This window comes from Eulemur rufifrons, unplaced genomic scaffold (genome assembly GCF_041146395.1).
Source record: "Eulemur rufifrons isolate Redbay unplaced genomic scaffold, OSU_ERuf_1 scaffold_123, whole genome shotgun sequence".
Classification (NCBI taxonomy): domain Eukaryota; kingdom Metazoa; phylum Chordata; class Mammalia; order Primates; family Lemuridae; genus Eulemur; species Eulemur rufifrons.
In genome coordinates, this window is record NW_027182905.1 from 74,475 (window position 1) to 146,279 (window position 71,805).

The window sequence follows — 71,805 nt, forward strand, 5'->3', positions numbered from 1 at the left end:
CTGGGGTGGAGAGCAATATGGTACTTCTGGGGGAGCAGGAGACAGAGGGACCTGGCTGTGGATCTCATCCAAAGGTGGGGGCTGGGGCTGGGGCTTGGGCAAGGTTTGAGTCAAAGGCTGAGGCTGGGGCTTGGGCAAGGTTTCGGTCAAAGGCTGGGGCTGGGGCTTCGGGAAGATTTCAATCAAAGCCTGGGGCTGGGCCTCATGGTGGGGCCCAGGCTGGTCCTGGGGAGGTTGTGAAGGTTCTTCCCTCCAATTTTCTGAAGGAAAAAAGTCAGGGACTTCATTGAAGGAAACAAAGCGACGTGGTGGTTTTGTAGAAGGCTTCCTAGAGACCCAGGCAGCAGCTACCAGGGACTCGCTGTGCAGAGTTGGGAGGCCCCAGAAGAGCTGGCCGCATTTCTGCTGTAAGTGGTCCCCCATGGCCTTCGGATGGGAGAGCTGCTGAGGACCCGGCAGCTGCTCTGGTTTCTCTTTCATGTTCCAGAAGGAGTGTGGAGTTGTGGTGTCCCACTCCCAGCTCGGTGACTTTATCATATTCCCCAGAGAACCCTGCGGGTAATCGGGGCTCACTTGTTTCAGAAATGACCTATCCTTTTCTTTTTCCTTCCACAGCTTCAGTCCTGCTCTCTTGGTAATGAGCATTTCCAGGAGCTTCCGGACATCACAGTTGAGGAAAGCAGGGCCACCACCCTCTCTCTGCCTGTGTGTGGGGTCTCCCCAGAGCCAAGCCTCAGGTGGATGGTGGAGAAGAGGCTCTTTCTGGGATTTGCTATGTGGCGAGGTGGGAAAGAAAAGGGCCTTGGCAGCTGCCCACCACCAGGAGAGGAAGAAAATGGTGCGTTCAAGGCCTAAGGTGGCCAAGACAGGAGGCGCCGAACGAGAGTAACCTGGAGGTGAGCTCTCTGGGACAGTGCCTGGGGGGATTCTGATCAAGTCAGACTGGTCTTCTTGAGGTTGTACTGGCAGGGTGGAGGCCAGAAGTGAAGGGCGCTGGGCCAGGGGAGCCGGGGAAGCCAATGGGGATGAGGTGGCAGGAGAAGCATCTTCCGCACGCTCCCCAGGTGGCTGGTGGGCTCTGGCAGGTGCTGGTTTGCACACTTTCCCTGGGGGATCTGGACATCAGAGCTGACAAAAGTCCCTTTTGTCCCGAAACTTTTCCAGGTGGCTGCAGAAGACAGGAGGCACAAGCTGCAGAGGGGGTGGGTGGGGCCAGGGTGGGGCCCAGGGCCCTCCACTGCCCCCATGCTGACTTCACAAAGCTCTGCCTCTCCCTGGACCCAGGGCTGTAGCCACATCCTGTCCCCATCCCATGGTCTCCCCGTCCCAGGTCAGCCCCAGGCCCCCGAGTCCTGTTCCAGGCCCCGGTAGGAAGGAGAACAAGGAGAGAAGAGAAGAGTGCCTCACCTCTGCAGAAGCAAAACCAGGTCCCGAGCCCCCTCCAGTTCCCCCAGGCAATCTCTACAAGCTGAAAATCAGGAGCCAGGTTAGGATGGGGAAGGGATGGGCCTGAGGATCTTGCAGGAGGCTGAGTGTCCCTCTAGGGCAGACCATGGGCGATTAGACCCTCGGGCACAAGCATCAGGGCTCAAGGCCATGTGACCCTGAGAGGGACAGCAGGAAGCTTGGTGTGCAGCACTTTATCATGTACAGAGTGCTCCCACATCCATCCCACAGGGGCCTCACACCCTCCCTGTGGGGGAGCAGACAGGGATTGCTCAAAGAAGAACCAGCCTTAGCCAGGCTAAGCAGCTGTCCACAGTTGGGCCTGGAGGCCACACTGCAACATCCAGGCCCCTACTGGGCAGCACCCGTTCTCGGCCCACCTGGCTTCATGCCCAGCCTGGGATCTGAGAAGAATCCTGGGTTCTGATATCCTTCCCTGGATGCCACCTCCACCCACCTCAGGCCTTCAGTGGAAGTCCTGGGAGACTCATTCCTCAGGACAGTGAAGCTAAATTCCCCCCTGGGGGCTCTGGGTAGACAGGCAGAACCTTACCTTTTAGAGGGCAGTTCTTCTTCCTGCGCCTGGGCCTCCCCCTCTTCCCCACTGGAGGCTGAGAGACAGGAAAGATTGAGAGGCTGGGACCAGTCCTCACTCACCTCTCCCCAGACAAGCTGCAGACATTTAGTCCTTATGGAAGACATGACCTTCTACATCTAGTTAATCGATCTCTGCCTTCCTTTCTTTGCTTTCACTCATTTTTAAAGTGGGTAAAAATATTGTCTGTTTTCCTTCTTTGAAAAAATGCAAAGAGGGATTTTCAACATGAGATCCACCATGAGTGTCTTCTGTCACTGTTCCTCTGCTTGAGACACTCAAGACTCCAATGTACAGGTGCCTCTGAGCTGTCAGGCAGGATTCTGCTTCTCAAAGAGGCCAGAGGCCACTCCAGCCTCTGATGGGAGGCTCAGCACAGGCCTCAGATCACCAGACACAGATGGGCTGGGCTACAGGTACTGGCCATGGGAAGGCAACTGATGACTGATGAACCAGGACTGAGGGCCGTCCACCCACACAGATCACAACCCTTTCATAGCCTCCTCCTGGTTCCTGAGTCCTGGCATTTGACTTTGCCCTGATGCCTCCTCTGCACCCACACGGGTGTCTGAGAGCTTAGTCTAGAAATCTTATACTACTCTAACCCCTTCCTGCCCTGCCTGGGCCTAGGAGGACAAGGAAATTTCTCATCTCAGGAATCTCTAGTCAATTTGGAAAAGTGGAAATAAAAATAGAAAGAAAAGAGAGAATCATTCTCTGTTAGTTCTGGGCTGAGAGTTCCTTACCTTCCCGATGCTGCTTGTCTGCCCAGTCGGTGGTGAGGATGGATCACTCCCAAGGCAGGGGAGTAACAGAAGGAAGAGCCCCAGTCCACACAGGATGCCCAGGCTGATATCCATCATCCAGGAAGAGGAGCTGGGGTTTAGCCATGTGGCACTATCGCTATTCAGAGGAAATGGATGATCCTCCATCTTCTGAATCCCACTGTCCCCCTAAAGCAGCTGAACCCTGGGCGTTGCTTTGGGCCTTTTGACTAGGGCCCAGGCCTGCATCACAGAGCTGTGGCCCCTCATCACAAAGGGCTCCTGAGGGTGGGGTTGATGATGTGGGGAGGAGGCTGAACCACAGTCCCTCCCCCACCACCCTGCTCTGCAGATCCCTCCACCCCCTGGGCCTTCTGGATCCTCCTTCAGACTCCACCTGCTCAACCTGTCAGAGATAGACCTCAGTCAATTTTCTATTCTTTCCCTCTGCAACCCAGATATTACCTGGTTCCTTTGATCTTCTGGAGATCTTGGCTTGAACCCACCAACTTCCTAGCCTTTGAAAGTCTGAAATTCTCCCAGGAATTTTGTTTATTTTCTAGGGATTTTTACTCTCAAAATCTCCTCTGTCTTCATAATTTTCCCACAAACTAAGCTTTCTTCTTTCATCAACTCAGAAGTAGAACTTAACTTTATACTTATTTCAATCTTGTAAATTTTGAATATTTTAGTTGTTATTGTTTATGTTAACCTTTGCTGTCTTCGCTCATGGGCTGACACAAAAAGTCAAACTAATGATTTGTTATTTAAACTTTACAAAACTAAATAAGTATAGTAAAAATATAAATCATTAAACTTCCAAATGATATTTATTTGGTTAGTAACACAATTCTGAGTTATAAAAGCTGCACAAGCACTTATGGAACTTGCTATAATACACACAGACACATACACATATTGTGGCAAACTAATTCATTATTTTCAAATCCATGGATTAATCATTTTCTCTAAATCTTTCATTTATTATATTGGTCCTATTTTTTCTTACTCTGCCCAAAATACAATTTCTGCTCTCCAAAGTTTCAGAACATGTGTAATACACATGAAAGGAAGAAATGGGTTATGAGGACTGAACTCTGATCTTTTTCTTTGCTTCCCGCAAAAAAAAAAAATCCTTTTGTAAGGGAGCCTGGTGAGTCATGCCTACAAATGATAAATCTCAGTAAACAGGTTGTTATGACGTTTATTTCCCAAAGTGAATCTGGTATAGCATCACATGAAAGATAGAAGACCCTTACCTTAATTCAAGCATTCCTTTCTGCAGATTCCTGGTCTTTTGGACAAAGCCTAACTCTTTCAGCCAATTGTCAACTAAAGCATCCCGAAACCCACCTATGACTTGTAAGTCCCTGCTTTGAGATGTCCCACCTTTTTGGGCCAAACCAATGTAGGCCTTCCATGTATTGATTTGTGACTTTCCCTGTAATTCCTGTCTCCCCGAAATGTATAAAACCAAACCGTAACCCAGCCACAGCAAGTCCACTTGCTCAAGGCTTCTTGGGTGTGGCTCCAGGTCATGGTTGTCAAATTTGGCTCAGAATAAACCTCCTTCAATTATCTTCCAGAATTTGTTTTTTTTCCATTGACAGGATGCACTGAAGTACTGATTCTCACAGTGGAGAGTGGGCCTGGGGAACCAAAGCCTGGGTTTGAGTCTAGTCCAAAGCAGCCTCTTCTGATATCTCTAATGTCTTCAGTACATATATTTTTCTTCAGAGTATGCCCCAGTCACTTATTTTGGGTTGACAACCACATGGCAACTACATGAGTGGATACCTTGGAGTAGAGCCCCTTTTGACTTACAGTGATTTCTCCCATCAGGGCTAAGGTAGCAGCAGCTAGAGATTCACTTCAAGAGATCATTTGTTTTTGTTTCTGCCAAGGCCAAAATGCAGCTCTCTCCTGAGTTTCCTCAATCTTCTCAACTTTTTGGCTTGATATTAAGATTTATTTTGCTGGAAAACCCCTCTAAGGAGTTTTGCTCGCTTCCAAACAGGAATGCGAGTTTCCCTGCTTCCGTGGTGATAGAGAGTAGGTTCAGCTTGGGCCCCATCTCCAGGTAAGGAGCTGATCTGAGATTTCCTTTTAGACTTTTCTAGCTGAAGGTAAGGTTTATTGTTAGCTGGCTGTAACTTCTATTTATACTTAAAGATCTCAACAATGTATTAATTATGTAGTAATTTCTTCTGTTTTTGATTTTACTCTGTCTTACATTGGATTTGGCCAACTCTTGGTCAAAACTGACAGAAGGTCTAAATTATGGAAAATGAGGCCTCTAGAATTGACTAAACCTCCCACAGTAGCAATACATCAGTCAGTTAGAAAAATTGTAGTATTTTACCCTGAAATATATTTCTTTGACATACTCTGAGGTGGCTGGCACAGAAATAATGCTACAAAGCTCTCATCTGTGGGAGAAAATTTACATTTATAGAGGATCTCCATTAATACAGCCAGGACTTTATTTACCCAATCTAGGAAAGAATAAGTGAGAATCTGGCACCTTTAAAGGACTTAAAAAAAGTTTATTACCTATTCTCTGTGAGGGCTACTAACTGTGAGGCTTTACTTGCATAACAAGACCACCTTGGCTAGCCTCTCTTCTCTCTTGCAAACCTGTTTTGCTACTTCTAAACCCCCATTCTTAAAAAACAAAAACAAAAGAGAAAACAAACAAAAAAACCCCTCTGTACTTCATGGAGGAATTTAGTTTCATTCTAAAGGCTCCTGTGTATACACGTTAAAAATTAATTTAAATGCCTTTTTCTCCAATGAATGAATCTACCTCATGTCTGATTTTTCAGAGAAACTTATGGGGGAAAGGGCCTTGCTCCCTACAGTTTAAAGCCACTCTGTTTCTTATGAAAAGCTACAGTAGTGAAAATCCAAAAACCTGGCCAGCTGGCAAAAGGGGCAAGAATTTCTTACCAGCCAGGCTCCTGGCCTTGTTCTCTGTTAAACAAAAGACAAAAATCAGTATTTGCAAGGCTTTGATTAATGTAAGAAAAAGGATTTGTGTGATTAGTCTTGGTACAACAACTCTGGTGTAGTTTTTATAATTGTTTTTTTTAATATATATGTATTTTCTTTTTAATTATTATGGGTACATAATAATTGTATATCTTTATAGGGTACGTGTGATGTTTTGATACAGGCATACAATGTGAATTAATCAAATCAGGGTAATTGGGGTATCCTTCACCTCAGGATTAAGATGTTTTATCATTTCTTTGTGTTAGGAATTTACCAATTCCACTCCTTTAGTTATTTTAAAGCATATCTAACTTATTGTTGTTAACAGTCATTTTGTTGTGCTATCAAATCTAATTGTCTAGCTACCTTTTTGCGCACATTAATCATACCCACTTTTTATTCCCCACTCCCTGCTACCCTTCCCAGCCTCTGGAACCGTCTTTCTATTCTCTGTGTCCTTGAGATCAATTGTTTTTAATATTTAGCTCCCACATATGAATGAGAACATGGGAGATTTGTCTTTCTGTGCTTGCCTTATTGCACTTAACATAACGTACTCCAGTTCCATTCATATTGTTACAAATCGCAGGATTTCATTCCTTCTTTTGGCTATGTAATATTCCGTTGTGTATATGTACCACAATTTCTTTATCCATTTATCTGTTGATGGACACCTAAGTTGATCCCAAATCTTGGCTGAGGTGAATAGTGCCACAGTAAACATGAGAATACAGATAATCTTTTCAACATACTGATTTCCTCTCCTTTGGATATTTACCCAGCAGTGAGATTGCTGGGTCATACGGTAGTTCTATTTTCAGTTTTATGAGGACCTTCCATACTGCTCTCCATAGTGGTTGCATTAATTTGCATTCCCGAAAAGAGCATACAAGGGTTTCCCTTTCTCCACATCCTCATCGGCATTTGTTACTGCCTGTCTTTTTGATAAAAGCCATTTTAACTGGAGTGAGATGATATCTAATTGTAGTTTTGATTTGTGTTTCTCTGATGACTAATGATATTGAGCATTTTTTCATAACATATTGGCCATTTGTATGTCTTCTTTTGAGAAATGTCTATTCAGATTCTTTGGCCATATTTTAATCAGATTTTTTTATTTTTTCCTATTGAGTTTTTGGAGCTCCTTATATATTCTAGTTATTAATCCCTTGTCAGAAGGGTAGTTTGCAAATATTTTCTGACATTCTGTGGGTTGTCTGTTCACTTTCTTGATTGTTTCCTTTGCTCTACAGAAGCTTTTTAGCTTGATGTGATCCCATTTGTCCAATTTTACTTTGGTTGCCTGTGCTTAGGGGATCTTACTCAAGAAATCCTTGCCAAGACCAATGCCTTGAAGCATTTCCCCAAAGTTTTCTTTTAGTAGTTTCATAGTTTCAGGTCTTATATTTAAGTCTTTAATCCATTTTTATTTGATTTTTGTATGTGGCAAGAGATTAATGTCTAGTTTCATATTTCTGCATAAGGACATCCAGTATTCCCAGCACGATTTATTGAAGAGACTGTCCTTTCCCCACTGTACATTCTTGGTAACTTTGTCAAAGATAAGTTCACTATAGATGTGTAGATTTATTTCTAGGTTCTCTACTGAGGCACATTGGTCTATGTGCCTGTTTTTATGCAAGTACTGTGCTGTTTTGGTCACTACAGCTTTGTAGTATAATTTGAAGTCAAGTAATGTGATTCTTCCAGTTTTGTTCTTTTTGCTCAGGATGGTTTTGGATATTTTGGGTCTTTTGTGGTTCCATATAAATTTTAGGATTATTTTTTATATTTCTGTGAAGAATGTCATCGGTATTTTGATAGGGATTGCATTGAATCTGTAGATTGCTTTGGGTAATATGAACATTTTAATGATATTGATTTCTCCAATCCAGGAGCATGGAATATCTTTCCATTTTTTTTGTATGTGTCCTGTTCAATTTTGTTTATCAATATTTTATAATTTTCACCATAGAGATATTTCACTTCATTGGTTAGGTTTATTCCTACGTATTTTATTTCATTTGTAGCTACTGTGAATGGGATTACTTTCTTCATTTCTTTTGCAGATTGCTAACTGTTGGCATATAGAAATGCTACTCATTTTTATATGTTGATTTTGTATCTTGCAACTTTACTGAATTTGTTTATCAGTTCTAATGAGTTTTTTTTGTGTGTGTGGAGTCTTTAGGTTTTTCTAGATATTAATATAAGAGCATGTCATCTGCAAACAAGGATAATTTGATTTCTTCCTTTCCAATTTGGATGCCCTTTATTTCTTTCTCTTGTCTGATTGCTCTAGCTAGAACTTCCAGTACTATATTGAATAACAGTGGTGAAAGTGGGCACCCTTTTCTTGTTCCAGATCTTAGAGGAAAGGCTTTCAGGTTGTTTTTTTTTTTTTTTTCCCATTCAGTATGATACTAGCTGGGGATCTGTCATATATGGCTTTTATTGTGTTGAAGTAAGTTCCTTCTATACCCAGTTTTTTCAGAGTTTTTCTCAGGAAAAGATGTTGAATTTTATTGCATACTTTTTCAGCATCAGTTGAAAGGATCATATGGTTTTTGTTCTTCTTTCTGTTGATATGATGTATCACATGGATTAATTTGTATGTTGGGGCATCCTTGTGTCCCTGGGATGAATTCCACTTGATCATGATGAATAATCTTTTTAATGTGTTGTTGCATTTGTTTTGCTAGTATTTTGTTGAGGATGTTTGAATCTATGTTCATCAGAGACATTGGCCTATAGTTTTCTTTTTGTGTGTGTCTTTGTCTGGTTTTGGTATTAGGGTGATATGGGCCTTGTAGGATGAGTTTGGGAATATCCCCTCCTCCTCAATTTTTTGGAATAGTTTAAGTAGGATTGATATTAGTTCTTCTTTGAATGTTTGTTAGAATTCAGCAGTGAAACCATCAGGTCCTGGATTTTCCTTTGATGGGAAAAATTTTATCACTACTTCTATCTCATTACCTGTTATTAGTTTATTCTAGTTTTGTATTTCTTCCTGGTTCAATATTGGTGGTTTTATGTGTCTAGGAATTTGTTCATGTCTTTTGGGTTTTCCAATTTATTGCATATAGTTGCTCATAGTAGTCTCTGATGATCCTTTGGATTTCTGCTGTATCAGTTATAATGTTTCCTTTTTCATCTCTGATTTCATTTATTTGGGTCTTCTCTCTTTTTTCTTAGTCTGACTAAAGGTGAGTCAATTTTGTTTATCTTTTCAAAAAACCAATCTTCGTTTCTTTGCTCTTTTGTATTTTTTTGTTTCAGTTTCATATATTTCTGCTCTAATCTGCATAATTTCTTCTATTAATTTTGGGTTTGGTTTGCGCTTATTTTTCTAGTTCTTTGAGATGGATTGTTAGATTGTTTACTTGAAGCTTTTCTACTTTTTTGATGCAGGCACTTATTGATATGAAATTTATCCTCTTAATACTACTTTTACTGTATCCCAGAGCTTTTGATATGTTGTGTTTTCATTTTCATTTGCTGCAAGAAATTTTTAAATTTTCTCCTTAATCTCTTCATTGGCCTACTCGTCATTCAGGAGCATATTGTTTAATTTCCATTTATTGTTTGTATATTTTCCAATGTTCCTTATGTTATTAATTTCTAGTTTTAATCCATTATGGACAGAGAAAATACTTGGTATGATTTCAGTTTTTTGAAGTTTTTGAGACTTGTTTTGTGGCCTAACATATGATCTATCCCTGAGAATGATCTATGAGCTGAGGAGAAGGGCATGTATTCTGTAGCTGTTGGGTGAAACATTCCACCAGGTCAATTTTCCTTACTCAGGAACTCTGTAAAAGCAGATTCGCAAAAAAACAATTTTGAAAGAGAGAGATTTGCATCTCTTTTCTGCCCATTCAGCTTTCTTCAGAAGTTGTGCAAAACAGAACTCCTGCAGGGTGTCTGTTAGTGAGAGAACTCATAGCATTGATCTTTAACTGTTACTGGGGAAATGGTGGGACTAGGTATTTTCCTGTTATTTTTGCAAGGCTGTCTCTTTCACTTAAGTTCTCTAGTCTTTGACAAACACTTTGAGTCTTCAACTACCGTAAGTTTCTTATTAATTCCGGGAGTTGACAGACCATCCTATTTATTTGGGTAATATATTCTACAGGAATGAATCTCTTTCTAATTAATGTTCTCTGAAGAGGAAGATGAAAGAGGTTTTTAAGAGATTAAATGTCACTGTTCTCCTGTCAGAATACATTTTTATCATACATGATGCATTTCCATACATCTTTCTCAGCATATATGAGGTGAATTAGGCCATGGAGTTTTTTCCCCAGGTAATTGCTTGAATCTATGCTATGGTATTATGTGTACTCTGAGCAGGTATCTCTGACCTGCTCCAACCTTTAAACTTTTTGAGTCCTGAATACCTGAAAAATAATAATTTTTAATAATTAAGATCCTGGGAGGTATGCCCATTTAAAAAATATTCATTTTTCATTGCTGTTGATATTTTAACCACACCAGACCCATCTGGCTCAATTTTCATGCAACAAACTTGTGAAATGTTTTTCAGTTGCCACAGATCCCCAGGTTGAAGGTCACATAAACTGAGCATGCCCAGATGAACCAAGCATGCAACCATGGGCAGAATTTGCATGCTCAGACTGAGGAGCAGAGATTGAACTAAGAAGCAGATACTGCATGGCAAGATCCAGGATCCATTCAGATCAAGACCTGGCACCACCCCATGGCAGAATCCAGTCAGATCCTACCTGCTGGCGTCACCTCATTGCAAGATAACATCAGTTCATGCCTCATTACCCTCTGCTTATGAAAACCAACCTAGCCCCCAGCCCGGAGAGACGGATTTGAGCATTCTCTTCTGTCTCCGTGCCAGTTGGTTTGCGTAAAGCTTTTCTTTTCTCAAAGGCCAGTGCCATGGTATTTACAGCGGGGCAGCAACTCCACTGATTGCTCAGTAACAATTCTGGTGGGACTGAGGTCTGCCCAAGGGACTACTGTCATGAAGGGACCATGGCCTGCCCAAGGCCCTACTGTCCCTTGTGGGGCTTACAGGCCCTCTCACTAACCTTAAGTGGCCACTTAAACCAGTTTATCTAGAGGTTTGAATGAGAGGTCACTGCTTTTCCAACAAGGCACTTCGAAGCTCTTGTCATATTTCTTCTTTTGAGAAAAGAAACTGCTCCACGTGTAAGTAACCTCGTTAACATGCACTTACAAATTAAAACTGTCCTAGAGTCCCAATCTTTGGACTAAGATTATGGGTTGGAGTCCCAACCTCTCCCTAAAATAGTGACTCAGATCCTACCTTAAAGAGGAGGGATCAAGTTCGGGTTAGAGTCCCAAACCAGGTTTGGGTTATAGTCTCAAATCCAATTTGGGCTAGAGTCCCAAATCAGATGAATGCTAAAAGGTTGTAACTGCTGAGGTGCTCACTGCAGGCCCAAATCTTGGGTTATAGTCCCGAGGTGTTTTTTTTAACTATTTCTGGTCCAGGTCTGATTGTCTATGTGTTCATGTTTTGATATATGTTATGATATTTGGCTTAAGTGGAAGGTAAAAACTTTGATGTTTGCAGTAACAGCCTAATCAGAAAATTATTTAAATGAGGGTCCTCATACTACCTTGCTCTCTCTGACCCTGTTAGGACGCTCCCAGGTGACTAGGGGGAATCTAGCCTGTTGGTGATCCTCTGGGAAGCAATCCCCCTAAGCACCCCGTTGCAGAACCAAAACACCTCCCCAGTACAGGACTTTGTTCTGTGAAACTCAGATAGTGTTGCACACAAAATGGGCAATGTCAATAGGACTCCAGCAGCAGAAGCCATACTAGTTCAATGAGGGCCAAATGAAAATCCCTCTGCCTTTCTCCAGAGGGTTTAGAAGCCTATAGGGATTATATTGACATGGACCCTGAACATCCAAGTCACAGGAGACTGGTTACTCTGATTTTCATCAGTCAGAGTGCCCCTGATGTAAAAGAAAACCTACAAAAAATAGAAGGAGGCTTGGAGATGCCCATATCTCTATTAATTGAGATTGCCTTCCAGATGTTTAACAGCTGTGATGAAGTCCAGGAAGGCCACAATAATGGGACTGGAGATAACAATCTATGCTGCTCACCACAGCTCTTGGCCATGATCAGCCTGGACACAGAAAAGTGTGTGCTAGAGGAAACAAATGGCCATGGTTAAGATCCCTGGGGTCCTCACTGGCTGGCAAAAAGAGTCCTCTGCCCTTGGGATCAATTTGCATATTGTAAGCAAGAGGTCCATTGGCAATAGGAATGTCCTGACCATCCCCACCCCATCAGTCAGTGCCCCAGATGCCGCAGATTGTTAAGAGTGAACATAAATGATGGGACCTGGGGCTCTCTACAATGTAGAAATCCTGGGTTACAATTGTGGAGAGAGACTTACAGTCTTTCTAACCAACACTACAGCTAAGCTTCCTCCACCAGCCCTCCCTCTCCTCGCTTCCTGCTATTCTGCCTGTCTACTTTGCTACCATGTTTTTTCTCAAATTTGAAGAAAAGCTTCAGCTCTTGGGGACAGATAAATTTCAGTGAAAATTATTAGTTTGACAGAGATGCACTATGAATCTGTCATTTTAACTAGTGAGCCTTACCTCACCCCTGGCTAAAGCTTTAAAAATTAAAGCTACAAGGTCATTATTTGTATCCTGCAGTACATACAAGTTTGGTTGTATTTGGTTGTATTTGTCTACAGTACCGAACTGGCTTATAAATAAATGAGTACTCATAAATTAAGCATTATTTGCCACAGTGTTTTTCAAGTGCACATAATTTAGTAATCTTTTAGTGAATAAGACTAGTCTAAACCTGTTGGTTTGATAGGAATGGCTGTGTCTTCTCTTTTAGGTTCTCACTTTTATGACAGTTTCCTGACATGCAGTTATATGAAATGATTAGCAGATAAATAATTTGGAATGGTGACTAGCATTGTCTAATGTCTTAGTCATCTTGGTAATCTTGGTAAAATGCTTAAAATAAATAAATGAGGTAAAATGTAAATGGGATAAATATCTGTAAATAATTTTTATGTGATTTGAAATCTTAAATAATAGATACTCCTTAATGTGTGGGTCTTTTCCAAATCAGGTGAAAAATAAAACAAATTGTTTAACATAAATATGGTTGTCCTTAGCTTCTTAAATTTAATAGAGAGACTAAATGTATTTGGGTCTATAAATATGCATAAAATTATCTTTTAGGGAAACATGTTTTTTAAAATAATTATGAAATATTTCTTATCTATAAAATTCCTATATGTGAAAGACAATTCACAATTTTATGCTGTTTCTTAGTAAAATCTAAGGTTACTGAGTTAAAAATTCTAATTAATACATAATTATATATATAAAGTATGCCAAAAGATAAGGTATATTTAATAAGAAAAAATTATAAGAGGCACAAAATGTGTTTTTTAGTGAGAAAAAAATAATTATGTCTAATTTGGAGGTTATTTAAATGGAGGTTTAAAATATGGATTTGAGAAGGAAATAGAAATAAGACAAAAGAAAACCGGTAAGAAAGAGAGAGATGTGAAGAAAATTATGGATGTGAAGAGGTATAATTTTGTATGAGAAAGAGTCTTGTGTGATAAATATTTGTCCTACAGTAAAATGACTGGTTATTTAAGAAACAGGAATTATAGTGCAAAAATGAAGGTTTAAACAAGTTGTCTGTAGAGTGTGAATTTTATGAAAGGAATTTTATGTGTGATCAAGTTGGATGCAAATGCAAGGAAATCGTTTATGGGTATTTCTAAAGAATGAACTTGGACGTTAGAATGTGCTGACAGATCATAAAAATTTGTCCCCCATGTTAAAACAAGGGTTTTCTTAAAATATTAATTTGCTCTTAATGAGATTACAACAGGTTTTGATTTTTAATTCTGAAATCTGTTTAACAGCTATTCTCTGAATCATGAACAAGTTTCTATTTCCGCCATATTTCTTTCTGAGAACTGTCTAGTTTCCCTGGTTTCAGATTTATCTTGAAAGTCTAGAAAAGCAATGTTTAATGCCAATATAACTTGATTTTGTACTCTGGGCTTTTCTTGATGTGTTTGAATTGTTTTATGTTAACCGGGACGTCATATGCTGTTACTAAGAATCATGCATTTATTGTTCAAGGTAACTGGCCTAGGAAACAAAGATTGCTTAGGAAAAATAAGCTTTAGAAGGGTTAAAGTTTTTATGCCCATGTAACTTTCTATATTGCTTTTTTTTTTTTTTTTTTTTGAGACAGAGTCTCGCTTTATTGTCCAGGTTAGAGTGAGTGCTATGGCATCAGCCTAGCTCACAGCAACCTCATACTCCTAGGCTCAGGTGATCCACCTGCCTTAGCCTACCGAGTAGCTGAGACTACAGGCACGAGCCACCATGCCCAGCTTAATTTTTTTTTGTTGTTTCTATTTTTAGTTAACTGGCTAAATTTTTTCTATTTTTAGTAGAGACAGTCTCACTCTTGCTCAGGCTGGTCTCAAACTCCTGACCTCAAGTGATCCTCCTGCCTTGGCCTCCCAGAGGGCTAGGATTACAGGTGTGAGCCCACGTGCTCAGCATCTATATTGCTTTTGAAGTCTTTTGATTGTTATGGTTACTCTGGTTGAATGAGTAAGTGTTATTTAGCAGTGACCCATGATTCTATTGAAGGAAATACTTTGGATATTTTAACATCTTTGGCAGGTTTTCCTGAAATCGACGTCCAATAATAAGGCTTTTGGCCTAAGATTACTTTTCAGATTTCCCAGGTGGGCACCCTGGAGAGCCTCAAAAGATGTACCTCTCATTCTGTAAAGATATTAAATGATTAGGCTTATTTGGTAAATAATACAAGAAGCACTGTCAAATAAGGCGTGGTGTTTAACTTCCTTTAAGTTACATTTGTGTAAGTTTATTTTTAAAACCTGGGATATTGTATGACATTCTGATATGCTGTGATGTGTATTACCTGTCATGATTATGATTATTATGTTAAATGGTCATATGCCACAGAAATACCTACATTTCCCTGTCAATTGTAAGCTCTCATCAGATCTCTGATGATAGCTATTCTGAGTTTTTGTTATCCACAGTTACTGTTTTAAATCCTTCTCTGGAAGTATTTGCAATTGGATATATTCCTAAATTGCTAATCAGGATTGAGAAGAACAAAATTTATTACATAAAATCAAGTAATTGACAATGACAATGTTTTTATGACTTTAATGTTTTATTTTCCAAATTCAAGAAAATTTTCTTTTATAAGCTGTCACTACTTTGCAATAATTTGGTAAAGTATGATTTTGTGAACAAAAGTGGAAGCAGTTGCTTTTTCTCCCTACTTGATTCTTCTATAATTCAGAAACTACCAGTATTCTAATTTTTATTCATATAAGTTCAGTAAAAATCTGCTCTTCTGTTCTTTATTTATATGTGGGATAGAATTGAAAACATTGGTTATGTTACCAAGGTTTGGACTGAAATGTCATATTTAAAAATGTGCACAAAATTCCTGGCTTCAAGAGTTCCCAGATTAACAGTGAGTGAATAAAGACGGTCACTTCTTGGTAGGCCCAAGAACTTTAAAACTGTTAATAAAATGTAAAGCCTGCCTTGGTTTGGCTTCCTAGCCATAAGAGGTTCTAAATCTCAGATTTTCTATATGACCAATGTAGAGAGAAAAAGTTATACTTCTAAGGAAAGCAAAAGTACATCTGCTATTAGGTTGTGACCCTATGTATTCTATTCAAGTCCTTGTTATCTGCCTGTATAATGGACTAGTTCCTGGATTCTCTTAATTCCTTCCAATATTTGGTTATAACTAAATCCCAATGCAATTTCCCAGCCCTCTTCCCCCAATCCAGGCTAGGCATGCTCCAGGGACATTCAGGGTATTTCCCCTTCTTAAAGCTAACCAACTAGAGAAATTATGTATCAGAATTGGGGACAAACTAGGCTCATAGGATACTACGGTCAGCAGTTAGATCTTATTGCTCAGGGACATCCCTCTTGTCTCAAAGCAGCAGATGCTGTCTCTTCCTTTGTAAAAGCCATGGAGAAGATACTTATTGAGTCACCTCCCAATGTCTGTGCTTCTCACTGTGTATAGATAGGCTCTCCTAAATCCAGTCTCTCAAGAGCTTCATAGAGAACTGAGCAACTCATTTTACAGGGCAAATTATTAAAAATGTTGGCAAAATTTGGCCAACTTATCAACATCTCCATTGTGCTTACCTCCCCCAGTCCTCTGTGCCTGTGGAGCAGACCAATGAAATAACAAAAGCCCAATTGACAAAGACTGGTGTGACAATCAGCCTGCCATTGCCCAAGGACCTTTCTTCAGTCCTCTCTAACCCTGGCATATTGTTAACACACCTGCCTGAAGTTCTGAATTTTCCCGGGTGGTCAGGGTAGCCAACCAACATACGATGGTCCTTAAATCCTTACCTATCCCCTTTCGATTAGGACCCCTCAAAGGCAGTCATTGTTTTGCTAGACCTGTGGGCTCCCACACATCCTAAAAAGGGACTTTCTAGAAACCTGTCAGGTATATATTTTCTTCTCCCAAAAAGGCTAAATAATGCTTGAGTTATCAACACCAGGAGATTTTTCCACAGAAACAGCTTTTACTCAAATTCCCATCTATTCAGTTAGCCTTGCCAGTGCTAGCCACCCTACTCCCTAAGAGCTACATAGAGTCTTGGGGCACAATGCCATGCTGATAGTAATCCCTTAGATTATAGTTGAGGACATTCTCAAGGATGCCATTTGCCCAGAGGTATTGACTCCAGTGAAGGAGCTAGATTAGGATGGCTTCTGGGGTCTGGTTTGGACTAGATTCTGCTTGGAATGAATATATGGTCATAAACCTTTCCTGCACCATTAATAGAGTCGCCTGCCCTAAGTTGGTCCACCCAAGCCATCAGTGCACAAGAGAGGTCCCTAGACTTTCCTGTTTGCCTGGTTCTAGAAAACCACATTGCTTTAAACTATCACCACACTGAACAGGATGGTGTTTGTGCTGCTGCCCACATTTGCTGTTGCATCTGGCTCCAATCAGCTCAAACTGGAAAACTCTAAGGTCTTAAAGCTAGCCAAATCTCTGAAAGGGACGTCTTCAGAAAGCCCCCTGGCTGGACTTGCTGGGTTAAATGTTGACTCTCCCTTGGTATAGGATCCCTGCTGTGTTTCACCCTACAAGTATTAATGATCCTCGTCATATCTGGGCTAAGCCTTTGGCTCCCCTTTAAGGTAGTCCTAGCTTGTTTTTAATCCCCCACAAAGATCATGTTGACCCAACCATTGAGACTTTCAACTCACTCTAGCTGGAAACTAGAACCAACTTAACCTGAGAGACTTTGATTCCAATTTAACAGGTACTTGAGTGTCTCATGTAAGTAAATGGCTCTGGTTGTTCAATTGGCCACTGCCAGGCCACTAGGATCCCCATGTGGGACTAGATGGACCCAGAGCAGGTTCCTGGCACTCTGATGGAATGCAGCGCTGTCTGTCAACAGGTTTGAGCCAGTCTTTCAAAATGATCCTAAGTGGCTAGCTGGGCCCAAATTTTAAATAGAGCCACATGGCTATTTGCTGACTAGGGGGTCACACAGGTACTCTGGGTTCCCTCAAAGCCCACATGTTTTTATCGAGGGGACTTTCAGGGCTCTCTTCAACCAATCAATCAGAGAGTAGCTGTGTTGACCAACCAGGACTAAGTGAGTTTCAAGTTTTCATTTGCATAGACAGACTTGATTGGGAACCCGGGTGGGAACTTTTGCTGTAAAACCCAAGCTTTCCCTTCCTCTCCAGAACAAATAATATTTAGGTTGCTAACTCTTTATGTCTTTTTCCTAGAACTGAGTTGAAACCACAACTTCTGAAAAGTGCTCTTTATACCTGGAAACTCCTATAGCAAAACACTAAACAATTTCATGACTCTAACCAAGGCCTATACCCCTAAGTTTATCCACCACAGGGATCGGGTAAAATTTCCCCCTCCTACTCCCCAGCCCAAGTTACCAAGGTAAGTCATCACCTCCACAAAGTGGGCTCCAGGATGCAGCATTCCCAGGGGCAGGCATCTGCTGCCACCCTGCTCCAAAGTGGGGAGACCCTTCTCCCCAGGAGGGGCGGAGGTGGGCTGGACTAGGTGGTCTGCAGTCCTGACAGCTATGGAAGCTCAGGATTCTGCAATCCTTCCTTGCCATGGGTGGTCCATCCTTTCACACTCTTGCTACCTGGCCCTGGAGAGGACACCCCAACCAGCAAATTGTGGCACTATGGAAAGAGGTCTCAACAAGGGTTTGAGTGCTGGCTTTGACCTGGACTTGCTGACAGCCCAGAAAAGAGTTCAGTACTGTCTGAGGATGGCACCGTGCCCGTGGCCACCTGTAGCACAGTGCGCATGGCTGATGGTCAGTAAGGATTTCTCAGTTGAAAGAAAGAAAAGGAAAGGAATGGAGGGAGGGACTTGTGTACTTCTGGAATCTCTGTGTTCTCTTTGTCTCTGCTCCATCCTAACTCCCCAAGTTCATCTTCCATCCAGTTCAGCTCCTAGAATGAGCAGCAAAGTACACTTGGGTTCTAACCACCAGCTTTGCCACCAGCTGACTGTGTGACCTTAGGGGCCCCCTACCCTGCCAAACTCACAAGGGAGAAGGACAAAACAAATGAAATGCTGAACATGACAGTGCTTTGAAATGTATGAGACACGCTGCAGATGCAAGAAACTGCTAGGACATCTTTAGGCAGCGCACATCCCATGGTGAGTTCTGGGGACCACCCTTCACCATCTGTTCCTGAAACGAATTCCCCATGCCCAGAGCATTACTTGGGACAGCTCTTACGACTCTAGTGACTTGGAGCTCTGTGGTAAAGAGGAATATTCCCTTTTCATAGGTGGGAAAGCCGAGACCTCCAAGTCCCACTGCGAATGCCCCTCTTAGCAACTTCTCACAGCCTGTTGAAAACGTCCCGGTTCTTGCCTGTACTCCTCACTCAACTCAAAGCTCTATTTGCACACGACCTACATCTTCTTCATCACCATATCCTTAGAGACTGGCACATAATAAGTGCTCGATACATGTTTGTTGAATGAATAAATGAGCAAATGATGCCTCTTGCCCAATATAAACTTAGCCCAGGATCACTGGCCCTGTTCAAACCACTTATCCACTGTTCTGGACTCTCTGGGGTCTAAGTGTCCCATATACTAAACACTTCTCTTCCCTCTCATTCTGTTCTCCTTAGGAAAAACTGATAAAACTGACTGAGTATTTTTTTACCATTTAAATTCTTTTAATCCAAACTAGATTGGCTTATGCTCTTGACATAACAACTCAATACAGTCCTGGGAGTCAGACTTGTTATCAACACAGTGAACTACCTCATTCTTCTTAGCAGTGTGATCCCCACCCACCTCCCTGCACTCCAGCCCAGTGAACCCAACAAGTTTTTAGTCTGAAGAAATGAAGGAGTTGCAACCTCGGTTCTACCCCCAGGTCAACCCCCTGAAGTGGGTGACAGTGGCATAGCCCACAGAGAACGAGCAACAGGGCCAGGAGCACAGGGCTCTCCCGAAAAGGAGCCTCGGTCCTCTACAGACAAACCAACCATGCCACTGGAGGTGGGGTATCAAGAGTTGGTGGCTTCTAACCAAAAGAAAGAGTAGAGCTGGTTTGTGCCCTCCCACAGGTATTGGCTCCTCCATACGTGCAGCCCCCTGGTGTTCCCATTGCAGGGGACACCTCGAGTTTCCAACCCCACCTTCCACCAAACTGACCTGTTCTCCAATTGCCTCTCAGCAGCTGCCACTTTGGAAGACAGTCTGCTAAACATATCCTACGTGAGGTGGTAAAATCTGTTTATTTTAAGAGTTACTGGTGTGTGGCATTTTCCAGAACAAGCAAAACTGATAATGGTCTTTTTTTGCAATCACTGAATTGTTGAATACCTTCTTGCAGCTCCTCTCTGACACACATATATTTTAATAAATGGTTTTTGTAAGATAAATTCAGATTCCATGATTTATTTTCTCTGTTTGTTTCTTTCTTTCTCTCTCTCTCTCTCTCTCTCTTTCTCTCTCTCTCCTTCCTTCCTTTTCTTTCTTCCTTTTTATCTCTCTCTCTCTCTTTCTTTCTTTCATCTCTTTTTTTAATTTCAGAATTTTACCAGACTACATACGTTTTGGTTACATAATTTGCTTTTGTACAGTTTGAGTCAAAGTTTGAAGTGTGCCTTTCACCCAGTTAGTGTACATTGTACGCGTTAGGTGTAAATTTATCCATCCCCTCCTCCTTCCTCCCACCTACTTTATTTCCCTTGAGTTTTACTTCCATATGTGCATGTAAGTGTTGATCAGTTAGTTACAATTTAGTGTTGATAACATGTGGTGTTTGTTTTTCCATTCTTGTGATAGATACTTCATTAAGAAGAATGGTATCCAGTTCTATCCAGGTTATTACAAAAGAAACTAGATCACCATTTTTTTTTTTATGGCTGAGCAGTGCTCCATGGTATACATATACCACATTTTATTAATACACTCATGTATTGATGGGCACTTGGGTTAGTTCCATATCTTTGTGATTGTGAATTGTGCTGCTGTAAACATTTGAATGCAAGTTTCTTTTTTATAAAATGTCTTTTTTCTCTTTGGGTAAATACCTAGTAGTGGGATTGCTGGATAAAATTTTAGGTCTACTTTTAGTTCTTTGAAGTATCCCCATACTACTTTCCATGGAGATTGTACTAGTTTGCAGCCCCACCAACAGTGTATAAGTGTACCTTTCTCTCAGCATCCTCACCAGCATCTGCTGTTTTGGAACTTTTCGATAAAAGCCATTCTCACTGGAGTTAGGTGATATCTCATTGTGATTTTGATTTCCATTTCCTTGATGGTTAGAGATGTTGAACATTTTTTTCATGTGTTTGTTGGCCATTAGTCTATCTTCATTTGAAAAGTTTCTTTTCATGTCTTTTTTCCACTTTTTAATGGAGTTGTTTGATTTTTTTTCTTGCTGATTTACTTGAGTTCTTTGTAGATTCTGGTTATCAGCCCTTTATCAGATGTATAACATGCGAATATTTTCTCCCATTCTGTAGGTTGTCTATTTGCTCTATCGATTGTGTCCTCGGCTGTGCAGAAGCTTTTTAATTTGATCAAGTCCCGTTTATTTGTTACTGTGATTGCTTTTGGGGTCTTCTTCATAAATTCTTTTCTTTTCCTTTTTTTTTTTTTTTTTTTTTTGCGTCAGCTGTTGTTTATTGACATACAGGTAGGCTCTATAACAACATGCCCGGAGACAGCTGCAGTAGTAGGGAAAATGGAAGGTGAGGGTGGAGTGTTTGCAGCAACAGGTCAGTGGAGTGCAGGACAGAAGAGCACAGTGCACAAGGGAGGCCGTGGGGTTGGGGAAGCAAGTTAGGGCCAGGGCCAGAGTCTGCTTAAACTGAAACCACTGCCCCACACCCTAAGGCCCCTACTCTTGCTAGCTGTCTCCTGACCGCAGGTCAGGGTTGGGACTTCTCTGCGCATCCATTTTCTACAGGAACCAAAGCAAAAGAGAGGGAGTTGTTACCCTCTTGCCACAGACTCTGGGGGCCTCCAGTCTTGCATTCCCCCTTTGTCCCTTGCTTGTGGGACCACATGATGGGCAAGCAGGCTCTGAGCTACCCCAGCTGAGCAGAGTCTACAAATAGCCATGTTTCACAGCGGCATTAATCTTCTCCCTGGTGTCCCAGCCCACTAGTGCCACACTACAGCCCAGAGTGAGCTCTATAAGCATTGCTGGCCTAACGGATGGGTCGGGGGAAGCGGATGGGACAGGGGCTGGAGGAGGGGCTCTGGGGTCCCTCACAGCACAGGTACTACATGCATGGTGTTGGTAAAGCCAGAGCCAAGGTGCCACCCAGTCAGCACAATGACCACATCTCCCTTCTTGAAGAAGCCTCGGGCCTTACCAACATTCATAGCCAAGTTCATCCGGAGGTCCACATCCTCAGCCCAGGCCTCCTGGACGGCGTCCTTGCACAGCACAGGGAAGATGCCATGGTACAGGTGGGCCTGGCGAGCTGTCTGGGGTTTCCATGTCACAGCAATGATGGGGGCATGTGGGTGGTATCTAGCCACCTGGTGAGCAGACCTGCTGGACTTGGTGAGGACGATTATGGCCCCACTACAGCACCTGAAGGAGGCCTCCACAGTGCCCACCATGGTGGCTTCTGTGGGGTCACTGGTAATGGGCACCAGGTGACAGAGCTACTCAAATAATTGCAATGACGGCCTCTGCCTCACGCACAATCATGCACTGCATGCGAACAGCTTCCAGAGGGTAGTCCCCCTTGGCTGTTTCTCCAGACAGCATGATGCAGTCGGCTCCGTCCAAGACTACATTGGCCACATCACTGCCCTCAGCCCGGGTGCGGCGGGGCTTCTTGATCATGCTCTCCAGATCTGTGTGGCACAGATGACAGGCTTCCCAGCTCGGTTGCACCACCCAATCATCATCTTCTGAGCAAGGAAGACCTTCCCTGCAGAAATCGTGATGCCCAGATCACCACAAGCCACCATGATCCCATCACTGGCCTCCAGGATCTCGTCAAACCTCCAAACTCTCTTGTGATTCCCCCAAAGGAATATGGATGGGAAGAACAGAGCAGACACACAGACTCCTGGGGGCAGGGCCTGCTCTGGGACTGATCCCAGAGCTGGAAGAGAAGCTTCAACCTCTGGCCTTAGAAGGCTCCTATTGTGAGTCTCCAATGCACCTACTAATCTTTTTTTTTTTTCATATTCAAAATGATGCATTTATTCCAGGCAAAACTTAATTTTCTTTATCTTCTTCAGAAGCAGCTGTAGGAATGCCTAGAAGACTTTGAGTAATGTCCATCTAAAACACCTTTACTGAAACTTGATTCCTTGGGCCAGAGGAAGGTCCTTACTGTAGTTGATGGTACAAGTGGATCTTCTCACGTACTGTTTCCAGGCATCACTGCCAGACTCCCTGCCACTGCCAGTATGCTTCTCTCCTCCAAATGCACCTCCAATCTCAGTACCACTCACTGGAATATTGACATTTACAGTGCCACAGTCAGATCCTTTAGGTCCAAGTCAGCATTGGATTTGACCCAAATCTTTGGTGAAAATGCTACTTAAAAGTCCCTGTTTTACTTCATTATTCCATGCAAAGACCTCTTCTTCATTCTTGAATTTAAAGACGTAGAGAATTGGAGCAAAAGTCTCTGTGTGTGCAATGGATGCATCATGGGTGAGACCCACTGTGCCACCTTCTTTCTTTGCTTCCTCCACTGCTCCAAGAAACATGCTCACTGCCAGTTTGGTGAGGTGTGGCCCAAAGAGAACATTAGAGTCCCATGGCTTCCCAATGCGAATTTGTGCATAGGCCTTTTTAAGTCTATTTACAACCTCATCATGGATGCTTTCATGTAAAAACAGTCGCCTCACAGCGGTACACCTCTGGCCGCTGTCCCCACGGTGGCAAGGAGAGCTGATGGAACTACTAAGCTGAGGTCCACATCCTCAAAAGCAATAACGGCATTGTTTCCTCCAAGTTCTAACAAGCTTCTCCCAAACCTCTTCTGCACCATAAGGGCCACCTATTTTCCCACCTGGGTGCTCCCGGTAAAGGATAGCAGGTTCACTCGCTCATCTTTGGCCATTGCTGTGCCGATATCTGCTCCACCACAAGTCAAGGAACAAACTGCACCAGGCAGCTTTTTGTCCTCCAGAACCTTAGCTATTATCTTTGTGACAGCTACAGTAATTAGGGAAGTTGTTGGAGCTCCTTTCCAAAGGCAGACGTTCTGGCAGATCATGGCAATGGCATTGTTCCAGCCATACACCGACTGCCACAGGGAAATCGAACAAAGTGATGATTCCAACCAGGCCTATGGGATTCCACTGTCCAATGAGGGCATGGCCAGATCTTTCAGAAGGCAAGATAGGTCCCCGAATCTGTGTCAAACCAACAGTGTAATCACAAATATCCACGTACTCTTGAACTTCTCCCACACCTTCCACTAAGATTTTCCCCATCTCCAGAGATACCAAGTTTCCTAGGATTTCGATCTTCTCCCGCAAGGCATCACCAATCTGTCTTACTATTTCTCCTCACTTTGGAGCAGGATTATCTGCCCAGACTTTCCATGCTTCCATTGCTTTCTTTACAGTTTCTTCACAGTCTGCCATGCTGGCCTGTGGAACTCTTGCTATTGGTTCATTGTTAGCAGGACAATAGGTGATAATAACCTCTCTCAGGCCTCCTCAGCTTCCATTATACACACCCTCATTTTCCTCGGGGAGCCCCAGCTCTTTCAGCCAGGCATACTGGGGCTGATTGATCAGCAGAGTGGACATAAAGGTGGCAGGCCTGTACTAAGGTGCCAAGAGCTTGCTGGTCCTTGCAGCGTGCACACACAGCGCGTGGGGCAGGGTCCACATACTGAGCCCCAGCCTCCATTTTTTTTTTTCTTTTTGGAGTTTTGCTATTTTTTTTTTAAACAGAAACCTGTTTGTGCTATTAGGGAGCCAGATGTCCGAGCTCTGGCGGCTGCTCCTGGTCCTTGCCTGCAGGTCAAACAGCGAGCGCCTCTTGCGCCCTCCCTTCTGTCAGTTCGACTCTGTCTCTGTCACCATCTGGCCCTTGTGCACAATCCATTGTCACTTGCCATAGGTCTTCCTATGAGCTGGGGCTGGTCTCTGCCCCAGGGCACTGTGGACATTTGGGGGCCGGAGCATTCTCAGCAATGGGGCGTCCTGGGCACAGCTGGGTGCTGAGCAGTGTCCCTGCATCCACCCACCATGCCAGGAGCTGCCCCTGTTATGACAACCATAGATGTCCCCAGACACAGCCCAGTGTCCCCTGGGGGGCAGAATCCTGAATCGCCCCGACTGAGAATCACAGTCAGTGAGAGACACCCCAGAGAAGGAGGCCTCTGGGCTCCTGCAAGCCATGGGACACTTCCAAAGTGCCACAGAGCCACAGAGGTGGATGAGGCCTTCCGTGGAGGGTGCTGGCCCCGCTGGCAGTGCTTGTGACATCCAGTTTCCAAGCAGGGGCCGATCCGTGGCTACAGGCAGTGACAAATCCACAGCACGCCTCAATCAGAAGCTCCTGTTTCCAGGTGACATGCTGTGGTCACAGCTGCTGGGCAGCCTGAGAGACCCAGCTCTGAGTCTCAGGAGTGGCCCTGCTTCTCCGCCTGTCGGGTGGGAGAGCTGACCACCCTACTTCTTCTCACCCCAACATGGAGCAGCTCTGATTTCCTCATTAAAAGTGGGGAAAGTGGACCAAAACCAGCCTGAGACACCCTGTGCCCTCAGTGGCTGGCCAAGTCTGCCCTGTCCCCTGCAGCTCCCAGGGGGCAAGAGCTCAGGGCTGCCCTGCTCCTCTGAGCACAGCAGCAGGGAGGGAGGACACAGGGGTGGGGGTCTGGCAGGCTGTGGCCCTGCTACACCAGCGTAACCTTCTCCCAGACCTCTCGGGGGTCCCAGAGTTCTCAGCAGGGCCTGGAAGTGGCTTTGCTGGAGCCCGCCGGACCCTAAGGAGAGAAAGGCAGCCCTGCAGACTGGGGAAGTAGCAGGCGGCAGGCACCCGGGGGTGGGGGGGGGGTGGGGCCGGGCCAGGGAGGCCAGACTGCTGGGCTGAGGCCCCCAGGGTGGCTCTGCCCGGGTCCCATGGTTTCTAATTGTGGCCCTGTAGGTGTGCAGGAGACTGGTGGGGTGGGCGCTTGGGGCCCTTCCACACTGTGGGACCTTGGCGGCTTGGTGGTGCCCTTGGGGCAACAACATGGTCTCAGAGGCTCCTCTGGGGAGAAGGGTAGGAGGCAGCTTGAGGCCCTCAGGCCAGGGTCGGCAGGCTCACTGGGGTACCTTGGAAAGCAGAGGGCTGGTGGGAGGGCAAGACCCCATTTCCTGCTTTTGGCAGAGGTGGGGACCCTAGCAGACCATGCTCTGCCCCCACGTGGGGCTCCGTGGGATTTGCGTGAAGACTGCAGACCTTCCCTGGCAGGGGTCCAGGCTTCACGTGGACCCATCCACCCAGGGCAAAGGCCAGTGGTGGAACCTTCTGGTTCTCGGGCATGGTTTCTGGGTGAAATGGCAGGCGGAGGTGGAAAAACAGTTTCGGACACGGCAACGCTCCTACCCCCACGAGGCCACTGTCCTGGCACGGGAACTGGATCAGGCTACACGGCGGTCAGAGACGATTCCGGGGAAAGATTCAGACAGAAGCTCCATTCCTAAATGGGCCCGATGCTCCTGAAAGCAACAGCGGGGACCCCCCTGAGTGGAAGTTGGGGGGGTTCATACCACATCCCAGGCCCCCAGGAGTTGGGGGTGAACTCTGGTTTATTTCCTGAGACTTGCTAACAACTCCTAAGGGGGCCTGGGCTGTCTGGAAGGTCATTTCTTCCTCGGCCCGGCCCGGTGCCTGGAGGGGCTGAGCCTGCCACAGCAGACAAGTCATTCATTGGACCTGAACGCCCTGTTTGGTCGCAGTGTCGGGGAGGCCCTGCCAAGCCCAGGGCCACGGGCAGACGGTGGCCCATCCTTGTCGGGGGCCTAACTGGTCCCCGCAGCTTGGTCTTCCGAGCACAGGACGGGAATCCGGATCCTGGGCCCTGATGCCAGCTGAGCGGATGAGGGAGGCCGGGGGCACAGCCAGTCTCAAGGGCGCCCCGACAGAGCCGGCAGAGACGGAGGCCCAGGCTGCTGGCCCGGGTCCCTCGCGCTGCGCCACGGGCGCTTCGAGCCGGGCTGAGCCAAGTCCCTGGAGGAAGGTGTCTCACCGACGCCCATGTCCCACGACAGGCCACCGGGGTTACCGGGAGGACGAGCCAGGCGAGGGGAGGTTGCCAGGGAGCCGGAGCCCAGGGCTTCCCCTGCCCACGCTCGGCGGTTTGTCTCTGGGGTGGTGACTGGTTTCACTGTGTGGCGTTTCACTGCTGGTTTCACAGCAGTCGTTCTGTCAGCTGTGGGTCCAACCAGACCGGCGAAGCATCTTTCTCCTCATCCTCTTCATCATCTTCCTCATCCTGATCCCACCCCAGGTCCCTCTGCCCCCAACCACAGGAGGTGGCGAAGGTCCAGCTGCAGTTCCTCCAGACATTACCGAAGATGCTCTTCCTCTTCATCATCATCTTCTTCATCTTCCTCATCCTCATCATCCAGTTCCCGAAGCCGTTTGCGCTTCCCATCCCCCCCTGCGGAGAAGTGACAGGAGGCGGCGGTACAGCTCTTACCGTTCACCCAACCATTACCAAAGGCAGAGAGTGCTGCAGAAGGAGCGTGCAACAGAAGGGAGAAGGGTGGTCCTCACTGGGAAGATACCTGGCCGCATGACTCGATCAGAGCTGAAACAGAGGTTCTCAGTTTTTGGAGAAATTGAGGAATACACCATCAACTTCCGTGTCCAGGGTGACAACTATGGCTTCGTCACTTACCGCTATGCTGAGGAGGCGTTTGCAGCCATCGAGAGTGGCCACAAGCTGCGGCAGGCAGATGAGCAGCCCTCTGATCTCTGCTTTGGGGGCCATAGGCAGTTCTGCAAGAGGAGCTATTCTGATCTTGACTCCAGCCGGGAAGACTTTGACCCTGCAACTGACCTGTAAAGAGCAAATTGGATTCTCTTGATTTTGACACATTGTTGAAACAGGCCCAAAAGAACCTCCAGAGGTAACCTCGGGCCCTTCCCCTCCCCCTTTTTCTTTGGAGGTGCCCAACCTCCTCCACCCCTCCCCCACTCTAGGGGAGAGAGCTGCTAGTGAGGACATGACTGTTTTATAAAGAAATGGAAAAAAGTGAAATAAAAAATATGTTAAAGACCTCTCGGCGTCCGCGCCCTGCGCACCACTCCGCGCCACGCCCCGGGATGTGAGGTCCAGTCCCGGGCTCCGCGACAGCCCCGCGGCACCTGTGGTTCCGGAATCGCCTCAAGTTTTGCGGGGCGTTTTCGCGAGGGGCCGGCGGCCGGGGGCGGCGGCGGCCGAGGACTCTGGGCGCCCCCTGCGTGGCGGCGGATGCCATTGTCTGCTCCGCTCCTTGCCTGTCACCTCGCCCGGGTTTGATGCAGTTTATGTTGTTAAGTCGTCAGGGAAAGCTTCGACTGCAGAAATGGTATGTCCTGCTATCAGACAAAGAAAAGAAAAAGATTACAAGAGAACTTGTTCAAACCGTTTTAGCAAGGAAACCGAAAATGTGCAGCTTCCTGGAGTGGCACGATCTGAAGATTGTTTACAAAAGATATGCTAGTCTGTATTTTTGCTGTGCTATTGAGGATCAGGACAATGAATTAATTACCCTGGAAATAATTCATCGTTATGTGGAATTACTTGCCAAGTATTTTGGCAGTGTGTGTGAACTTGATATCATCTTTAATTTTGAGAAGGCTTATTTTATTTTAGATGAGTTTCTTTTGGGAAGAGAAGTTCAGGAAACATCCAAGAAAAATGTCCTTAAAGCAATTGAGCAGGCCGACCTACTGCAGGAGAAAACAGAGAATATGTTTCACAGCAGGAGTTTCACTGGGTGTAAGAAAGCGTACCAGAATACGTGCTGGAGTACTGACATGCATCAAAACGTAGTAGGATATATGAATTCAGTTTGTAATTATTATTTTGTCAAGTTTGTTATTTATGTTTTAGCATTACCTGGAAAGTCTATAATTATATTAAATTCCAAGGGATTATCCCAATTACTTCATTAAACTTATATTTTCTTAGGGAATTTTGCTCTGATAATGATCCATCATCAGGGCTTATAATTTATTTTTTGCATGCAATATTGAAATATGTTCAGACGTTCATTGACAAAAAAGTACTCATTAAGTACTGTGAATTGCTAATACCATTGATACAGAAGTAGACTTTTCCTATGAAAATGAGAGCTTCTGTAAGAAAATGAAGCATTTGGGAGTTTAATTTATTATGAATAGCATTATTTTAATTTGCTTCTTCATTCCACTGTAATTTATTCTGAGTAGGGAAGAAAAAGGGCAACTGTCTCTTTAAAATGTTTGGGAATTATTGCAAGGGTACTCACCCTAACAATTATCTGAGGATTAAAATTTAACTGACTTTCCTCCTCAGATACTTTTGTATTTAATGGTTGTATAAGTTTAGGGATCTATTAGGTTTTTTTTTTTTTTTTGGAACAGTTTATATGATTTTATAGCTCAAAATTTAAAAGTTCCAACTTGAATAAATATGAAAAGGAGGATACTTTTAAAACACTCAAATAAGCAGTTTTAAACTTTTGGAGTCATAAACCTTCTGGTGGGGCATATAATCCCTTTGAGAGTCTCAAGGGTGATGAGCCCTCTCCCCAGGAAAATTTGTACGTAATTTTGCCTCAGATTTCAGGGAATTCTTGGAGCCCATAGAAGTCCATCTGTAGACACTCTAGGGTCACTTTACAAACCTCACCTCAGGTTACATTTTCTTCCTTGTGATGTGAGAAACATCTTGTTAGATATATTTGTAGTCATATACATTTGACAAATCTGGAGAGTTCTTTAAAATCTATCTGGAGGATTTTTTAAAAACTAATATCCTTAGTCTCAAAGTCATACTCTTTGGATTTTTGGTTTTTGTAGCTCTAAGTGACCAGTTAAAAACTTTCATTGCTACTTCAAGTACCAGATGGGTGACCACTTTTCCACTTTTTTTTCTAGCATCTCTATTTCATGTAATAAAATCCTGATGAATGTAAACACTGGTGGAAGGGAGTATTCTAACTGAATTTTCAGTTAACTCAGTACTGACCAGATAACTTACACTGAAAATCTTTTCAGAATATTTTTAGTAAATACAGTGTTTCAGGATTTTGTAGGATTTTTGGAGGACATGGATCATCATTTTGCTTACCATCATATACAGTAAAGTTATAAAAGATGATTCTGAACTCCTTGGCAATGTCTAGAAGTTAAATACTCAGTTATAAACCAAAGAACAAAAGCAAACAAAAACTTAAGCTTTAGGTAACTTTAGGTACTGTGAACTAAATGTTCTAGAAATCTGATTGTATCTATGTCAGTTTGTACACTGTGTATAAGAATATATGTATTTCTTTTGTAGCCACGTCAGGAATAGTTTAATGTCCCTGTGTACTAAATGACTACTCATCGAGTATGCAGAATTTCACAGAGGAAATAGAGTGTTGATGTACATATGCAAGAAAATGTCCTCAGCTTAGTGACTGATTATCTTGTATGATAATAACAGAATATTTCAGAACCAGTACCCTTATGATTGTATTTTTTTCCTATTCTCATTCCTAATTCTTTTCCATTTTATTTTCATTCTATATGTGATCTTGATATAGCTTATTCCTGTCTGAAACTGATTTTATCTCATTTTGACAAAATATGGCCTATGAGTGTTTTCAGTAATATTTCATTTTAAACACATGCATGTTATCATTAATGAACCATCTGTGACTAATCATATAGGAAGAAAACCTAACAATCATTAAAATGTTTACCAAAGAAAATATAGCTGAAGTGCTAGTTCAAAATAAGCAGTGCCATAATATATAGTGTAGTTTGGTCTTCAAATATTGAGAGGCAAGGGGGAATGATTTTGTGTGATTATCTTACAATCTATATGAGCTAATGTGTTCTAATGTATCATGTAAAAGTGTATGTCGAAATAATACAAGAAAGCAAAATTAATCTGTACTATTGTATAATACTTAAAACTAAAAGTTTCAGTTTTTAGGAAACATTGAGCACCACATTTATTGAATCACATTTGTGCTATGTAATAATATCGAACAATGCCTTTAAGAATTTATAGAAAGCTATGTCTGAAAAGTCTCTTCTGCAATATCTATTGCTTAATAGTAGCTTTTTCAAAATATTAATGCTAAGTTTATTTTATAGTTAAAAAATCCTATTTTGAAAGGAATCTATTCTAAAGAAAGGGAAAAAGAAAACATCCTAATGTTAAGTTTTAATACCTAAAGACTTATATTTTACTAGTTATGGCTTTCTAATATATTAAGTCTGCATTTAAATACTTAATGCTTTATTAACTGTTGCTTTATATTTCTGAATATTAAAACTTTTAATATTGATCACTATTGTATATTTTAATAAAACATACAGCATGTTTTATTATAAAAGCAAAAGTACCAAATAATTCATTGTTTATATCTAGAGAGCTTAAAGCCTAAGTTTAGTAAGTTATTAAACAATAACTTCAGAACAGGATCAAACGGATTTACCACTGAAAGAAGACCTATGAAAATGTGTTTTGACCAAACTTAGTGTTGGGCAGGTATACAGATGAGTTATTTCCATTCTAACCATTCTTGCTGTAATATACTACATTTGAAGCACCTGGATGTGCTATCAAATGAGAAATTTAGCATTATACATTTGAAGTTGAGAAACATTGGTCTTTCATTTCCATTTGTTTCCTCCATCCCTTCCTCTGCCCCACAATTTGTTATCCATCTGGTTTTAATGCTGCACAAATATGCATTGTCTCATGCCTGTTTGCTTTGGATGCTGTGTGTTGAGCTGTAACCAAATGTTGCTTCTTTTGTTATCTGTATACAGCTGCTTGCTTTAAATTAGTAGATTCTGAAATAGCTTTCCTTGCATGTCTAAAATAAAAGTATCGCATGTAAAATATATATATATATGTTAAATCAGAAAAAAAATTTTTTTCACCAGTCATTTAAATCTTTATTTCAGAGTACTAAACATTTCAAAAATGTAATAAGTAACTACCCAAAATCACACTTCTCTGAAATGTAATTAAAAGCTGTACAACAAAACAAAAATAAATATTATTCTAGAAAGAAAATATTTGGCATTCTGAAATAATGTTAAAAGAGAAGCTTTCCAATGTAAAAGATGTCTAGATTTTTACCTTCTATTACCAGACAGAAGGTTTGGATCTTTAGTGGTTCCAATCTGACTTCAGTCACAGGAGGAATAATTACATTGTGCTTAATGAACTTCAATCCTAACAAAGCCAATATACTTTTTCAGTAAAGTGCTTACTTTTTTAAAGATATGTTATATAGCCAGTACTAAAAACTATTAATAGTGAGGCCAGATAGCTTAAATTAGTTAATTTGGTACACAAGTGGTTTTATATATACCTTGATTGCTTAATATTTCTAATTAACTTGTTATATTCCTCTCAAAATCAACCAATAAATATATGGTTTTAGTAGAAGGTAAACTGAATTTTGTTTCATTGATTTCATTAAAATATGTCAGACATGGTTAAGGCTTATTTTCTGTCCTTCCAGATAATTTATATTTTCATTATGAGTATAGAGCAGTCACACCATGAGTTATATCCTAATCATTTTACCTAAATGTAGAGAAGTTGAAAGTTAAATTTAAAAATCCAGATAGTTAAGAAGTTCTTACACATTAACTCTTTCAGAAACCTATGATGCCTTTTCTTCAATGAGTATGACAAAAGTAGAATTCAGTTCATTTTCATGAAAATGAAATGTACTAATAAAAAGTACAGGCCGGGCGCGGTGGCTCACGCCTGTAATCCTAGCACTCTGGGAGGCCGAGGTGGGCAGATCGTTTGAGCTCAGGAGTTCGAGACCAGCCTGAGCAAGAGCAAGACCCCATCTCTACTAAAAATAGAAAGAAATTATATGGACAGCTAAAAATATATACAGAAAAAATTAGCTGGGCATGGTGGTGCATGCCTGTAGTCCCAGCTACTCGGGAGGCTGAGACAGGAGGATCCCTGGAGCTCAGGAGTTTGAGGTTGCTGTGAGCTAGGCTAATGCCACGGCACTCACTCTAGCCTGGGCAACAGAGTGAGACTCTGTCTCAAAAAAAAAAAAAAGAGTTTAAAAATTTTTTTAAAAAATAATAAAAAAAAGTACAATGCTTATGAATATTTCCATCAAACATTCTGAAACCAAATTTCCATTTGTAAAACTCACTAAAGAGAATAAATTTTCCTTTAGAGTCATGGCCACACACTGGAAAAAGAATTGAGAAGGGCTAATTTTAAGTCAATAAAATATTTGAGGAAAGACACAACACAAAACAGGGAGATGAATAAAGCAAATATGTTGTAATAAAATACTCCCTTGTAAACACATGTGTCTTTTCCTCCCACATTTGGAAATGTTACCTAAGTTTTAAAAATTCTCATCAAAACATTTTGTAACATGAGTCATGTAAAATTAGGCCTATTTCAGCCAGATAAACTATAGCTGTTAAAGAATTGCATTATCCTGTTTGTCAGATGAGAGGTAGTAACATTTTATTCTCTCAATGCTGAGCTCAGAATTCCACACGTCTGGCACATGGGTTCCAAGGAGGAAAAAAGCACAGAAGCACCATTGAATATGCCTCATGTTTTGGTATTTCAAGTCACCGATAACTTAATTTACTGTTAGCAGCTGACAATCACCGCTGTGTGAACACTGAAAGCCGTGGGTGTTGGTGCTATTCATCATACAGTACCAGCGGGCCTCTGTCATCTTTCAAAAATGAAGCCGCTTTCCTTCCATTCTTCTGAACGTGATCTTCATTCATTTTCACCAAAGCTTCTATCTCAGCTAAAAAGTCAGCTTCATTATCTGCTGAGATGTTTAAACCAGAAACAGCATTGAAGAGGTCTCATTCATTAAGGGTTTCCTTAACTCCCCCTTTCTGGAAAAACTGTGAGACATTACTACAGTCACGGAACAAGAACTCCAGGCCATGAGGATGGGTTGGTTCTACAGACTGACTAATGTCAATCAACCAGAACTTTCCAGCATGCCACAGCATGTTATATTCTCTGAGGTTGACATGGACAAGTGTACATCCATTATATAACTGGAGGGCCTATAGATATCGGTCTACAATATCTATCAGGGGTTTTCCAACATTTTCTTCTAGAATTCTTACAGTTTCATGCCTTAGGTTTAAGTCTGTTATCAATTGTGCATTAATTTTTGTGAGAGGTGAGAGGTGTGGATCCTGTTTCAGCCTGCTACATGTGGCTATCCAATTTTCCCAGCACCATTTATGGAATAGGGATTCTTTTCCCCAGTGTATGTTTTTGCCTGCTTTGTCAAAGATCAGACGGTGATATGAGCATGGATTCATATATGGGTTCTTTGTTCTTATTCATAGATCTCTGTCTCTGTTTTTGTGCTAGTACCATGCTGTTTTGGTTACTATACCCTTGTAAGTATAGCTTAAAGTCTGGCAAACTGATGCCTCCCAATTTGTTCTTATCAAGTAAGGTTGCATGAGCTATTTGGGGTCTTTTCTGATTCCACACAAAACAGAGAACTATTTTTATAGGTCTGTGAAAAATAACATTGGTATTTTAATGAGGATTGCATTGAATCTGTAAATCACTTGGGGCAGTATAGACATTTCAACAATGTTGATTCTGCCAATCCATAAGCATGATATATTTTTCCATCTGTTTACATCCTCTGCAATTTCTTTCCTTAGTGTTTCATAGGTCTCCCTGTGGAGGTCTTTTACCTCCTTAGTTAAATATATTCCTAGGTATTTTATTTTCTTTGTCACTATTGTGAAAGGTATTGCATCTTTGATTTGATTCTCAGCTTGACTGTTATTGGTGTATATGAAAGCTACTGATTTGTGTACGTTGATTTTGTAGCCTAAGACTTTGCTGAATTTATCTATCAATCCCAGGAGTATCTTGGTTGAATCTTTGAAGTTTTCTAGATATAATATCATACCATCAGCAAAGAGCCAGAGTTTGACCTGTTCTTTCCCCATGTGGATACCACAAATGTTAACAGACAGACAAGGCCTTAATGCAAAGTAATGGCTCTCTAATTGTAGAAGTCGGGCACCATGAGAAAGGCATTCAAATGAGATCCGAGAAAGCGAATCTGCGGCATTCACACGCCACTCCCTCTCCTCGCCACAGCAGTTATTTTTAATTGATCCCAGCTAAGACATGTCGATGCACTGCTCCAGGCAGCCACAACCAGCCTCCTGGAGTAGGCACACAGATTCAGCTAACGCATCTGCAAGTGCTGCTGCCATGAATTCTGAATCCCCCCCCAGTTCCGGGAGCTGGGGTTCTGTGAGGTGGCAGAGAGGCTCCCTTCGCCCTTCCATCCACACCATAGATGGACCCATGTTATGCACAGCTGTGCTGTGAGAGTCCAACAGGGGTGTCTACAAGGCTTTTCAGAAGAGTGAAACTATCCCACCAGCCCAGCTCGACATCTTTGACAAACAACATATGGGCCCAGGGGATTCACACAGCCAGAGGGAGGGAAGGAAGGAGCCTCGGCAGGATCCCCACACACCCACTCCCTTCACAGGCCCGTCCCTTCAGAGTTCACATTGGAGCCTCCTTTCTTGTTTCCTGTGTGTTCAATGGAACAATGTATTGGACACCTACCATGCTCCAGGCACTGTCGTGCAGCCGAGGGTGGGGCACACTGGTCTCCTTCTCCAGGGAACTTCCATCCTGGTCCTTTCTTCAACGTGTGCCCAAGTCCAGCCAGGCCCTTCTCCAGTTTCTGACACCACCACATGGGACTCCTGACCTGCTGTTTGGAGACAGGAAATGTAAAAGTATTGAGAATGCCTTACATGTCTCACCTCCTCACCAAGTAAGCAGTGCCATTGAACACACGACCTCATTTGATCCTCAAAACTGCCTGTGCAGGAAACACTCAGTGATTGCCACACAGGGCTCTCTAGCCAGAAGACGGGGCTCACCCCAGACTCTGCCACTTCCTAGCTGTCTGACCTGGGACAAATCCCTAAACTTCACTGCAGCTCAGTAAAACAGAAATAATAACACCTGCCCTGCCTACTTCACATAATTGATGATGCATTCAGTCTACATTAAAACACCTACTATGCTCCAGGTGCTGGAATAGACACAAAATCTATAAGATATTGTCTGTGGCTTCAATAAGACAGAATCCAGGAGCTTCCAGCCTGGTATGGGGAGGCAGATTATGAACAAATACATGCAATACAGTTCAGAAATCATGGTGGTAGAATTTGGGTACAGTGAGGAGACAGACTGACTGAATCATGGATATATATAGAAATGGGGACTTTAGAGAAGTCCTTATGTAAGGAAAAAAACTTGCTAACCTCTTACCAGGGGGAATTTCCATGTACACAATTGTTCTAAGGACCAAAAAAGATGATGTGTGTGAGCCTACTCTACAATTTACTGTGAAGAACTGCACACTGCAATGTATTCATGTAAAATGCCAGGTTTTGGCTGACAAAAATGTGTTTATTTATTAAGCTAGGTTTGTTGCTGCTGCAACAAACAACTGCAAAGTCTCAGAGGACTAACATCACAAAGGTTTATTTCTTCTTCATGTAAAATGTCCAGTGTAGGTGGGCAGGGCCCCTGCTCCACACTCTGGCTCAGGGATCCAGGCTGACTGACGCATTATCATCATGTAGCTACTGCATCTGGAGCACGAGGTCTCCTCAGTCATTGAGGAAAGAGGAGAGAGAGTTGGAGGGCATACAGCTGGCCCGAAGTCACACACGTCACTGTCACCCACAGCCCATGGGCCAGAATCAGTTATTAACACATGGTCCTGTCTCACAAGATCCTATCTAGTTGTTTTTTTTTTAAAGTTACATATAATATTTAATCGGTTACCGTGGTATCATAGAAATACCAGGAATCATAAAAGTAAAAAGAGCTGCTAGGTTGTACAGGAGGTTGCCAGGATCGGAGCAGTTGCTCCTGGTCTGCAGACACTCGGGAGCTGGCAGTGGCCGAGGCCCAGGAGGGCGCCGGTGGGTCAGTGGCCCCAGTCCTGCTGCCTCTTGTCCTTGCCCTTCTTCTTCTTGTCCTCTAGCCGCGGCTTCAGGGCACAGACGGAGGCCGACACGCCGGCAATGGCCTTGGGCAGGTCGATGGCTTTGCTCCACTTGCTGGCCTCGCGGTCGTGCACTTGCTTGGAGAAGGCGGTGTTCTCCCAGCTGTACCCGCCCAGGATGTAGACGCGGCCCTCCCACCCGGCCACGCCCGACTCGCTGTTGGCGTGCAGCCGCGGCGCCACGCGGGTCCACTGGGTGCGCTGCGGGATATAGGCCTCCATGCCCAGCACGTCACAGCGCTCCACGGACTCGATGTTGTCATCGCTGCCCCGGATGGAGTAGACGCTCAGGCTGCACATGCCGTGCCAGCCGCGGGGGGTGGTCAGGGGCCGCCGCTCCTCCCACACGTCCATCCGGTGTGCGAAGCGCAGCAGGTTCTTGCGGTAAGGGCCCATCTGACAAACAAGGGTAGTCGTGGCCCCCCGAGATGTGCACGAAGTCTTTGTAGATGGTGCCCGCGTGGCCGTACGTGAACCTTGGCAGACCGGCCACATAGGACCAAGAGTCGGCCTTGGGACTGTCCCTCTCTACCGACGAGAGAGCTCCGTTCTCATTCCGGCCCCCGACGGCCACCAGCATGTCTTCAATGGAGGCGAGGTAGAAATCCACGTGGCGTTGGTTCATGGAGGCCACCTTGATCCCCGGTTTACAGCGGGGGTCATACCTCTAAAGAAGATTGGAGGCCGCATCCCCTCCGTTGTCCCGTGAGAAGCTTTCTTTTTTATTTTTATTTATTTATTTTTTGTTTGTTTAGTGGATTGGATTTGATTGTGGAGATACCTGGAAAATCTTTCTTGTTATATTATTCTGTTTGGGGAGCTCTCACCGACCACTTTCTCTTTTGTTTGTGCTTTTGTTTTACAAGGTAGGTCAAAGCTCATTTCCATTCAAATTGTTGTTCACTCTTTTCTGTTTCCTTCCTAGAAGATACACCTCTAGGTAGGAAACTAGACAACATGGGAGTTCAAGTCCAACTGGAAGCCTCAGAAACTAGAAAAAATGCACAGGGATCATTGCAGTAAAATGTGTACATTTTCATTTTTAAAGTTTCTGTGCTTTGTAGCCCAAAATACCCAACAAATAATTGCAATTTACAATTGAAAGAAAATGCAGAGGTAAGACTGCTATTACCACATTCTTTCATAACTTTTAATATTAAAATGTTTTAAAAATTGACTATTTATTAAATTCGGACAATAGTTGAGGATCATCTAACACATATACATGTTGATGTTGATATAAGTCCAAATTCTGGTTTAGAAATTCAGCAGTGACTTAAGTTGATTTTAACTGAGCTTTATTCTGAAAAATAATTTTCTTGTTGCAATATAGATCTGCTATTAACAAATGAGCAAGATGATTGGTACTGTTTGTGCCTTTAAGATCATAGTTCAAAAGAATTAAGCAAACCTGATAACAAAGATAAGATAAACATAACTTTATTCTCTTTCAAGAACCCAGAGGAAAGAGCCTGGAACCCTATTCATTAACTTAATCAGAATCAGAAGCCCTTAAATTTCGTGGTCTCATTTAACATGTTATAGCAATAGACTGAATATTCCAAAAACAATAGCAAAATCCATGTTACTCTCAAATACATAGTTAAAAAATGTAATAACTCTCTTAGCCAACATAGAGGAGGGCTGGGCTAGTGAGCTACTCAAACATTCACAATAAATAAAAATTACTTGATGTACATATAATGATCATGTTTTCATAACCTAAAATCACAACACAAAATGTGACAATAGAATTGTGTCACATTCAGGAATTAGGAAAGTATTTTTTGGTCTACATAAATGGGGGGACAGAATCTTCTAAATCATAATTGTTCCAGAAGACCCAAGACAGACATCAGCACATGTATACTGCCCACTGGTCAGTAATGTCAGAACTGGAATACAGTAAAATAAAATCAATACAATTCAAAATTTCTTCATCTAATAAAATACTTCAAGATCTTGCACTGCCTTAAAGAAATGAGCATAAACAGTAGCAACTGGAAAGTAGCTGTAACAGACACCGGGCACTGGAGAATCCAGTCTGACAAATGCCAAATAACTGTTTGTGTTTAGCAAATAAAACGGTAAGATGATATCATGACGGGTTTTTTTTTTTTTGAAGTTTTTATTTTGCCATAAAAGGAAGGTTTTTTAAATAAAAATGTTCTATTTCTTCTTAGGATAACTTTATACATATTGATTTATGTTTATCTATAAAATCAATTGAATGATTTTAGTCTAGTGTTTTAACATTATCTCAAAGGTTCAAATAATCTTAAGATTCTAATTTACAGATAAGACTATATGCCATCCTACCTCAACCACAAAAAAAAAAAAAAAAAAAAAAAAAAAGACTATATGCCTTAGCATTCATTTAAACATGATTACTAGAAACTTACATGTTTCATTTGAAAATATAAATTTAAAGGTTTTTTTTTCAGGAACAACCTTTTTATTTTTTTCATTTTGTTTTTAAATCAGCAAAAGAAACTGAGTCCTAGAAGCTTCAGTGATCTAAGCAGCAGCAAGTTTGTGCATTCATTTTTTTTGGTTTTGTTTAAATACGTTTAAATTTTCACACTGCTGGCAAAGCTCATTTGCATGAAATTCTGCACCATACATACTAACTGTAGTAAAGTTACCCCCCCATCCCAGGAAGAGAAAAAAAAACTACCCTGGAAGATAATTTTCACTGAAATCTAACCAAACTTTGTTAAGTGGATTGTGACAAGATTATAAATGGTATGAAAAATAACATTTTAACATTTGACCATCAACTTTAAGAAAATAGTTTGCCTATACAAATGTTTGTAGTTTTTAAAAGGTAATATAGTCTACCCTCATATGGTCTTCAGAATTAAAGCATAATGAACAGGAAAGAGCAGGGAAAGAATGCAAGTGAATGCTAAGGCAGAATATCACCTCTTTCAATAACGCCAAATGCCTCCTTCATGGCACGAACTACTCCCTGACAGCCGGCTTGTTTCTTTTTAAACAGCATAATGTTACGAGCACTTACAGCACCAGTATGTTTATTGTTATCAATTACATAGTTTATTTTATCTCTGGTTTCCAGCTAAACATTCCCTTTGACATCTTTGGGCCTTTTTTTTTTTTTTTTTTTTGCAGTCATCTGTAGTTTATTGTTTGTTTAGTCCAAACACATTCAAAATGGAAACTCAAAGAATACTTTCTACCTGAAACAATTAAACTAGATTCTACTAACATATAATGCTTAACACATTACAGCAATAAAGATGGTAATCCATTGTCTTTCTATACCTACTAAGCCAAGATGGTAAAGCCAATTTGGTTGCAATAGTGTCATAAGAATATTACCATCAAAATAAAATAAAATCAGCAAATAACAGTAATGATAGATGACTATTTTTACTCTGTTTCACCGAAAAGGGGACAAAAAGTTAAAAGTCCACAGTAGTGCAGGTGAACAATCACCAGGTAAACTTCTCCATGTGATGTTTTAATCTTTTATTCATGGTATGTAAAGACTGAAGCTGAATGGCTCTTTGCTTTACTTTTCTATTACACTTAACATTTATCATTACTTTTGGTGCCAGAATAGTTTTCATGGGTGGCAGGGCAATATCCAGGATTGGAAATTATATATATATATATGTATATATGTATAAGAATCTTATACATATATACATATATATATATATATATATAAAGGGAAACAAAGAAATAGAAGAACAGAGAAAAAATACACTTGGGGAAAATAAAACTGACAATAAAAGCAACCACTTATTTAAAAGTAGTCTGAATAAAGCCTTTTTTGGGGTGGGGGGCAGCCTGTTTATTGACTGCACGTGTGGGAGTGGAGGGCAGCTGGGCTCCTCTTCCAGCTACGGCTGACTGGATGTCCTCCCTGTCCTCCAGACCCAGGAGTGCCCCAGGGCTCTGTGGCCCATGGCCCAGAGGCGCCTGCCCTCAAGGAGGCGGGTCCCTCTGCCCCAGGGCCTCTCAGGGACCAGCCCTCACTCCGTGGAGCCTCAGCCAGGTACAGCCAGGATCCAGGCCAGATTGCAGTGGGCGCAGTCTGGCAGGCAGGGGCGTGGCCGTTCCCTAAGCAGGAACACGCAGATGGTGACAGATAGATTCCATGTGGGGGTGGGGTGGTGGTCACAGGGGCAGCAGAGCAGACGTGGCCCTCAGCTGAGGAGGGGAGCAGACCTGTCGTTGGTCACCGTGGGTTTTGGCTGTTCATGGGCGAAGCGATTCCTGCTCACGGACCTGGCGCCATAGTCCTCCAGACCCTGGGAGAAGGCGGGCACCGCCACGCTGTAGGGCCGCTGCTTGAATGTGGCGGCCATCTGGGTGGGGAAGGCCCGGGAGGACGTGCCATAGTCGGGGATGGGGGGGTGGCAGGTCCAGGTCGTCCTTGTCCAGGAGGTTCCCGGAGCTGCTGCTCTTGCCCTGCTGCAGGAGCTTGGTCTCGCTCTGGCCATAATGCCAGCCATCACGGGCCTCGGGCACCAGCAGGGTGATGAGGTCCCCTTCCTTGAAGCTCAGCAGGGTGCTGTTGTCCCCCGCTGCGTGGGAGAAGATGGCCTTCACCCGCATGCTCCTGTTGCGCTCCAGGCCGACAGCCATGGAGCTGGAGCGGGACAGAGTCTTGTTCCCAGTGGCGGCATAGCTGTATTGGGGGGTCACGCTCTTGCGCACGGGCAGCGTGTTAGAGCAAGAGTAGCTCAGCTTCCTCTGGGACCCAACAAACGGTGCCAGCTCGGGGGGCACCGGCAGGGGCTTGGCCCCCGGAACGGAGTCTGAGATGACCGGGTTGGACTTGGAGGCCGACAGAATGCCGGGGAGGGTGGCACCGTTGCTGCTAGCCACTTGCTGCATCAGCTGGACCGCGCGGTCGGGGATCTTGTTGGGGTCAGCACAGCCTGTTGCCATAGCGACAGCTTCTGGGCCAGCAGCTCCTTGACCTTGGCGCGGTAGGCCGCAGCGTTCTTGGCCACGGCCAACCGCTTCTCCACGAGGAAGCAGAACCGCCGGCGCTCCTCGGTGAGGGCCCTCTTGTAGGCCTCGGACACGTAGCCCTCCAGCTCGCCCTGCTTGTTGCTGATGGCATCGATGTACTGCAGCTCCTTGTCCGAGAACTTCGGCGGGGTCTTGCTCCCCTAGCTCTTCTTGCGGAGTTTCTTCAGCTCAGCCTGACACTCGTCCAGGGCGTCACCTTTGCTCCGTCTGGTTTTGCTTCAGCTCGGCACTCAGGTACCTGCTTGACCTTGGGGAAGGTGGCGGTCTCATGAGCCCTGCACCGTGAAGCAAGAATCCGCAGCCCCGAACACCGTGCCCCGCTCACGGTCCCCTGCGCCCTCCGCTCAGCACTCCCGGGACGACTGCGATGCTCAAGCACTGTGGACTTTCAGGTACCGCTCCCTGGTGTGGAGGCCTGACTTCACTTACAGTGACAGCCGTGTGGGCTTTGTGCGCGGCTACAGCCGCCATTTCTGGCAGGGAGACACCTTCCATCCGGGCAGCGACAAGATGCCTGGCGGTGTGGTGACTCTCCTTGAAGATCACGAGGGCTGCACTCGGGGCGTGACGTACCAGGTGCCAGGCAAGCAGGTGAGCGAGGCCCTGAAGTTCCTGAATGTGCGGGAGGCAGTGCCTGGCAGCTATGATACCAAGGAGGTCACTTTCTATCTTCAGGATGCCCCTGACCAACCACGCAAGGCGTTGGCCTATGTGGCCAGCCCAGAGCTCCCTGGCTACCTGGGCCCTGTGCCTGAGGAGGCCATCGCTAGGCAGATACTGGTCTGCCGAGGCTTCTCTGGCCACAACCTTGAGTACTTGCTGCGGCTGGCAGACTGCATGCAGCTCTGTGGGCCTCAGGCACAGGCTGAGCAACTGGCAGCCATTGTGGACGCTGTGGGCACCATGCTGCCCTGCTTTTGCCCCACTGAGCAGGCTTTGGCCCTGGTCTGAGGGGCTGAGCCCCTGCACGGAGTGCCCATGTGGACATCAGGGCCAGACATCCACTCCAGTGCCCAAGACTGACTTAATAGTTAGAGCCCACTGAGAGGCCATGGTGGGTGGCTGGGGCTTCTCTTTCAAAGCCCCTGCCTGTCTGCAAGCCTCCAGCTCTCTGTTCAACACCGACTTAACAACTTGAAACTTTATTTATTGCACCATGTTGGTGTGGTGGACAGGGTGGGGGGGCCTGCCCTGGACACAGGCGCCCTGCTGAGCAGTGGCCTCACCCCAGGCACCTGGAGTCTGGCCACATTCCCCCCAGTGCTGCTAACCCCACACCACCCAGGCCTCCACCTCTCCAGGGAGTCTCCAAGAGCCTTGATCCTCTGCCCACTCAGACCAACTATTCCATAGCTCTGGAAACTCTGCCTGCCAAAGGTCCCAGCATGCCAGATGAGGGCAGCAGGGAGTGAGGAGAGGGGCCCCTACCAGGATGGAGGCCCCTGTCAGCCCTGCTCCACCCAGTCCCCAGGGCAGAGCTGGATCTGATACCTGGACACAACTGTTTCCCCATTTGGTTTTGTTTCCCTGTTCCTCTGTCTGCTGGTCTGTCTGGGCCACTCCTGTCTGTCTGTTCCTGAGAAGCTCATCACTACAGGCCCTGGAACTTTCCCAGTCCATCCCATACTATTATCCATAAACCGGTCTCTATCTGAAAAAAGACAAAACAAAACAAAACAAAACTAGATATGAGGAAATAGATGGAATGTCTGGTGAGCATCAGATTTTCTATCACGGGGACCAAAGAACTCTCTGCATTCTATCCAATGAGGGTGTTTGGCTAATCAGAGAGTCCTTTAGGGAATTCTGAGTCTGCCTCGCTCAGGACCAAGCAATCCTGGGGCACAACTGGACATGTATTCCCCTTAACTCCAAAGTGACTGGCCATGGCAGAGAACTAAGGAACAATCACAAGACTTGTTATTTCTGTGACTCAGATGAGCACAGAGTTAATAATAATCAAAGCTATCATTAATTGAGCACTTGCTATGTGCTAAGTCCAGATCCCCTGTATTATCTCATATCAGCCTCAAAGTAACCCAGGGAGATAAATAGTACTGTTAGCCCCATTTTTGTTTTCAATTTTTTTTACCGTAGTAAAATACATGTAGCAGAAAATTTAGCATCTTAAAAATATTTAAGTGTACAGTTCAGGGGTATTAAGTACATTCATATTGTACAACCATCACTGTCATCCATCTCCAGAACTCTTTTTATGTTGCAAAACTGAAACTCTGTACCCATTAAACAATAACTTTCCATTCCTCTGAACCCACAACCCTGGCAACCACCATTATACTTTCTGTCTCTATGATTTTTCTAAATTTCAGAATATGACAGGGGTACAAACGCTTTGGTCACATAAATTGCCTTTGCACCAGCTGAGTCAAAGCTGCAAGCATGCTCATTCTCCAGACAGCACGTACTGCACCCATTAGGTGTGAATTTACCCATCCCCTCCTCCCACCCCCGACACCTGCCCAATCCTTGATGAATGTTACTTCCATATGTGCACATAAATGTTGATCTATTAGTACCAATTGGATGGTACTAATCAACATCCTTTCCAAGGATGTTCTCCCAGAAAATTGGCAACCGCAGCTATGGAGCCATCCCCAAATTCACCAGTGGCCCAGGAGGGAAGGCTGGAGAATGGAAAGGGTGGGGTTTGACCCTCAAGATTTATGGGCTCCAGGGACTGGAGATTGGAACCCCATCTGTGCCTCACACGAAACCTTATAATATGTGCTTCGCGCATCTGTTGAGTGCAGGGATCAAGGAAAAAAGCTCCTGGGAGGTGTTCACATGGCATTTCTGACCCCTCAAGGATGCTAGATTTCTGGGCTTATGGTGGGTGTCAGACTTGAGAACAGTACGGCTGGCAGTGATCCTGGACTGATGCTCACGCACAGGGACCGTGCCTTCGTTGATCTCCCCCACCTTCTGGTCCAACTGGAAATTCAGGGTTTTGTCAACCTGCTGCTTCTCTGGGCCGCTGGGTAGATAATTTCCTGATTTATACCTCTGGAGCCTAATCCAGTCACTATCTGACTCCTCCTCCTCCTTATCCTCCAGAACTTTCACCAAGGTATTTCTTGAACCTATGTGTAGATCTTCTGGGAACCTCTTCAGATCTTGCCCTAGGTTCCTGGTTGGGTCCTTGTCTTCTTTGACACTTATGGAACCCTCCTGAGAGAATCTTTCAGAGTGCCTGGAGCCCATCTTCTGCTCATCCTTGCTGCTTTTACCTGCAAATGCCCCATGCTTGTCTTCTGCCCCAGGCTGACCCCTCCCTGGGAATTCACCCTGAGGCTGCATCATGGGTGCTTGGGATCTGCAGGGAGGGCCCAACTGGTCTTTATCGGGGGTGAAACTCCTTTGAATATGTTGCTTGTGCTGCTCCTGGTGCTCAGGGATGATCGAATCTCTGAGAAGAAGGGAGGCAGACTTGTGGCTCTGAGAATCCTCGCTATCCTGGGGAAGGTCTGGAGTGGGTTGGTTACAGGAGGCCCGAGAGTTTTTGAGCAGAGAGGATAACATTTTCTTCCACCTCAGTCGCTTCTGCAAGGGCCATTCCAGATGGTCACCTGCAGTTGGGATGAGGAATTGTGCCTTCTCCTGGGATGTAGGGCAAGTTGTTCTACAGCTTCCTGTAGGGTCCCCTTTACTCTGGGGTGGAGAGCAATATGGTACTTCTGGGGGAGCAGGAGACAGAGGGACCTGGCTGTGGATCTTATCCAAAGGTGGGGGCTGGGGCTGGGGCTTGGGCAAGGTTTGAGCCAAAGACTGGGGCTGGGGCTTGGGCAAGGTTTGAATCAAAGCAAAACTAAGAAAATAATTTAACATAAACTGATAATTTACATAAAAGGTATTTCAGCTCTTCCTCTCTGATTACTCTTACTTCAAGAGATTTTTCCCTTCAGTAACATATAGTTCGTAGTAATTTCATCGTGTTGCCATTTTCTGAGAGAGTGCTCAATTTCTTCTTCTCTATACTCCATTCTCAACAAAATGTCTAAAAAAGAAGGGTAAAATACAGATTATGTGTTTTGTTTGGGTAAGAAATCATTCTGTTACAGGATAAAGTAATTTTCTTATTTGACCTCAAAGATCACACATTTTCTAACACAAATGAGCACTTGTTTCTGAGTTACTGGGAGCTATAGTACGAAAACACATTTAGTTAAGTTTCTAAACATGACAGAACAGATAAGTTAATTCATTATATAACTTGTGCTTAACATTCCATTATTCACATTTTAGGCATATACAATGAATAAAAACAGAAATATGTTACTTATACAAACACAGGCACATGTAAGGATGTCAGCACAGAGTAATTACCAATGTGTTTCTGATCACAGATGTCTACTTCTTCAACATATGGTGTAAGTTTCTCCACATGCCCTTAATTCAGCCATTGGTCTTTCATAATTTTGTGAAAAGGTGAACTGTTCATTAGCAGCATAAAATAAAATATACTGATAATCACAATACTTAGGAAAATTTATTTGCAACATTTCATAGACTATAGGTCAAAATATGACTTAAATTATTTTGAGTGTCTCAATTCCTGCTTAAAAAGTCCCAAGCAATTCTATTTCTTCCTGATTGCGCCTAGGGAGGCTGTGTTTCTAAGAATTTGTCCATTTCCTCCACATTTTCAAGTTTATGTGCATAGTGGTTTTTATAGTATTCATGGGTTATATTTTCTATTTCTGTGGCATCAGTTGTAATTTTTCCTTTTTCATTCCTGATGGAGCTTATTAGAGTTCTTTCTTTTCTTCTTCTTCTTAATCTAGCATGAGGCATGTCAATTTTATTTTTTCAAAGAATGAACTTTTTGTTTTGTTAATCTTCTGCATAGCTTTTTTATTATCAATTTCCTTTAGTTCTGCTCTGATCTTTGCTATTTATTTTCTTCTGCTGGGTTTGGGGTTGGTTTGCTCATCCTTTTCCAGTTCTTTGAGACAATTCATTAGATTGTTGATTTGTGATCTTTCTGTCTTTTGGATGTAGGCATTTATGGCTATAAATTTTCCTCTCAGGACTGCTTTAGCTGTGTCCCACTGATTTTGATAACTTGTGTCTCCTTTACCATTCAGTTCAAATCTTTTCATTTCAAGAATCTTTTGATACCATTCAGTTCAAGAATCTTTTGATTTTCATCTTGATTTCCTCCTTAACACAATAATTGTTCATCAGAAGGTTGTTTAGTCTCCATGACTTTGTGTAGAGATGAGAGTTTCTTTTGGAGTTGACTTCTAATTTTATTCCAATGTGGTCTGAGAAGATACATGGTATAATTCCTGGTTTTTTAAAAATTTTTTGAGACATGTCTTGTGGCCTAGGATATGGTCAATCTTAGAGAATATCCCCTGAGCTGAAGAGAAAAATGTATATTCAGTGGTTTGGGGGTAGAATGTTCTGTAAATATCAGTCAGGCCCATCTGTTCTAAAGTTCTGTTTAAGTCCATTGTTTCTTTGTTTATTTTCTGTTTGGAGTATCTGTCCTGTTCTGTCAGAGGGATGTTGAAGTCCCTGGCTATTACAGTGTTGCTGTTTATCATTTTGTTTAGATCAAGTAGGATTTGCTTTATGAATCTGGGTGCCCCTGAGTTAGGTACATAAATATTTAGAATTGTTATGTCTTCTTGTTGAATTGTACCCTTCACCATTACATAGTGACCATATTTGTCTTTCATTACTTTTGTTGATTTGAAGACTAAGTTATCTGAAATCAGAACTACCACCCCAGCTTTCTTTTGGCTTCCGTTTGCTTGAAATATTGTTTTCCATCCCTTCACCTTGAGTCTGAATGCATCCTTGTGTGTTAGATGTGTTTCCTGAAGACAGCATATACTTGGCTTGTGTATATTTATCCATTTGGCCAGCCTATGTCTCTTTAGTAGGAAATTCAAGCCATTCACATTTGAGAGAATTAAGTGGGGCAGATTTCTGTTCACCCTGTTGAGTTGAACTTTGTTTCTTTGTTTTCTCTTTTGAGCCATTGTGGTATCTGGTCTTTGACCTTTAGCTTTTGGATGATTTTACATTGGTGAGTGTTTATTGTGGGGATCCATGTGTAACACAATTTCAGGGATGTGGAAACAGCCCAAGTGACCATCAATACAAGAGTGGATTAGTGAAGTGTGATGTATGTATACGATGGAGCTTTCTGCTAAGCCACAGAGGGCAGTGGTGATCTGGCACCTCTTGTATTGTCCTGGATAGAGCTGGAGTTCCTTCTACTGGGTGAAGTATCACAAGAATGGAGGGACAAGCACCACATGTCCTCACCACCAAGTTGGTATTGACTGATCAACACTTAGGTACACATTTAGTGGTAAGATTCATCAAGTGTCGAGTGGATGGGGGAGGCGGGATGGGTGTATACACATCTAATGGGTGCAATGTGCACTGTCTGGGGGACAGACATGCCTAAAGCTCTGACTTGGGTGGCAAAGGCAATGTATGTAGCCTGAAGATAGTGAACTTATCTTTGACAAAGTTACCAAGAATGTACAGTGGGGAAAGGACAGTCTCTTCAATAAACCGTGCTGGGAAAACTGGATGTCCTTATGCAGAAATATGAAATATGAGGCTGACAAAAGAGGCTGACATTCCAGTTTCTCAGAAAGAAACATTCAATAGGGACTTACAAACAGAAGCCATGTCTCTGGAAGCTGAGAGACAGTGGATCCCTGAACCCGCCCTCCAGAAAATATCCTTTCTATAGCAAGCTTTTAGCGTAAAGACATGTGTAGCTGGTCATGCCTCAGACTTTCAAGTGAAACTTGTGACCACTGGGGAGGTTAGATAAACATCTTGATGAAAGGTTACCTATGCTACAGGCATTGTTTTTTTATGTGGGGTTGTCTATGCCATGGGAACACCTTGGTTTGCAGGAGTCAAACTTTTGGTTATCATGGTGGTTTTGCTTCAAGATGGTGTCACTCTTGCCATGCAACAGGATGTTTTCCTACACTAAGTCCGAATTCAGGGTGAAATTAACTTTGGAAAGCAAAAGGCAAAATCAGGAATCAGAATATATACACTTAATTATGGAGTAACTAGACAAATGCCTTCCAGTGGTTTTTATTGAGATGCTTTTGGATGAATTACTTCATCATCAACATTGATATGTCTAACAGCTCATAAACTATTTTATTTTGTTATTTGAAAAGTAAGAATGAAATAGTGACTACTTCATACAGTTTTTTGAAAATTCAATGAGTTAATGTGTTTACAATTGCTTAATGCAGTGCCTGGCTCATAATAACAGTGCAATAAATGTTGGCTATTACCTTTATCTATTAATCTGTTCTAAAATTTCTCTGGGAATTGGTCTGAAACCACAAGCTTATATTCAAAAACATCCTAAAAGGTGTCATAATCCTTGGCGACTCCTTGGATTTTTATGTGATGAATGCTTGGTTATTTATGGAAGTGATTTAATTTAAATCAACTTTTAATTTTAGAATAGTTTTACATTTATAGAAAAGTTGCAGATATATGGGGTTCCCATATGCCCCTCATCTACTTTTCTCTGTTGTTAATATCTTGTGTTGCCATGGTGCATTTAGCAAAACTCAGGAACCAGCCAGGCGTGGTGGTACACACCTGTAGTCCCAGCTACTCGGGAGGCTGAGGCAGGAGGATCGCTTGAGCCCAGGAATTTCAGATTGCTGTGAACTAGGCTGATGCCATAGCACTCTAGCTCCAGCAAGCAACAGAGCAAGACTCTGTCTCAAAAAAAAAAAACAAAAAAAATCTTTCTCTGAAAGCATCACTGATTAATCGATTGTCCCTTGATGCCAGGATGGACCTGTCCCAGTTCCTGGTTGTGTCCCATGTTAGGGGAGTGATTGGCAACTAAGAGTCAGTGTCAAAGCCCTCATAGCCACATTTGAGTGACAGCAGAGGTTTGAAGGAAGTGGCTCTCAGGCTAAGTCTACCTGGAGCCCATTATTAAGTTCAATTTTGTGTGTTCCATGTCTTTTGCTATCATCTCAAAGTGCTGGGCCAGCATTGTCTGTTGGGAGTTATACTTCTGTAAAGGTTTTAACAAGTAACAGATTAAAAAGGGAAAAAGTAAAATTAATAGTAATGTGACAATCTCAATTTGCAAATGGTTCATTTGAGCCATGAACCTAGGCTTATAGGCAACCAACTGAACAAATCAAATGACCACAGGGAATTAGGTGAGACCTTTTGTAACCATTATAGCTCAGTGCAACCTCCAATTCCTGGACTCAAATGATCCTCCCACCTCTGCCTCCTGAGTAGCTGGGACTACAGGTGCACACCACCATGCCTGGCTAATTTTTTTCTAGTTTTAGTAGAAATGGGGTCTCACTGTTGCTCAGGCTGGTTTCGAACTCCTAACCTCAAGCGATCCTCCTGCCTCAGCCTCCCAGAGTGCAAGTATTACAGGTGTGAGCCACTGCACCTGACCTTGTTCTTTGTTGAAGATGCTATATAAGCTGTAATTCAAAGCTACCTCTTTGGCAGGCTGTGACGAGCCTCATGTGATAGGAGTCAGACAATATCCTTTTCCAAGCCTCTGACCAAAAAGCCAAAACTTCTCCCAAATTCCACCTCCTTGTTACAATCCCTATAACCAAAGGGGTCAGAATATTTTTTGATCTTTTTTCTCTGAGTCTATATTTTCTACCACTATACTTTCTTGCTTTCTTTCCTAATCCAAGATTTAAAACACCTTACCATAAATTTGGCACTGTTCTTAGAAAAAGCTAATTACCTAAGTTTTACATTTTAATGGAGCTGGGAAGGTGGTAGTGTTACTGAAAGCTTGGCACTTGTCCCTGAGGCCACATCAGAAGAACAAGGACAAGTGGTCTGAGGAGAAGGAAAGAGAGGTTTATTAATTTGCTGGAAAATGAGAAGGATGGAGATTCCTGTCTAAAATGCCATTGTCCTAATCATAAGCAGAAATACAGAGCTGAAGACAATCTTGTGACCTCTGCCCAGGACCTCTGCCTGCATGAACCTGGGCCTCTGCCTGGCAGTTCAGCTGAGCCATCTCCTATAGCGCAAAGAGCAAAAGACACTCTCCTGCCCCTCCTGACCACTGGCCTGAGATGGGGATGCAGGTTTTAGTTTCCAAAAGGAGTTGGGGAGGTTTTGGAGGTTTTAAAGAGACAGAAAACATTTTTGCTGTCTTTTTTTCGTTTCTTTGTTTGTTTGTTTTTCAGGCCATTCCCTCTGTTACAGTAGTGGGAGAACAAGAAACAGTAGAGATATCCTAAGGCAATACATTGGAGGCAATTTAGAGAATAAAAAGCAAGTTATCACACAAATATATGTCTATTAACAGTTATTCAACCTTTAAAAGGAACACTGCTTAGAATTAAAGAGACTAGATTCAGGTTTCCATCTGAGTTGTTAGAATTCCTTATAATTAATGTCAGGTCTTGGAATGGTTATAACTGAATGGTTATTATTATTCTATCAATTGCCTTTAGGACTAAGAGCTGATCAGCTATCTCTCCAGTCCAAGCTACTTGGAAGCTGAGACTGGAGTACCACTTGAGCTCAAGAGTTCAAGGTTACAGTGAGCTGTTGTAATAGAGGTAAAGTCCTGAAAAAGAGCAAAATGTTTGACAAGGTGTCTCTTTAACACCCCCACCCACTCTTTTGGGAAGTAAAACTTGCACCCCTGACTGAGGCCAAGAATCAGAAGGGCAGAGGAATGCTCTTAGTTCTTTGTTTCTAGTATCTTAAACCCCAGGAGTTGGCTCAATGGAACAGAAGTGAGGAGATGATCTTCACCAGAGATGCTACAGTGGAACAGCAGTAGCCCAAAGTTGAAAACCCCCTTTGAAAAGCTCTGTATTTGTGCTAAAAGGGTGTGGGGGGGTGGGGTGGGAAATGGTACTTTAAGATGAGAGTTTGCCATTCTCATTTGCTGGCAAATTAATAAACTTCTCTTTCCTTTTCCTCAAGCCACTTGTCCTCGTTCTTCTGATGTGGCCTCAGGGACAAGTGCTGAGCTTTTGGTAACACTGTGATCTCTCCTGGGTGACAGAGTAAGACCTTAGCTCAAAAAAAAGAAAAAGAAAAAAAGAAGAAGAAGAATGTTTAAATAAAAATTTTAATTGAGGTCAGAGCACAGATATATGTGAGAAAAATGACTTCCTATAAGATTACTCATTGCTGCATTATTTGCAATATCAAAAGACAACCAACAACCTAACTGTGTTTCAATAGAGAACTAGTTAAAGAAAGTTGAGAGATCCATACAGTGGAAGAATTTGGGATACTCTTTACATATTAATACAAAAGGATGTCTAAGATGTACCCTTAAATAGAAGACATGAGGTATAGACTATAGAACAGTGTATCTAGTATGCTACCAAAAGATATATGTGTATGTCTCTGTGTGTATATACATATATATGTATGATTTATTTGGAATACAAAACAAAAACCTGCTAATATGATTACGGTTACCTCCAGGAAGGGCCTCTACATGGCTGGGGAAAAAGGGAGTAAGAGAGAATTATCTTTCACTGTATAATATTTGTATCTTTTAGATTATGTGCCATGTGAGGCTACTGCTTATTCAAAATTATTTTTAAAAAATCTAGATCAATTCTACACTCAGGGGAAAAAAAACTGAAGCCAGAGGACAATAATAACATAAATTATTTATCTCTAGGAAAGATGTAGACATCAGAAAGAACTAGATGGAAATACAACTTGGACAGCCAACTTTTAAATGGGTGGGATACAGACATGATTTCAATCCCAGTGAGGCTTCCAGGTACCTATAGTCTAATTATGAGAAAGAAGGCCTTGGGGCCGTGGCAGAATACTTTGGAAAACAAACTGAAACAATTTCACATGTGGAATTACACAGTGGGAGCTGGATGGATTTTTAAAGACACAATAGATCAGAAATGACAATACAGATCAGAGATCACAAACTGGTGGGCCATAGGCCAGATGCCTGTGTGCATTATGTTTGGCCCAAATACTGCTTATTAATATTATGATTATTAATTATTTTTAGAGATGGAGTATGCTATATTGCCCTGAAACTGAATATTGTTTTTAAATTTTATTTAAATTAGTTTCCAACATGTTACAATCAGGAGATCTCACACTTAAGAAAAACTAGGTTGGGTACCATCACTCACACCTGTAGTCTCAATGCTTTGGGAAGCCGAGGTGGAAAGATTACTTGAGGCTAGGAGTTCAAGACTAGCCTGGGAAGTATAGCGAGACTCCATCTCTACAAAGAAACATTAAAAATTAGCCTGGCATGGTGGCAGGTGCCTGTAGTTCCAGCTACTTGGGAGGCGGAGGTGGGAAAGTTGCTTTAGCCCAGGAGTTGGAGGCTACAGTGACTTATGATCATGCCGATGCACACCAGCCTGGTTGACAGAATGAAACCCTATCTCTAAAACAACAAAAAATTAAACAAAACAAAATAGCTATCTGGCTTCTTTGGAACCTCCTGTAGACGAGGCCTGCATTCTTGCATGGCACCACCACGGTGGCTCCTTTTACACAGAGGCAGGCTCTCCCCAGTTGGCCACAGCTCCCCCCAGCAAGCATTTCCCATTTCCATCCCCTGCTGAGCCCACATAAGCATCTTAGGTAAAGAAACTAAGGCTCAGAGGCCAACTTCAAGAGTTCACATGTCCTGTTCGCACTCCCTAGTTCTTAATCTTTTCTTCAATAAGCAAAGCTGGGAAATCAAGGGACAGATAGTGCTCCATAGTCCTCTTGGTTTGAGCCACTACTCAGGATTCCTGACTCTAAATCCCACATCACTACCCCAACCCAGTGGTTGGTTCCAGTACCCACAACTGGGAAACCTTAGTTTTTTCCCTCCCTCAAGGATCATATAAAGCTCACCCAGAATTATAGGGACTGTACTCATCCCAGGACCTCGGAATCTTTTCACCTCTTTTCTGCCGTGGTCTGGTCCAATTGCCAGGCCTACCAACATCCCCATCTTTGATAAAATCTGCCACAGAGCCAGAAGCTGCCATTGCCATGGCCTTATCCCAAGAAGGGGCAGCTTCTGATAAGACCCGAGTGCCTGCCACGTTGCTGTGACTGCCGCTGCTGCTCACTGCTGACCCTCCTTTCCTTGCTAATCCCTGCAATCCACGCCTCGCCAGCTGCTGCTCCCCAACCCTACATCTCAGTGACAATGAGCAACCTTCCCCTGTTATGGTCATCCTGTTCCTGCCCTTCCCCACTGCTGCTCAGGAACCTCTGTGGTCTCCACTCCTGAAGCCGATGTTGTAATATGAAATCCTAGATATATGTTAGACCCAATTTTTTGTTCCGCCTGAAGCATGACCTCATTCTCTGGAGTGAGAGCTCCCCCTGTCAAGGAATTTAGATCATATCTTTCAGGACCTGTGAAGACTATTGGTTTTCAGGTTGTAAGAGAATCCAACTCAAACTAGCTTATGATTTAAAAATATTACTAGTGAAGGAGTTAAGAACATGCCACCCCAAAATATGTCACTGTGGCATATTGAGTATTTTGATTTAAAAGCCCTTGAAAAACATCAGGTACAAGAAGACCACTCTGATCTTCTTTCTCTTTCTTAAAAGCAGATGAAATTCCCGTGTGAAAGATGTCCTCCCTATACCAGAAGGAAAGTATCATTTTTACCATCAAGGTTAGAAAGTTGAGGCTGAGGGAAATATGTACAGAAACCCCTTATTATCTAACCCTTATCTTCCTAGTCACTTCTCTATCCAATTAACTACCATATCCCAAGCCCCTTGTCACATTTTCACAATTACTACTCTTCATCCAATTCAGCAAATAAGTATTAAATTCTAACTGCATCCTTGGGTCTTCCTTTCCTGATGAAGAATCCTATGCCACATAAAACTTTTGTATTAAATAAATTTGTATGCTTTTGTCCTGTTGCTCTGTCTTCTGTAAATTTAATTTTCAGGCCCAGTTGAAAACCCCTACGAGGGTAGAGGTAAAATGTTGCCTCCCTTACATAATGTCCAGTATAGGGGAGGAGATGGCCTCAGTCCCAATAGCTCCAAGTCACTTGGCTTTTTTTTTTCCTCCATTCTCTGCCTTTGCTTACTCAAACTCTTGCCTCTGCCCCTCCTAACTTTTCCACTGGCAGGCACAGTCTGTGCCTAGGACACATCCTTAGGTCCTCAGAACTGATAAAGAGCTTCTTAGCCAATAGATAAAATCCCACAGGAAGATTCTGATTAGTTCTAATTGAGTCACTTGCTCATCCTTGAATCAATCACTGTGGCCAGAATGGGAAGGATTCTATTATTGCCAACCCCCAGAGAACCAAAATGAGTAGGGAAGGTCAGATCTAAGAAACAATGCTAGGCAGACAAAAAAAAAAAAAAAATTTCTCCTACAATAGTGCACCGATAAAAACCAGGGCTCCTGTAACAAGACAAATAACTTTATTTAAAAATGGGTAAGGAACGTGAATAGTGATTTCTAAAAAGAAATATGAAGATGATCAATAAACATAAAAACATGCTCAATAACATCAGGGAAATGCAAATCAAACCCACAATGAGATACCATTTGACATCCATTAAGATTTGTTTTTAATCTTCTGAATAGCATAGCTTTATTGCACAGCATTCCTGCAATTAGAGCTGTTAAACTTTTTAATGTAAACATATAAAATATTTCTTTATTTTACAACCTTTTGTGCATGTCTTCATTTCTTTTTAATATACAAGATCCTTACAACATTCAGATTGTTATAATAAAAAATTCACATAATAACAGGTGTTGGCAAGGATGTGGAGAAATCAGCACTCCGAAGGATAGGAATGTAAAATGGAGCAGCCACTTTGAAGAACAGTCTGGCAGTTCCTCAAATGGTTCAACACAGAGTTACCATAAATATAGTCACTAACCGTGGGTGATTGGTTGCAGTAGTGCAAATATAGCTCATTGCAGCCTTGAACTCCTGGGCTCAAGCCTTGGCCTCCAGAAGTGCTAGGATTACAGGTGGGCCACCAAGCCCCACCCAGATTTCTTTTTTGGAGTGGGAAAACAAGTTCTCAAATACACTGTGGTGATGGTTGCCCAACTCTGTGAATATACTACAAACCACTGAATGAACACTTCAAATGAGTGAATTATATGGCATGTGACTATGTCCTACTAGGTAAGTAGACAGGCTTCTTCTGTTTGTCCTGCCACGTCCTTTGGGGTCTCTGAGAGATGGAGGGCGCTCCATTTGAAGCTAGGCCAGTTGAGATCAGATCCAATCCTGTTTCTATTTCCTGGCAGTTAACTCCTTCAACACCAATATGGGGATGATAATCCCTACTTGGAAATGTTGTTGTGATTTGTAAAAAGACACATTAGGGTTAATAATGTACAGTGTGTGATACAGAGTAGAGTTTCTGAAACACTACGCATACAGCATACAGCAATGCATATGTGCATACATGCATGCAAACTTCGGGCTTTTGGGGAGGTTCTGAAAGGACCGGATATGGAGGGCTGGTCGTGACCCTGGTGTCAGCCCTGGGCCCCCTTGTCTCTCAGGCTCTAGGGCAGGGCGGTAGCAGAGCATCCTGCTAACCCTGGAGCCAAAGAAAAGTCCTGGAGCCTCGGGCCCAGAGCAACAGGGCGGTGTGGTAAGGGCGAGGCGAGGCCGCCCTACCGGCGGGGCGGGGGTGTTGCTAGGTAACTGCAAGGGGCAGGGGACTCAGCGGCTCCGGGAACCCAGCCCGACCTGCCGCAGCGCGCTAGAGCCGCCCCAGCTCCCTACAGGGCCGGACAGGGAGGACAACACGGCCCCGGGCGCGGCTCTGCGGGGCTGTGATGTAGTGTGTGCAGCCCCGCCCGCGCCGCCCACCGCTCGCAGGCCGGGCCCCGCTGGCGACTGCAAGTCCCATCAGGCTCCGCGACGCCTTCATCGCCTGGCAGTTGCCGGGAAGGGAGGGAGTGGAACGAAACCGGCTGAAGGCGGCTGGGACCGTTCAACCTGCGGCGGGGTTGTCAGCAGGCAGGACCGGATCGCCAGCACTGGTGGCTGCAACTTTGCAGAGCACCAGCTTCCCGAACTAAACACGCCCGCTTTCCATGCGGGCTCCTTTGGGGAGCTGTGGCCTGGCCGGCTGCGCGGGGCCGGGGACTTGTCGCTGAGGGAGCCCCCGGCCCCCGCGCTGCCCGGGCGTGGAGAGGTCGCGGACTGGGACCCGGAGGATGCCGCGGTGGCCAGGATCTGGGCTGCAGCCTGGAGGCGGTGGCCGATGAGGGCGGTGTGCGGGTGAGTGCGGGACCGAGGGGCTCTTGCAGTTTGTGGACAACCGGGTGCGGCCTAGCTCCCGCTGTCCTCTGGGATTCGTCCCTGGGAAGACGTGTGGTTTAGACCTGGGGTAGGAGGATCGCCCTTTCAAAGCTTTCAGCGGGCTGGAGCCTTCCTGGAACACCGGGAGAAGTCCCAGGACCCCGATGCACAATTTCTGCGAGTCGGAGTAGAGGAAGAAGACAGCTTCATCAAAGGATAGTTTTTCTATTCTCCAATTTCAAAAGTACTTGTTAACGATGGGCACACAAGTACACAGAGGAAAGTAAAAGTCATTGGAAATCGAGCAGTGGGCAGGGGGAAGGAGGGGTAGGGCAAAACTCACCTTACTGGTGCAATGAACACTATTCGGGTGACAGAAACTCAAGCCTATCAAGCCATGTCTAAAAAAAAAATCTGTACCCACAGGATATTTTGAATTTAAAAAATTAAAAAAAGTGCTTGTTAATAAAGAAAAGCAATCAGGGTAACAGCGACGTGTGCTTGCCACTGACAGGCACTTTGATAATGGAGGAACCTGAGTCATGGTTGAGGCTCCAGGAGATTTAATCATTGGAATGTTAAAACCTTGCTTAACTATGGTTTCTTGTGGGGATCTCCTGGGTATGCTATTACTGAGATTTCCCCCACAAGTGCCTTATTTGGATTGAAAATATACAAATAACTTTTTATGATCTCTTTCTCTATTTAATGATACTGGTTGCCTTCATGGGCTATTTATGCTTTTCATAAAATAATCAGCATGGAAATCATTGCCTTGAGTTCTGGCCTCTTCTCTGAGTTGCTTTTTGGATTTTATTTGACTGCTTAATACAGCGATGTATTTAGAACACAACCCTGACTCGCTTTGGACAAGATGCATGGCCAACCTTAAAGTATTGCTTTCCCTTTTTGTTTTAGCCTTGATAAAATGAAATGCTTTGAGGAAGGCGAGGATCCAGAAGTCATCTGGAGGATCCTGACCTGGTGACTTTGGGGTATGGAGGACTTTGCATTTGTTATGTACTATTTAAACATTTTTTTCCTACTTTATGTTTTGAAAAGTTGAAAATATAGTATCATTATCCACATACCCACTCCTTAAATTCAACCACTGTTAATTTGGCCATATTTGCTTTAGCCATATGTGCATGGGTTGCCTGCTGTGTGTCTTTTCTTTTGCTTATACCATTCAACAAGTTGCAGACATCATGATAACTTACCCCCAGATATATCAGCAGGTAGCTCCTACATATCTACAAAATATCATTCTCCTACATAATTAGTGTGGTATTAGTAAACCTAAGAAAATTAACAATAAATAGTTAATCTCTAATATTCCAGTCCATATTCAAATTTGTGTTTATTTTTTAACATGTATTTACAAAGGTAGAGTTAATCTACTTAAATTTGGGGTGCAAGCTAAATACTCTGGTAGTGTTCTTGAACTATCTGTGGTAAAGGATCAGTTTTTAAAATTTTTACTCTTTGACAGATTCATACTTTTGTAAAATACTATACAAGAATCATTAAAAAAGAAATTAAAACAGACAATGTGAGTTCAATTTTTTTATTAAATTCAACAGACATAAAATTACTATCAACTTATGAACATTTCTAAACACTTAATTTCCATTTTCTATACTGATTGGATAGCATAAAGCTCACAGATCAATTCCTGCTTGCCTACTACACTTTGAGAAGCACTGCTCCACGATAATACAATAGAACAATTGTGCACATTATAGTGAAATTCACTATATTTCACACCACCTCATCTGTGTTCTGCCATTCTTGATCCTACCCTTGTATCCCCTTCAAATATTTGGTTAGTTATTTCAACTCTACCTTGGTTTCCTTTTGAGGTAACTGCCAAATCTGTGCCCCCGGATCCTCATTGCTAACATTTACAGTAGCAACACTTGCAGCACTATGAAAGGCTTCATGTGGGCTTTGCTAGGATGACATTAAACTGGATAATCTTGTAAACTACCACCCCCGTCCTCCCAAGTGTCACAAAAATGAACAAGAGGAAATAAAATCCAAAGAGAACTTACTGCAGAAAATCAGCAAACAACTGTTTATACAAATCTCCCTGGGAGACTACCTACCTCTCCCCAGAAAACAACCAGGAAACAGAAGGAAACCTGTAAGTCTACACTCCACACAGAATTGAGTGTACTCAAACAAGCATTTGAAGGTTTAAAAACACTTTGGATTAGAAATTTTAAAACTAAGAATGGAAATGATGAAAAAGAGAGAAATGAAAAAAATTAATGAAATGCAGGGAAGAAATGGAAGAAAAGACAAATTATAAGTCAACAAAGATGAGATAGTCAAGGGAGAATAGGTTCAAATAAAAATTTAATAAAGGGAAATGAAGAAAGGTATGAAAACAACCAAGAGAATTGAAAATGACATAAAAAGGTAAATGAGTCAGAGAAAGTATTGGGAATGGAAGACAGGCAAAGAAGACATAATGTTCATATTATCAGAGTTCCTGAAGAAGAAAAAGCAATGGAACAGAATTACTATTTAAAAATATAATCTAGGAAAAAATTCCAGAAATGGAAAAAAACCTAAATCTACTAACTGAAAGGACTTACTGGGTACCGGGAAAAATTAACCCATAATTATCAACTCTGAGATATGTCTTAGTAAAACTGGTAGATTTAAGAGATAAAATCATCAAGTCTTCCAGTCAAAAAGAACACATAACTTAAAAAGGCAAAGGCAAACTTACAAAAAGCATCAGACATTGCAAAACTGACATACAAAGCAAGGCAACAATGGAGGTGTATCTTTTTTAAAACTCAAGGAAAGTGTGAACTATGGATTTTATAGCCAATTGAGATATCCTGCAAATAGCAAAGCTGTAGAAAAAAAGTTTTCAACATACAAGAACTTGGGTAATTTCTGTATCCACCAGCCATTTCTGAGGAATATATTAGAGGGTGAGCTTCATCCAAACAATTGATGATGGGAAAGTTTCAGCAAAAGGATTAAGAAGGTGAGGACCAGTGTAGAAGACTAATGTCTAACTGTTGCATATTGTAAGAAAGTACAATATTGCAACTAAAAAGATGGGAGGAGAAAAGAGGATAATGTGTTGGTAATAGGTGGGTTTTAAAGAATACTGAGGGGGAAAAAAATGCTGACAAACCAGATAGTAAAAGGTTAAATAAGACAGTGGAATAACTAAGGGTATTGTGAAAATTTAAGTGTGGAAGTAATCAGTAGAACAAAAATAGAAATACCAATCCCTGCTCTCTAACTTCTAAAAAATAAATGAGAAAGTAATATACATCTTATAATAAGGTAATATAACAATATGCGTAAGTAGAAAATTTGAGACCAAGTACATTAGTTTCAGTTTGGCTTATAAAAACAAAAACTTTGAGGAGACAAGAGACATATCTAAAATAAAGTGATTCAGAGAAGCTAAACATAAACTATTGGACAAAAGCATATCACATAAATGGAAACAAAAATTGAGCAGGAGTAGCAATTGTGATATCAAAAAAATAGAACTCAATCCCCAAAGCATTAAATGTGACAAAGGACACTGTGAAATTTTTATCTTATGGAGGTATATGTACATAAAATTTGCTCCCTGGTTATGGAGACTATATGGCTTATTCACAAAAACTGATTAAGTATTAGGTCACAAAGGGCACAACAGTAACATTCATGAAATAGAAATATTACAACTAACACTCTTGTTAGTAATACAATGTCATAAACCTAGGATTTACTAACAAAAATAAAAGTCAGAAAGGTCCGTCACTTGGAAATTTTAAAACTTCTAAATAACTTCTAGGCAAAGGGAGAAATACATGCTGAAATTACAGAATTTTTAAGAAATAATGATATTGAAAACACTACATATCAGAATATAAGGGATGTCTTTGAATCATTGATTAGAGGAAGTCAGTGCACAAAAAACATCTATTAATAAAAGTGAAGATAAGTGAGTTAAATTTCCAGTTTAGAAAACAAAAAGAACAAAGTAAATGAAAAAAAAAATAGGAAGGAAATAAAATAAAAGCAGAAATTAATGAAGAGAAGAATAGGAAAACAATATCTAGTTGATAAAAATATTTGCTTTTTGAAACAACAAAAGAGATAAAATATTAACTAACTTGATAAAGAAGAAATGAGAGGCTGGGCATGGTGGCTGACACCTGTAATCCTTGCACTTTGGGAGGTTGAGGAGGGAGGATCACTTGAGGCCAGGAGTTTGAGACCAGTCTGAGCAAGAGCGAGACCTCGTCTCTACTAAAAATAGAAAAAAATTAGCTGGGCATGGTGGCGAGTGCCTGTAGTCCCAGCTACTTGGAAGGCTGAGGCAGGAGGATTGCTTGAGCCTAGGAGCTTGAGGTTGCAGTGAGCTATGATGACACCACTATACTCTAGCCCAGGTGACAGAGTGTGACCCTGTCTCAAAAAAAAAAAAAAAAGGAAATACATCTAGCTTAGTTGTAAAACTAGTATCTTATTTAATAGAGAACCAACATAGACATTTTCTACTAAGATCAGGAACAAGGCAAACATGCCTACTATCTCCACTACTTTGCAGCATTTTCCCACAGGTGATAGCCATACAGTTTGACAAGAGAAAATAAGAGAAAGCACAACCTATAAAATGAGGGAGAAATCATTATTAAAACAAATTTTAAAAATCATAAGAGAGTACTTTGTTGCACTTTTGTCAAGGGTTGGCCAACTACAGCCCATAGACTGGCTGGCTGTTTTTGTAAGTAAAGTTATACAGCCATGCCCATTTATTTACATATTGTCTGTGGCTGCTTTTGGACTACAATGGCAAGTTGAGTACCAAAGAGAGAGGTCATCTGGCCTATAACCTAAAATATTTACTATGTGGCCCATTAAGGAAAGGTTTGCTGATCCCTGCTCTACACAAATAAATTATGTATAATTAGAAAATAATGTGATAGAGTTGAGTTATCCCCGCTGTACTGAAATAAATTTGAAAACCTAAGTGAAATGGATAATTTCCTAAGGAAAACCAGATTACTGAAATTAAGCACATTAGAGTTAGATAACTTAAATAGACAATTTCCATAGAAATACAGAGGAAGTTATTTAAGGAACTATCCCAACAAATCTCCAAGTCCATATGGTTTCACAGAATTCTACCAAACATTCAAAGACTAGATAGTCTCAATGCTCCAGAACCTTGAAAGAAGAAAAACTTCTTAATTATTTTTATGAAGCAAATGTGACACTGATATTTAAACTGGGTAATGACAGTATAGAGACAGAAAATTGACACCAGTATCACTCAAAAGAAAATATTATCAGAAAATCCAACACCATAGTAAGAAGGTACTACACCATTACCAAGTCGAATTTATTCTAGGAATGGAAGGTTGGTTCAATATGAGGACACCTAATAATATATGCCATATTAATACATCTAAGACATGACTTATTTGATTATTTCCAGAGATACAGGGAAAGTCTTACCAAAATTCAATACCAATTCATGATAAAAACACTCAGGAAATAGAAATTGGAGGGATACTATTTGAACATGATAAAATACAGATAGCTTAGTTGTAAAACTAGTACCGTATTTAATACAGAACCAACACAGGCACTTTCGACTAAGATCTGGAGCAAGGCAAACATGCCTACTAGCTCCACTACTTTGCAACATTTTCCTACAGGTGATAGCCAGGCAGTTTGACAAGAGAAATTAATTAGAGGTGTAAGAGTAAGTCAAGATAAAAGAAAAAACTCCCTCTAATTGCAGATGATGGCATAGAGTACCAGGAAAATCCCAGAAAAATCAATGCTAAAACTGACTCAAATAAAAAAAGAATTCAGTGAAATATTAATAAATGGTATAAGGGAAAGGTTGTGGGTTTTTTTTTTATATGCATATATTCTCATGTTGATTCAGCACCCTTTAGGACTATCCTGCATTGATCCTTGAAAATCAATTGACCATATATGTGAGGATCTGATTCTGAACTTGATATTCTGTTCAATTGTTATCATTATATGAATAATCACTGTCTTGATTACTGCAGTGATATTGTAGACCTTACAATCAGGAAGTGTAAGTCCTCCGACTTTGACCATCCTTTTCAAGAAAATTTTGGCTATTCTAGGTCCTTTGTGTTTCTATATAAATTTGAGAATCAGCTGGTCATTGTTCACCTACATGCTGCTGGGATTTTGATAAGGATTGCTTTCAATCTAGAGATAACTGGAAGTGAGGGAGCATAATTAACATCTTAAGAACATTGAGTCTGTCAGTCTCTGAACATGTATACATCTCCTAAATAGGTCTTCTTTAATTTCTCTCCGCAGTGCTTTCTAGTTGTCAGTATACAGGTCTTACGCTTATTTCATTAAATTTATCGCTGAGATTTCATGTTTTTTGACAATATTTTAAATCACAGTGATTTTTTTAACTTACAATTGTTCTTTGCCATAATATAGAAATAGGAACTTTTTTATTATTTCTCTTTTGTCCTGAAACCTTGCTAATTCACTTACTATTTCCAATCGTTTTTTTTTTTTTTTTTTTTTTTTTTTTTTTTTAGATTCCTTAGGAATCCCTATGCAGGCAATCATGTTGTTTGTGACATTTTTACTTCTTCTGTTCCACCTTTAAACTTTTATTTCTTTTTCTTCCTTTATTAAACCAGTTAGAACATCCAATGCAATGCTGCATAGAAGCAGCAGGAGTGAAGATACTTGTCTTGTTCACAGTCACAGGGGGAAGCATTCAGTCTTTCAATCATTAAGTATAAAGTCAGCTACAATTTTTTTGTAGATTTTCTTTATCAGATTGAGAGAATTCTCTTCTTTTATAGTTTGCTGAAGTTTTTCATAAGTGGATATTGAATTTTGTGAAATACTTTTTCTGTATCTATTGAGATATAACTTTTTCCCTTCATTCTGTTAATATGGTGAATTACATTGATTTTTAACCAATCAACTGGTTTTTTTGTTTTCGTTTTTTTTTTTTTTTTTTTTTTTGGAAACAATCCTCAGTCTGTTCCCCGTGCTGAAGGGGCAGTGGCGTCATCAGAGCTCACTGCAATCTCAAACTTCTGGGCTTAAACAATCCTCCTGCCTCACCTGCCTGAGTAGCAGGGACTACAGGCCCTCGCCACCACACCTGGCTAATTTTTCCGTTGTTTTGTAGAGATGGGATCTTGCTCTGTTGCCCAGGAGGGTATTGAACTCCTGGCCTCAAGTGATCCTTCCACCTCAGTCTCCCAAAGTGCTAGGATTACAGGTGTGAGCCACCATCTGGCCTCTGCCTTAGATTTGTGACAGAATGCACAAGTGAAATCACCCGGACTTAAGTTTTCTTCTTGAGAGGTTTTTTAAAATTACCAATTCAATTTCTTTAGCAATTATAGAGTTGTACAGATTTTGTATTTCTCGTTGTATCAGTTTTGGTAAAAGTAGTTTTTTTCAAGAATTTGTGCATTTTTTCTTAAGTTGTCAAATTTATTGGCATAAAGCCTATTATAATATTTCCTTACTATCTTTCATCCTATTGAATTTCTTGTGATGTCTCCTTTTTTATACCTGATAATTGTAATTTGTCTCTTCTCTATTTTTTTCTTTATCAGTTTGTCTTAATTTTATTAATCTTTTCAAAGAATTGATGTTTTGCTTTAAATAACTTGATTTATTATTTCTATGATTTATCTTTTTTATTACTATTATTAGTTCTTTTCTTCTAGTCACTTTCTAAGTTGCTTTCCTCCCCTCCCCCGACCTCTTAAAGTGTACACTAAGATCACTGATTTTAAACTTTACTTCCTTTCTAATATAATCATTTTAGGCTTTAAATTTCTCCCTAGGCATTGTGTTAGTTACATCTCAAAAATTTTGATATGTTGTATTTTCATTATCATTCAGTGTAAAATATTTTAAAATTTCTCTTGGGGTTTTTTCTTTGACCCATGGGTTACTTAGAGGTCTGTTGTTTAATATTCAAAATATTTGGGCTTTATTTTTTAAAAATATTTTATTGTTAGACTCATTTCCAGTTTCATTCTGCTGTGGTCAAAGAACAGACTCTATATGATTTCAATGTTTTGAAATTTGAGATATATTTTATGGCCCAGCATGTAGTCTATCTTGCTGAACATTCCATGTGTACTTGAATGTGGACTCTTCAGTTGTTGGGTTAGTGTCTCTAAACATCAGGTAGGTCAAGTTGGCTGATAGTACTGCTCAAACGTTTCATATCCATGATGATTTTATTTTGTCTTTTTGTTCTGTCAGTTGCTGAAAGAGTGATTAAAATCTCCAGCTATAATTTGCACTTGTCTACTTCTCCTTTCAGTCCTGTCACTTTTTGCTTTTGCTGTGTCTTGCAGATCCATGCCCTGTGTACATACATTCCATCCTCAGCCAAGGCTCCAAGAGGAATTACCTCGTAAGCATTTCTCTCCTCTTTTCTCCTGTTAATACAATGCCTCCTCAATGGTTCCTTGTCCTACAAATTCCAACCTTCTCAGCTGCTTCAGAAGCCTCTTAGTCTCTACTTGGGCTCTATCTTCTGTAGTCCAGGGAGCATCTGTGGGCAGAACACAGAGGAAAAGTTGAGTTCACTTCACTTGTTCCCCTTCTTTAAAGGATTATGGCCCATGCTTTCTGTCATCCAATGCCTGAAAACGTTTGCTTCATATATTTTGTTCAGAATTTGAATTGTTGATGGTTAAAGAGAAAATACAAAACTAGTCACTCCTTCATAGCTAAATGTGGAAGTTCAAAACACTCAGATTTTTTAAAAGAAAGAGTTCTTTTAGTCTTTCTTGCTTAATCCATAAGTATTTAATATAAATCTAGTGTAAAGAACATATAAAAATGTTGAGCTTGGTATAAAAGAAACTCTCTGGATCATTCATTTTAAACACGGGGAGATCTCCCTCTAAAAGAAATAGTACTCATCTTGATCCAGGAAATGAGTAAGATTTTGTATTAAGAGAATAGGTGGGGAGTGGTGGTTCAGGCCTGTAATCCTAGCATTTTGGGAGACCAAGGCAGGAGGATCACTTGAGGTGAGGAGTTCAAGACCAGCCTGGGCAACATAAAAAACCTATCTGTACAAGAAAAATAAAATAAAAAATTAGTCAGGCATGGTGGCATGCACCTGTAGTCCCAGCTACTTAGGAGACTGAGGCAGGAGGATTGCTTCAGCCCAGGAGGTTGATTTTGCAGTGTGAGCTGTGCTTGTACCATTGCACTCCAGCCTGGGTGACAGTGTGAGATCCTGTCTCTAAAAAACAAACAAATGAAAAAAGCCTGTCAAAAATTTTCTTGATCTTGGGGCATTTGATGTTTAAATTAGTATAAGAATTAATGATTATTATTCTAGCACTTCAAATCTGTTATTGATTCTTAATGTTATAAAATTAGGAGTTCCAATCTATCTCCCCTTTTTTCTCTCTAAAAAAATGTTTTCTCATTTCATTAATTAGGAGATATTAACTTTATATCATTACAAAAGCTTTTTTATGAAATGCCTAATTTCAGTTAAATTTTATTTTTGTCTTGATGTTTTCCCTCTAGCTGGAGAATCTGTTATTAGATGACAAGTATAACACCAAAATAACAGATTTCAGCCTCAGCAACGAATGTACTTTGGGCACTCAACTGGAAACCTTTGCGGCACTGCTCCACACACGGCCCCCGAGCTCTTCCAGTGCAAGAGATGTCATGGCCCTGAGGTTGATGTGTGGAGCCTCGGGGTGATCCTCTCTCTGCTGGCCATTGGCACCCTTCCCTTTGGTAAGGCAAACCTTAAGGTGTAGGAAACAGTTGCATCAATGTACTATACAAAACTAAAAAGAGTTTCATAAAATTACATGGGTTTATATTTTTAGCATTATATCAGTTTAGGGGTTTCAGTAATTTTTTTGTTGTTTTTAACCTAAAACTTGACTCACTACTTTTCTTTCCTTGCTCCCTCCCCAAAGGAACTGTAAGCAAACATAATAAAAGAGAAATACACCATCCCATTCTATATGTCAGCAGAGTGTAAAAAACTTCAGAAACATTTTCTAGTGGTAAATCCACGTAAATGAACTGCTCTGCAGGTTATCACATTAGTGGAAAGAAGAAATAACTTTGGAAAGTTTTTGGAATATTTTTAGAACTTAGCTTGGTTTGTGTGGCCTACTGAACTCTTGCTTAGGACTTCTTTTTAAGTTTTTTTTTTTTTTCTTATTTCAGCATATTACGGGGGTACAAATGTTCAGGCTACATACATTGCCCTTGCCACCCGAGTCACAGCTTCAAGCATGCCTGTGCCCCAGACAGTGTACACTGCACCCATTAGATGTGTATACACCCATCCCTACCTCCCCCCATCCACTCAACACCTGATGAATCTTACCACTATATGTGTACCTAAGTGTGGATCAGTCAATACCAACTTGGTGGTGAGGACATGTGGTGCTTGTCCCTCCATTCTTGTGATACTTCACCCAGTAGAATGGGCTCCAGCTCTATCCAGGACAATACAAGAGGCGCTAGATCACCACTGCCCTCTGTGGCTTAGCAGAAAGCTCCATCGTATACATACATCACACTTCACTAATCCACTCTTGTATTGGTGATCACTTGGGCCGTTTCCACATCCCTGAAATTGTGTTACACATGGATCCCCACAATAAACACTCACCAATGTAAAATCATCCAAAAGCTAAAGGTCAAAGGCCAGATACCACAATGGCTCAAAAGAGAAAACAGAGCAACAAAGTTCAACTCAACAGGGTGAACAGAAATCTGCCCCACTTATCAATTCTCTCAAATGTGAATGGCTTAAACTTCCCACGAAAGAGACATAGGCTGGCCAAATGGATAAACATACACAAGCCAAGTATCTTCTGTCTTCAGGAAACACATCTAACCCACAAGGATGCATTCAGACTCAAGCTGAAGGGATGGAAAACAATATTTCACAATATTTCAACCAAATGGAAGCCAAAGCCAAAAGAAAGCTGCGGTGGCAGTTCTGATTTCAGATAACTTAGTCTTCAAATCAACAAAAGTAATGAAAGACAAAGATGGGTGTATACACATCTAATGGGTGCAGTGTGCACTGTCTGGGGGACAGACATGCCTAAAGCTCTGACTTGGGTGGCAAAGGCAATGTATGTAGCCTGAACATAGTGAACTTATCTTTGACAAAGTTACCAAGAATGTACAGTGGGGAAAGGACAGTCTCTTCAATAAATCGTGCTGGGAAAACTGGATGTCCTTATGCAGAAATATGAAACTAAACACTAATCTCTTGCCACATACAAAAATCAAATAAAAATGGATTAAAGACTTAAATATAAGACCTGAAACTATGAAACTACTAAAAGAAAACATTGGGGAAATGCTTCAAGGCATTGGTCTTGGCAAGGATTTCTTGAGTAAGATCCCCTAAGCACAGGCAACCAAAGTAAAATTGGACAAATGGGATCACATCAAGTTAAAAAGCTTCTGTAGAGCAAAGGAAACAATCAAGAAAGTGAACAGACAACCCACAGAATGTCAGAAAATATTTGCAAACTACCCTTCTGACAAGGGATTAATAACTAGAATATATAAGGAGCTCCAAAAACTCAACAGGAAAAAATAAAAAAATCTGATTAAAATATAGCCAAAGAATCTGAATAGACATTTCTCAAAAGAGACATACAAATGACCAATATGTTATGAAAAAATGCTCAATATCATTAGTCATCAGAGAAACACAAATCAAAACTACATTTAGATATCATCTCACTCCAGTTAAAATGGCTTTTATCAAAAAGACAGGCAGTAACAAATGCCGATGAGGATGTGGAGAAAGGGAAACCCTTGTATGCTCTTTTCGGGAATGCAAATTAATGCAACCACTATGGAGAGCAGTATGGAAGGTCCTCATAAAACTGAAAATAGAACTACCGTATGACCCAGCAATCTCACTGCTGGGTAAATATCCAAAGGAGAGGAAATCAGTATGCTGAAAAGATTATCTGTATTCTCATGTTTATTGAGGCACTATTCACCACAGCCAAGATTTGGGATCAACCTAGGTGTCCATCAACCGATGAATGGATAAAGAAATTGTGGTCCATATACACAACGGAATATTACATAGCCAAAAGAAGGAATGAAATCCTGCGATTTGTAACAATATGAATGGAACTGGAGTATGTTATGTTAAGTGAAATAAGGCAAGCACAGAAAGACAAATCTCCCATGTTCTCATTCATATGTGGGAGCTAAATATTAAAAACAATTGATCTCAAGGACACAGAGAATAGAAAGACGGTTCCAGAGGCTGGGAAGGGTAGCAGGGAGTGGGGAATAAAAAGTGGGTATGGTTAATGTGTGCAAAAAGGTAGCTAGACAATTAGATTTGATAGCACAACAAAATTACTGTTAACAACAAGTTAGATATGCTTTAAAATAACTAAAGGAGTGGAATTGGCAAGTTCCTAACACAAAGAAATGATAAAACATCTTAATCCTGAGGTGAAGGATACCCCAATTACCCTGATTTGATTAATTCACATTGTATGCCTGTATCAAAACATCACACGTACCCTATAAAGATATACAATTATTATGTACCCATAATTAAAAAGAAAATATATATATTAAAAAAAACAATTATAAAAACTACACCAGAGTTGTTGTACCAAGACTAATCACACAAATCCTTTTTCTTACATTAATCAAAGCCTTGCAAATACTGATTTTTGTCTTTTGTTTAACAGAGAACAAGGCCAGGAGCCTGGCTGGTAAGAAATTCTTGCCCTTTTTGCCAGCTGGCCAGGTTTTTGGATTTTCACTACTGTAGCTTTTCAGAAGAAACAGAGTGGCTTTAAACTGTAGGGAGCAAGGCCCTTTCCCCCATAAGTTTCTCTGAAAAATCAGACATGAGGTAGATTCATTCATTGGAGAAAAAGGCATTTAAATTAATTTTTAACGTGTATACACAGGAGCCTTTAGAATGAAACTTAATTCCTCAATGAAGTACAGAGGGGTTTTTTTGTTTGTTTTTTCTTTTGTTTTTGTTTTTTAAGAATGGGGGTTTAGAAGTAGCAAAACAGGTTTGCAAGAGAGAAGAGAGGCTAGCCAAGGTGGTCTTGTTATGCAAGTAAAGCCTCACAGTTAGTAGCCCTCACAGAGAATAGGTAATAAATTTTTTTTTAAGTCCTTTAAAGGTGCCAGATTCTCACTTATTCTTTCCTAGATTGGGTAAATAAAGTCCTGGCTGTATTAATGGAGATCCTCTATAAATGTAAATTTTCTCCCACAGATGAGAGGTTTGTAGCATTATTTCTGTGCCAGCCACCTCAGAGTATGTCAAAGAAATATATTTCAGGGTAAAATACTATAATTTTTCTAACTGGCTGATGTATTGCAACTGTGGGAGGTTTAGTCAATTCTAGAGGCCTCATTTTCCATAATTTAGACCTTCTGTCAGTTTTGACCAAGAGTTGGCCAAATCCAATGTAAGACAGAGTAAAACCAAAAACAGAAGAAATTACTACATAATTAATACATTGTTGAGATCTTTAAGTATAAATAGAAGTTACAGCCAGCTAACAATAAACCTTACCTTCAGCTAGAAAAGTCTAAAAGGAAATCTCAGATCAGCTCCTTACCTGGAGATGGGGCCCAAGCTGAACTTACTCTCTATCACCACGGAAGCAGGGAAACTCGCCTTCCTGTTTGAAAGCGAGCAAAACTCCTTAGAGGGGTTTTCCAGCAAAATAAACCTTAATATCAAGCCAAAAAGTTGAGAAGATTGAGGAAACTCAAGAGAGAGCTGTATTTTGGCCTTGGCAGAAACAAAAACAAATGATCTCTTGGAGTGAATCTCTAGCTGCTGCTACCTTAGCCCTGATGGGAGAAATCACTGTAAGTCAAAAGGGGCTCTACTCCAAGGTATCCACTCATGTAGTTGCCATGTGGTTGTCAACCCAATATAAGTGACTGGGGCATACTCTGAAAAAAAATATATGTACTGAAGACATTAGAGATATCAGAAGAGGCTGCTTTGGACTAGGCTCAAACCCAGGCTTTGGTTCCCCAGGCCCACTCTCCACTGTGAGGATTAGTACTTCAGTGCATCCTGTCAATGAAAAAAAAAAAAAAAACAAATTCTGGAAGATAATTGAAGGAGGTTTATTCTGAGCCAAATTTGACAACCATGACCTGGAGCCACACCCAAGAAGCCTTGAGCAAGTGGACTTGCTGTGGCTGGGTTACAGTTTGGTTTTATACATTTCGGGGAGACAGGAATTACAGGCAAAGTCACAAATCAATACATGGAAGGCCTACATTGGTTTGGCCCAAAAAGGTGGGACATCTCAAAGCAGGGACTTACAAGTCATAGGTGGGTTTCGGGATGCTTTAGTTGACAATTGGCTGAAAGAGTTAGGCTTTGTCCAAAAGACCAGGAATCTGCAGAAAGGAATGCTTGAATTAAGATAAGGGTCTTCTATCTTTCATGTGATGCTATACCAGATTCACTTTGGGAAATAAACGTCATAACAGCCTGTTTACTGAGATTTATCATTTGTAGGCATGACTCACCAGGCTCCCTTACAAAAGGATTTTTTTTTTTTTTTGCGGGAAGCAAAGAAAAAGATCAGAGTTCAGTCCTCATAACCCATTTCTTCCTTTCATGTGTATTACACATGTTCTGAAACTTTGGAGAGCAGAAATTGTATTTTGGGCAGAGTAAGAAAAAATAGGACCAATATAATAAATGAAAGATTTAGAGAAAATGATTAATCCATGGATTTGAAAATAATGAATTAGTTTGCCACAATATGTGTATGTG

At 42.0% G+C, this 71,805-nt stretch overlaps 3 protein-coding genes and 4 pseudogenes across 3 annotated transcripts; 3 read left to right on the plus strand and 4 right to left on the minus strand.

Moving 5' to 3' along the window:
- Window positions 1–21,657: 21,657 nt before the first annotated feature.
- LOC138379694 (pyruvate kinase PKM pseudogene) lies at window positions 21,658–22,611 on the minus strand (annotated as a pseudogene).
- LOC138379705 (alpha-aminoadipic semialdehyde dehydrogenase-like) lies at window positions 22,598–24,264 on the minus strand (annotated as a pseudogene).
- Window positions 24,265–27,889: 3,625 nt separating this feature from the next.
- On the plus strand, window positions 27,890–29,912 carry LOC138379708 (AP-1 complex subunit sigma-2-like). The gene is made up of 2 exons (XM_069464834.1): window positions 27,890–28,310; window positions 29,896–29,912. The coding sequence occupies exons 1-2, from the start codon at window positions 27,890–27,892 to the stop codon at window positions 29,910–29,912; spliced, it is 438 nt and encodes a 145-aa protein (XP_069320935.1).
- Window positions 29,913–36,582: 6,670 nt separating this feature from the next.
- Window positions 36,583–44,072, minus strand: LOC138379695 (kelch-like protein 36; annotated as a pseudogene).
- LOC138379709 (BAR/IMD domain-containing adapter protein 2 pseudogene) lies at window positions 40,836–41,940 on the minus strand (annotated as a pseudogene).
- On the plus strand, window positions 41,947–42,621 carry LOC138379687 (glutathione-specific gamma-glutamylcyclotransferase 1-like; the record flags this gene model as incomplete). Its single annotated transcript, XM_069464821.1, has 1 exon — window positions 41,947–42,621. A coding segment is annotated over one exon (675 nt), but the record flags the coding sequence as incomplete, so codon positions are not given.
- Window positions 44,073–56,125: 12,053 nt separating the features above from the next.
- LOC138379696 (uncharacterized) lies at window positions 56,126–66,632 on the plus strand. The gene is made up of 4 exons (XM_069464825.1): window positions 56,126–56,237; window positions 56,363–56,948; window positions 57,888–57,964; window positions 66,540–66,632. The coding sequence occupies exons 1-3, from the start codon at window positions 56,126–56,128 to the stop codon at window positions 57,955–57,957; spliced, it is 768 nt and encodes a 255-aa protein (XP_069320926.1). The 3' UTR covers window positions 57,958–57,964; window positions 66,540–66,632.
- Window positions 66,633–71,805: the final 5,173 nt, after the last annotated feature.

Excerpts from the sequence above, each read along its gene's own strand:
- LOC138379696 (XM_069464825.1), top strand. The coding sequence starts at position 56,126 with ATGCAAACTTCGGGCTTTTGGGGAGGTTCTGAAAGGACCGGATATGGA. Across the intron at positions 56,238-56,362 it reads TCAGGCTCTAGGGCAGGGCG|GTAACTGCAAGGGGCAGGGG; the intron begins GTAGCAGAGCAT and ends GGGTGTTGCTAG. Across the intron at positions 56,949-57,887 it reads CCGATGAGGGCGGTGTGCGG|CCTTGATAAAATGAAATGCT; the intron begins GTGAGTGCGGGA and ends TTTTTGTTTTAG.
- LOC138379708 (XM_069464834.1), top strand. The coding sequence starts at position 27,890 with ATGCAGTTTATGTTGTTAAGTCGTCAGGGAAAGCTTCGACTGCAGAAA.